Genomic DNA, 70,985 nt, shown 5'->3' with positions numbered 1-70,985 from the left:
TTGTTATGATGCTCTTGCTTGCAATTAGAACATGTAATAACTCGATCAGCACGAGTTAGTTTCGTGCTATCAGTTGTAGAGACTTTCGGGCCCTTCTCTGTCTCACCCTTGCTCTTGAACCTATCATGGTTCTTTGGTCTTCCCGGGTTTCCTTTTCTCCAAGGTGGTGGGAGGACACCTAATCTACCAGTCTCAGGCCATAGCTTCTTCCCTTGAACAGGCCTTACCCCCATACTATAGGTTTGACGCCACATAGCTATGGTATAACAAGGAGATACAAAGTCAGAAAGTTTTTTACCATCTTTAAGGATCACATAGGCGGCATGAATGCAAGGAATTCCAGTCATTTGCCACTGGATACACCCACAACTTAGCTCATCCATATCCACAGCATAAGCCACACCACCATAATCAACCTCTGTGACTGGACCAACTGCTGGAAAGCTCATACAATCCTTAGACTTTGACTCCACTTTAGCCATCTGAAGATGCGTCCTTTTTGTGAACTTTGTCTTAGCATTTTTAGCCATTACAGCCCTTCTGAAGTTTCGAACCATACACTGTCTCCTTATATCCTCTAACATCTCCAATAATGGCTTCCTTCTTGCTTCACGGATGGTTCTGTTGAAGGACTCACTTAGGTTATTGAGATTATCGTTGCACAAGGTCCCTAATTTGAAATATGCTCTGGACCAAGTTTCTGGTTTGGTGACTTGAAGAGTAGCATAGGCGCCTGGATTGTACTCTTTCAGCCTCTCACTCCACATTTTATAATCTCCAATTGTATAACTCCTTGCTATTCGCCAGAAGAGTCTTTGTAGCTGCATGTCATGGCTGCTCTTCTTCCAATTATCGAAAATGTGTCTACAACACTGTCTATGCTCAACCTCTGGAAGAATGGTGTGGACTGCTTTCACTAAACCCTGCCAATTACAAGCATGAGACAGTTAAAAACACTAAGATACAGTAATGCTTTAAGCACTAAAAGCTTTAAAAAATCAAGATCAGACGTTTACCTTTTGTTTGTCAGACAATATAGCATAGCCTTTGCCATCCTTTAAGCCCAAGTCATTTGCGAGGTGTCTCACAAACCAGTCCCAATTCGTGTCATTCTCCACTTCTACTACTGCCCATGCAATCGGAACAATCCGATTGTCTCCATCACGTCCTACAGCAGCCAAGAGATGACCCTTTATGTCCCACTTTAGAAATGCTCCATCTAAACCCATTATCGGTCTACAATAAGTCTTCCAAGTCTCCTTCTGCGCATGAAAGCAAACATATAGCCGGAAAAACCTCTGTTTACTTCCTACTGTCGGTCCAGGGATGGTTTCGATATCCATTGTAGTGCCAGGGTTGGTTCGAAAAATCTCAGCTTGATAATCCCATATCTTGTTGAAGTGTTCTTCGTGGCTTGCTTTTCTTTCTTTCATAACCTTTGTCTTCGCATTCCCACAAGCTTCCACACTCACAAACATCCTATACTCTCTCTGGATCTCAGAAGCAATTTCATGCTTGGTGATTTTGGGATTCAACCTCAGCCTCTCAGCGAACAGCATTGCTATAGTAGAACACTTCAAAAACTTTGAGTGTCCTGTTATCTCACACTTGTGCTCATTCACATAACATTTGATCATCAGCTTCTGTTTGCTCTTCTCATAAGAACAATACACCCTCCAGGGACACGAGCCATCTTCACACTTCGCACCTAACTTCAAAGCAGTGGACCGGTAAAGCTTGATGTTGCGTCGGGTTTTTAATGTATACCTGAGAAGGGTATGCTTGAATTCTTCAGCAGTGGAGAAAGTGTTTCCCAGCCCAAGCATTGCCTCTGGATCCACATCTTCTCTGTAGGCTAAACTGGGAATCGATTGTTCTTCATTTTCATCATCTGATGATAGAGGATCCGGAACTTCTTTTTCATGCTCCCAATACCATTCGTCCCCACTATCTTCATCATTCTCACAATCATCATTCCTCGCTACTTCTCCGAAGAAGACAGTCAAATCGCGACCAGTTTCTTCCTCGATACCACCATGACCGTTTGCTTCATCAGGGACTTCTTCGTTGTTTGGGACTTCTTCGTTGTCTGGGGCTTCATCAGCTTCGTCGTCACCGACAACACCACAGTCATCCTCGCTGATTTCTCCTTCTTCTTCCCTGTCGAGTACATCTGTTTTGCTTTTTTTCTTCTTACGTACATCAGCTTCGTCGCCGACTCCACCTTTTCTTTTCACTACAGAACTGGCACCACCGAGTTTCCCTTGTCGAGACTTCTTGTTCTTTTCATTACCCATCTTCTCTCTTCTTCTTTCTGGCGAAATCGTGAAATTAGGGTTCTTAATTGAGAAAACCCCCAAATCGATTTTGAGAGATAATGAGGAAGATGTGTTTTTTTAATTGAAGAGAAGACGACGTCGTTTTGTTTAACGACGAAAATTAACTGCGTTTAGACGCTTTGTTAGTGAACTTAACGCCGGGTTTAAATTGATCCAATCGACAAAAAGTTTGAGGTTTTTATGGTCAGTTAGGAACCTGAGGATTATAATGGTCCAAACGAAAAAGCTGAGGATTTATTTAACATTTTTCCCAAACTTTAAATAAAAAAATCCCAAATATCATATTTCCAAATATTAATAAAATTAAAAACTAAAAGATAATAATTATTAATATATAATCTTTTCAAATTTACTTTTTCAAACCCTAAATCTAGCCTTCTAACCCTATCACACAAACCTTTACTTTAAAATCTTATATGTTTTTTTGTAACACTTTTTTTTTGTTTTTATGTAACACTAAAAAAAATCTTATATGTTAAATCTGAAATTCAATAGTTCTTATGGTAACTTTATAAATGTAAATGATAATTTAATTTTTATATAAATAAAATTAGTTACATAATAAAATTATAATTTAAAAAAAAAACTATTAAATAAAAAATAGTTTTTGATTAGTTAATCTATGACCATTGATTGCTTTTAATCCAATGGTTACAAGTCACTCTTTTATTAATCCTCTTCCTTTTTTCTCATTGGTCAATTAATAAAACAAAGAAAAGCTTTTTTTTCTTGTAGTCGATACTGGTTGTACTCTTCATATGACTCCACGAAAGGAACTCCTCTTGGATCTACAAGAGAAGACAGCGGGTAAAGTGAGAATGGCAAATAACTCAGTTCAGAGGTCAAAGGATCAAGGTCGACACGTTTTAGGAATCTAGATGGAACCACATTTCTCATACATGATGTGAGATACATGCCGAGTATTTCAAGAAATCTGATTTCTCTTTGTTTGCTTGAAGAGAAAGGATGCGAGTTTAAATGTTGAAATGGTACACTCAAGGTTATCATAGGGTGTACGGTCTTCATAAAGGGATCAGGAAGACAGTCTATGTATCTACAAGGAGAGGCATAAGTTCTGAAGCAAATTTGTCAGATTCCAGTAGTAAAGAAGATCATATTGGTCAGAAGGGATTAGAAGAACTGGCCAATAAGGGATGTTTTGGAACTAAGAGAGTTTCAGAGATTAAGTTCTGCGAAGACTGCATAATGGGAAAGACTCATAGGACTGGTTTTCGTCTTGCCCAACATGTTACCAGGAACAAACTGGACAACATCCATTCTGACTTATGGGGATCATCTAACGTTCCTTATACTCTCAGTAAATGTCAGTATTTTATATTGTTTACTGATGATTTCTCACAAAATGCATGGATATATCTTTTAAGGCATAAGGACGAGGCCTTTAGGAACTTTGTGTAGTGTAAGAAGATGGTAGACACGAAGTCTGAAAGAAAATCAAGAAGCTAAGATCCGACAACGGGTTAGAATTTTGCAATCAGTTGTTTCATAGTTTTCTGTAAAGAGGAAGGAATAGTAATACACAGAACGTTCACTTACACCCCTCAACAAAACGGTGTTGCAGAAAGATTGAATTGGTCCATCATGAATAAAGTAAGAAGTATGCTAAGTGAGAGTGGGCTTGGACACATGTTTTGGGAAGAAGCTGCTGCTACATCGGTACATCTAATAAACAGATCTCCATCATCAGTCTTGGAGTTTCAAGTTCTAGAAGAAATTTGGACCTTAGTTATGCTAGATCTCTTAGGTATGAAATGGTTTGGCTGTGTAGTGTATGTACACCCTGATGATGGGAAACTAAATCCAAAAGCAAGAAGTGGTGTCTTTAGGGTTACCCTGAAGGAGTTAAAGGATTCAGAGTTTGGTGAATGGATGAACAAAAGTGCACCACTAGTAGGAACATTGTGTTCTGATAATATAAGGTGTTTAAAGAACTTTCAGAAGATCAAGGTTCAAAGCAAGGTCAATTTCAAGATACAAGAATCATTAACTTCGAAGTTGAAGATTTCGGCATCGCTAGGGACAGAAGACCGACACGTGACAACACGTGACTAGTCTGGATCACTTCTGTGGGGCCAGGATACCTCTGTATAATTTCAAAAAAAAAAGAAGTTGAAGATCAAAATGATGAGGAACTAAGAGATAGTTCTCAAGGTGGAGTACTGAGTCAGAAGCATAAACAGAAGAAGAGACATGTCAAGCAAGCAAACCTGCATCAGATGATTTAAACAAAGTATCAGTTATCAAAAGACAGATCTCAGACGTAGATCATTCCACCACTAAAACTCAGTGATTACGAATGTGGATATATGGGATATGAAGAAGAATTTGAGGAGATGATATGCATGATGGTTGAATATGGAGGTACATAACCAAATAGTTATCAAGAAGCCATGAGTGATCCAGATAGTGAAAAATGGAAGCTGCCAAGGATGAAATGGTTTCACTAAAGAAGAGTGCCCCTTGGGTATTGATTGATAAACCAAAGGACCAAAAGACTATAGGTTGCAGGTGGATCTTCAAAAGGAAATCAGGTATAGTTGGAGTAGAGGATCCAAGATTCAAGGCCAAACTAATAGCAAAAGGTTACTCGCAGAAGGAAGGCATCGACTACAAGGAAATATTTGCTCCTATAGTCAAGCATGTGTCTATTAGATACATGCTGTCTGTTGTAGCTCATTTTGACTTAGAACTGCAACAGATAGACGTCAAAACGGCATTCCTACATGGAAACATTGAAGAATACATTGTGATGGATCAGCATGAAGGTTTTGTGGACAAATATCATCCTGAGAAAGTCTGTATACTGAAACGATCACTTTATGGGCTGAAGCAGTCACCTCGGCAATGGAATAAGCGCTTTGATGACTTCATGAAGATGAATCAATATCAAAGTAGATGATATCTTGATTGCCGCTAAAAACGTCAGTCATGTTCGGAGTTTGAAGATACTTCTAAACAGTGAATTTGATATGAAAGAACTCGGAGATGCAAAGAAAATTTTCTCATGAAAATTGAAATATATAGAAATAAGGGGTGCTTATGGATATCTCAAGAAGGTTATCTCAGAAGGATACTAAGTAATTTCAGAATGGATCAGTGTAAGTCTGTTGCAACGCTTGTGGGAGCACACTTCAAGCTGAAGGCTACAACAAAACATGAAATCAGAGAACATGCAGATCAAATGGAAGGTATAACATATCAAAGCGTAGTGGGAAGCATTATCTATGTTATGATGGGCACTCATCCTGACCTAGCATATAAGGCTGGTCTTGTAAGTCGTTTTATGTACAATCCAATTCAAGAGCATTGGAGAGCAGTGAAGTGGGTGTTAAGATACATTCAAGGATCGCTTGATACAAGACTGTGCTACAAGCGTAAAGGAGAGTTCATTGTTAAGGGTTACTGCGACTCTCAACTTCAACAGGTTGTAGTCCTTTCAACAGCAGAAGCATAATACATATCTCTATCAGAAGCCATTAGAGAAGGGGTATGGTTGAAGGGTTTACCTGAAGAATTAGGTTTTGGTCAAGAGACGGTAGAGATATTTTGCGATTCTCAAAGCACCATTGCTCTCTCCAAGAATGTTGTGCTTCATGAGAGAACAAAGCATGTCGCACAGAAGTATCATTATGGTCGAGATCTTATAAGCAAAGGGATAGTAGCAGTTTTGAAGATTGCCACAGCTTACAACCCCACATATATATTTACTAAAGTTTTACTGGTTTACAAGGTGAAGGAAGCACTGAATATGCTTCGTATTGGTAAGGAATGAGCTGAGACTATCCTGAAAAGGATGTCGAGTCTGGTAAAGGATTCGTGTGTTCGGTTTAGAGCACAAGGAGATTGGTGTAGAGGTTGATCTATGCCTCAGGTGGAGATTTGAAGGTTTATAGTCATCAGATCAGCCACAAGTAGAAGACTCAAGCTGAAAGGAAGTTGGTCTTTCGTAGAGTCTTAAGTGTCTTAGATACTCTGTTTGAATCTAAGAATTTGTAACACATTAGTCGGTTAGTACATGTGTCGCCTTTTCACATGCTGTGTTATTAAGCACGTGCAAATAACTGAGTTATAAAGCTATAAGTCTGAGTCTTGAGCTGATTAGAGTTGACTTACGGTTTTTGTTATCAGCCAAGATCGAGAGCGAGAGACACGAAGAATGATTGTACAAGGAGCTCGGTTGAGAGCAAGATTAGTATGTTGCTGGTTCAATTCCAGCTCCCATGAGCTATAGAGGCCTTTCCTCGTTAACAGAGGGGTGTGGTTAACACTGGATCAACAGTTGCTTGTGTTTGTGTCGATTGATTCAAGTTCGATAAATCAAGATTAGGTCTCTATCTTCACACCAAAATTATAGTGTCTATAAGATACAACACTAGGTTTGTATTCATGCCTGATAATTCTCTGACACTTATTTTAACTAATTGATTGTAAGAGTTGTATCATATTAATATAATAGTTTTTTTTTTTTTTGCATAATATGTTCGTTCATCAAAACTTATTGATAATGAACGAATTGGTTTTTATGATTTATTTTAACCACACACAAAATATGCAAGTTGGAGAAAATAATACAAATCATATAAAAAGGTGCACATACGTAATATATCTATTTTCGACTTTTCGTAGAATAAAATGATATTTACCTCGTTTTACCTTTGCTCTCCACTTTCTCTCTCTCGTCGGCGTCAATATAGTTGGCGTTCTGGTGGCTTGTCTTCGCGGCGGAACCCTAGATCTGCTCCGGGGAGATCTAGATCTGACGGTCTGAAGCTTACGACTGGAATTTCACTGAGGCGTTGCCGGTGTAAGTGGTGGTGCGTCTTTGGAGTCAAGACGTATGGTGGCGCTCGGAGGTGAAGGGGCTGTTGATGCGCGTTCTGGTGGTTTTATTTCCGGGCGATGGAGGCTTCTTTAGCTCCGTTGACGTCGGTTCTCTTGTGGGGGTGGAGGCTTTCATAGATCCACCGTCGTCACTCTTGCTTCCGGGAAGGTGAGGTTTCTTTAACTCTCTTCGCCGGCTTTTGGATTACGGTGAGAGGAGGCTCACATAGCTCCTTGATACCGGTGTGAGACCCTTTGTTTTGGGTGTGGCGATTAGATCGAGGTTTATAGAGGCGGTTGGTTCTTGTAATCTGTGAGGCGCCGAGGATGAGATATCAGTTTAAGCTCTCCGGCGACGGCGATGAAGTTTTTAGAAGATCTTTGTGTGGTTCTCGGCTTGACTGTCCAGCGTTTCTGGTGGTCCAAAGTCGGAGGCGATCTCGGTTATCTGATGAACCCTCCGGCGTGAAGACAGTTCGGCGATGAACGTTTGTGTATGTGCGGAGGCTCTGCAGGTTCGGAGCTCCGGCGGTAGTTGCGTCTCCTTGCGGCGCGCCTAGGGCGAACAGCCCGGTTTCTTGTTGTTTGGGCTGTGTGGCCGGTTTGTATTACTTGGGCTTTGGCCCATTGTGTGTTTATGCTTTGTGGCCCGTACTATCGTGGGCTTCTGTTTTAAATCTCCTGCTGTTTGGGCTTCGGCCCTAGGCTTGGTCCATCTTTCAATAAAATCAATTTGGGAAAAAAAAAATGATATTTACCTTACCTAATGTTTTATTAAAAAAACATTAAATCAAGTAACGTGATGAAGGCGACTCGAGCCTAACCAAAGTGCTAGAGACCCTGTCACTGTAGAACAAAGACAAATAAGAACAGCTAAAGAAAGTCAGTCCCAGATTTGTATGCGGGCAAGAAGACAATATAAACAAATAAATATATGCATCTTCCAAATTCTAGAAATTTTGTTATTAATCCACTAATCACGGATCTTATGTTTTGCTGCCACAATCTTTTTTGTTTGATCCTTCTTTTCTTGATATCAAACGGTACAATAACTAACCAGCAGTCTGGACGAGGTAGTCCAAGTGGTAGGACAGGCCTGTGGTGGCAACCACCATCCGGGTTCGATTCTCTCTCCATGCGGAAACTATCCTGCCTCTTCTGGACACCAAAGCGGTACTGGGTTCGATCCAGCCCAGGTAAAGTCCTCCCGGGTGAAGTGGAACGCTGCCTGACCGGGCCCAGGGGAATGACCCGCGAAGCGGGGAACCCTTGGATTATCAAAAAAAAAAAATAATAATAACTAACCAGCAATTAACCAGTTAATTATTAGATACCACGGACAAATTATTTGATACAGTATAGTTTACCATATATATATATATATATATATATATTTGATTTTGTATTGTAATTACCAATTAGTCTTCAAGTGTTATATGACAAACCGTTGAGCTTCGGGGTCATTGCAAAATAGATAGTAATACAATACTATCAAACTAGGTTAAGAGTCTTTTTAACCTTTGGTGTAATGAACATTATATATATATATATATATATATAAATTATTTTTAAGTATTATATGTTCTTTCACATATTATGAAATAACAAATATATTAAATAATTAATAATTAGTAACTATTACATATATAAATAAATGAGTCCTAACACATAAATAAATTTTATTAATCCAAACAATTATTTTTTTTTATTTTATATAGTATATAATTAATTTAAATGATACAAACATAGAAACATAGATGTATAGTTTATAAACTAGAAGTCAAGTGTTAACAAAAAAAAACATCTTATTTGATAATATCATATATAAATATTATAAAACTGGTGAGTATATGCTAATTGACAAGCCTGGTAGTCACAAGGTTTGGTTTCAAGTTGTTTTTTTTGCTCAAACTAGTGATTGTCCTCGTAAACCTTAAATTTTGAGTTGAAGCTTTTTTATAAACTTATTTTGGGAGAACCTTTGTTTGACTACTACTGGTCTGTGCTTAAGATGAGACAATTGTGCGTGTCAGTAATGCTTCTGCGTTTGCTATGGGATCTGGTGATTTGATTTAAACAGATAAACTGATTCCAACAGATGGCCTGACTGGTATGTTATGTATCACTTCCACTTTAAACTGAGAATCAACAATGGACTAAAGCATCATGATTAGGGCCATTGAATATAGTTTTGACGCTTTTCAAGGACAGAGACTAGGCTTTCTTTTAACAAACAAGTATTGCACGAAAAAATTAAATGCGGTTGAGCAGAAATTATAAATTTTAAAATATTTTATTTAAAATATAAAACAAATTCATTAAAATTGAAAAGAAGTAATTAAATTGGAACGAACCAAGGCTTCATTTTATATATATTGTAAAATAAGAAAAAATTGAAAAAGAAAAAAAAAATCAAAATTTCTCCGATTTAAATATTTTCTATGCCAAACTTTTTTATACCCAGAATAATATATTTTTCTAGAAAACAAAAGACAAAAAATTTCTAGGCCTTGAGAGTATTGAATGCAATAATATATTTCTAGTCTGAGCTTCATTTTGGCGGCATAACCAAGTGGTAAGGTCCATGGGCAGACAAAATACAATATGGCGAATTGAAACTATATGTAGTAAAGAAGTTCTAGTATTTGTATATGTAACCCCCCTTTCCCACTTTAAAATTTAGATTCAAAATATTGTCTACTAGAACGACCTTACAGATTGTATTTTTTAAATCAAAACACCTTTCTATGTAAATTTGTAATTGATACAATTTTAATTTAATTTTTTTTTTTATCTTTGATAGGTATGATAACAGTACTCTTAATAGCCATTTTAGCTCTTGCTCAAATAGATCATTATATTTACTTTTAAGTTCACTATTTTCTAAGAAATATAAAATAACCACATGTAGTTTTTTTAACTAGTTTAATTTTCTAATATGATTGTATTTAAATTATTGAATGTAATAAAATTATTTTCATTCTTGAAATAATAATTTTCTACTATTTTAATTTATTTAAAAAGAAAATTAAATAAATTTTAAGTTATTGGTTTTACCTACAAAAATGTAACTTATAAAAAGTATTTATTAAACCTAATGAATTGAATGCTAATCACTCAATTAAATTATTTTATCGCATCTAAAATTTTAAATACGTTCAATAATTTATAAATTTGATTAGGCTTATCCTTACATTTAGTAATAAACTTAAATATAATTTTAATTATTTAACTATCCACAAAAAGTGTAATATATATATAAATTTTTATCTTTGATAAGATGATACAACGATGTCTAAAATCTTGTCAAAATTTAAATACAGTATAGAATCTATATATTAATACTCGATAAATTAATTAACACAATAAATTAATAAATTTTTCTAGTCCCAAGTTAGACGGATTCAAAATATGACTCAAATCAATAATATAATAAAATAATTTTTTTTATAGAAAATTTTATGTAAATATATAGCCCAACTAAAATTATAAATTAATAATTTTCATATATAAAGTTTATATAAGTATAAACAAAGTATTATGTTATTTATTTTATATTCACAATGGAAGTATCTTTATATTCATAACACTTCAACATATTTTTATAATATTTAGTAAAATTGTACCTAAAACTACATTAAAAGTTTATGGAACATATGTCATATACACTAAATAATACTCTATCTATTCCTAAAGATAATTTTTTTTTAAATATTATTGTGTTTCTGAAAGATGTATGCTTTATATTTCCTATCAAATTTTTGTAGTTAATAACTGTAGATTTTATTACAAAAAAATAATTGTACTTTTTCAAACACTGTTTTAACTTATGGAAAATATCTAAACACAAAATGATGCATTTATAATCAACATTTTTATATATTTTCTTAATATGTGCAAACACACAAAAATTGTTTCCTTTTGGAACATAACGTTTAATTAATGTATATATACGGCAACATTAACTATTTATATTTGTAGAAAATATATTGTAAATAAAGAAAATAAAAAAAAAACTTTTGTACACCAAAAACTCTATAAATTAATTTAATATCATAATTCAAACATTCTTAATTTATAAAAAAAATTACTGTAGTTATAATATCATGTTACAATAATCTTAACAATATCTAATAATTTTTGAAAAGTAAAATTATATTATTTATAAATTATATGGTAACGACACAATTTTCTAAAAGTAATATTATATTCTTTGAAAAATATTGTTTTAGAAATAGATAACTTTTGAAAATATGAAGCACATATTATTTTGCAAAAAGTTTATTTGCAGATTTTAGAATACTATAAATGAAATAATCCAAAACACTCTTTTTTTGAACTAAAATCACTACATATCTCCAAAACACTCTTGAATCTGTAAATACTCTAAAAAGACTCCAAAACATAATAAACGTATTCTAAAACACTTATATACCATGACTAAAAACTGGCAAAATCCATGGTGTATTAGTAAGTAAAAAATATTTTCCGTCGAACCAGTCCAGAGTCGACATTCAGAGTCAAACATCGATCGGCGAACATCTCTTGTCGTGGATCGACAGCGAAGCGTGCAAGGTCCGACTTGGTTCCCAGTCGACTTATAGCCTAAGTTCCACATCAATTGTACAAATACCCCTGGACGACTTTAACCTAATATTTATGTGCGCATCCATTGTTTTGGGTAATACACGCTTTCATACTTTCATATTTTCACAGCAAACATAATTAATATTTTTAGAAGTTTAGAGAGAAGATCTAAGCCTCCTTCAGAACTTTGTATTTTCTATTTATGCATTCTATTCAGATATTTGCTATGTTCGGCTTTGCTATGTCTGAGTAATTTCTATCGTTAGATATAGGGTTTAAGTAAGGTTACGAGGGATTAGCCCAGACTATAGAACTACTAAGGTGATAGACATCGTTCAAGGAATTGCTTGTAATGCTTGTGCTCTAGAGTAGCTAACTAGAACCCTGAACTTAGGATAATTAGGCACACGCGGGCAGCATGGTTTGTTAACTGAATTAATTCCCTTGAGTTAGGAATGCTAGAAACAAGCGACAGCTGATTTAGTTAAGATTAGTGAACCTATCGATCAACTCGCTAAAACTTGCATAAGGAAACATCGATCGACGCTAATCTCTAGCATCGATCAACGGTCAATTGCGACATATGAGATATTGGACTTAGTCAATAGGAATGATTCGCACGCAGAAGCTGGAATACTTTCTCATTAGAATTCAAGTTATAGGATTGACTACCTAAGCATCTATATCATTGTTGGGGTCAAAAATGGTTATTTTAAAATCAACGGCTATGATTATTTCTTATTCACGGATTTCTCGCAAAACATTCACTGAAAGAAAGATCGGAAGTGAACGAACGAGCGAATCCCCAACAAAAGCCACTCGCCGGAGAGCTGAACCAACACGCGGGTCAGCTCGCCGGCGAGCTGAACCGACGTGTGGTTATACTCGCCCGGCGAGCTCAACCATCACGCCGGTCAGCTCGCCGGCGAGCTGAACCGTCGTGTAGTTGCACTCGCCCGGCGAGCTCAACCATCGCGCCGGTCAGCTCGCCGGCGAGCTGAACCGTCGTGTGGTTGTGCTCGCCGGCAAGTTTGGCTGTCACGCGAGTCGGCTCACCCGGCGAGCTCGACCTGATCCCGGCCTGTCCGACTTACTTCGACTCCCGTATCTTCCGTATAGCTGTGATATCCGACCTTCGGGACCATATACTTCTTGTTTTGTTTTGATTAAAGTTATTCTCGAATTTTTATGACTAAAACCGAGAAATCGTATAAACGCCAAAAGGCCTAAGAATGGTCCGCAAGGATCCAAACTGGTCCAGAGGCCCATCTACGCTCTCAGAAGGGATTCGAGCCCATTAAAGTTATGACGGTTTGTCCTAACTCGCAGAAATACGATAAATGCTAAGTTTCCAAAGATAAATGTAAAGATTCGAGGATAACTATCAAGATCTATGAAAAATGGAATATTCCCAAAAGAGATAGACTTGGGCCCAAAGGCGAAGGATAGGCCACCGACCTAGAGCGACTATATAAGGAGAGCAGGAGCTGAAGAAAAAGGGATCCGAGAATTTAGACTTAGAGAACTCCTGCTAGCTTAGAGAACTTAGGGCTTAGGTGGTTAGACTAGCACGGCAAGGCTTAGGACGTCTTGGCCGCCTCTTGTCCTGTTGTTCCGATAGTTAGCATATCTCTACTTCTCTCGGAGAAATCTTGTATTCATACTATTCAATAAAACGCCTCTGAGCGATTATCTATCTTTTTATCGTTCTAAAGTGATTACGCAGAGAATTCAGACCTTCAAGGAAAAACGGGTTCACTCGGTTTTCCTCCATTATTATTTATTATAATCGACGGTGTGAATTTCGGTTCCCACAGTTTGGCGCTAGAAGGAGGGGCAAGGACGAATTCTCTAACTCAAAAATCACTAAACGATAAAAGACACAGGATGTCCGCTCCACCAGCTAACGATGTTGTTTCTTTCAAGGACCGGGCAACGGCCGATCAGGCCAAACCCCACAACGACCTCCTTGTCATCGAGCTGACGATCCAGGACATCGACGTAGCGAGAGTGTTGGTCGACACCGGATGCTCGGCCAATATTATCTACAAAAGCACCCTCGAAAGAATGGAGATTGATCAGTGCGCCGTTACGGAAGGACCCAGCCCGATATTCGGACTCTCGGGAGATGCTACTATGACTCACGGGTCGATCGACCTCGTTGTTAAAGCTGGGAACGTCATCAAAGTCACGGAATTCTTAGTCATCGACCGCCCAACATCGTACAACGCGATCGTCGGTACTCCATGTCTGAATTCCATGCGAGCGATCCCTTCGACATTCCATCTGTGCCTTAAGTTTCCAACCCCTCGTGGAGTCGAAACTATACAAGGAGACCGCAGGATGTCACAAGTATGTTTCGCCGCCGAGTTAAAAAGAAAGAACTTTGCGATCGAAACTTCCCATAAAAAGAAAAGAAAGCTGACTCTCGATGAGAATGCCCCGGAACGAGACTCGGAAGTCTTCTGGCAATCTCAAAGGGCCAAAGCCCTAGAAGGGAAGCGCGAACCGACTTGTGAACCGGTAATTTCGATCTGCCTCGACGAATCCTCTCCGGAACGATGCATCGAGATTGGAGCCAACCTCCGCGAGCCAGTAAAGACAGAGCTCATCGCCTGTCTCAAAAAGAACCTCAATGCGTTCGCTTGGGCCGCAGAAGATATGCCAGGGATCGATATCGGCATAACGTGTCATGAGCTTAACATCGATCCGACCTACAAACCCGCCAAACAAAAAAGGCGGAAGCTAGGACCGGAGTGTGCCACCGCGGTAAATGAGGAAGTCGAAAGGCTCCTGAAGGTCGGATCAATAACAGAAGTTAGGTATCTAGACTGGCTCGCTAACCCGGTCGTGGTCAAAAAGAAAAACGACAAATGGCGAGTATGCGTCGATTTCACCGATCTCAACAAGGCATGTCCAATGGATTGCTTCCCACTCCCGCACATCGACCGACTGGTCAAAGCAACAACAGGGAACAAACTCTTATCATTTATGGATGCCTTCTCCGGGTACAATCAGATCATGATGAATCCCGACGATCGTGAGAAAACTGCGTTCATCACCGATCAGGGAACATATTGCTACAAAGTAATGCCTTTCGGTCTCAAGAAATGCAGGCGCCACTTACCAGCGACTTGTCAATCAAATTTTCTCCGAACAGCTCGGCAAGACTATGGAGGTATACATCGATGACATGCTCGTAAAGTCTCTTGACGAGCACGACCACGTCTCCCATTTGGAGGAGTGCTTTGCAAGACTTAACGCCCACAACATGAAACTTAACCCTGCAAAGTGTAGATTCGCGGTGGCATCAGGAGAATTTCTCGGGCACCTAGTCACGTGTCGTGGGATCGAAGCCAATCCTAAGCAGATAAACGCGTTAATAGAGATGGTCTCGCCAAAGACGAAACGGGAAGTCCAAAGGCTAACCGGAAGAGTCGCGGCCTTGAACCATTTCATCTCGCGCTCGACGGATAAGTGTCTTCCTTTCTATGACACGCTGAAAGGGAATAAGAAGTTCGAATGGTCAGAGGAATGTGAGAAATCTTTTCAACAGCTAAAACGTTACCTGGCCACTCCTCCCGTCCTCGCAAAACCAGTGGAGGGAGAACCCTTGTTCCTGTACATCGCAATCTCCACAACAGCGGTAAGCGGAGTTTTGATTAGAGAGGAACGCGGTGAGCAAAAACCAATCTTCTACATAAGCAAAACGTTACTGGATGCTGAGACCCGGTATCCCCTGATGGAGAAACTAGCATTCGCAGTTGTGACATCGGCAAGGAAACTCCGGCCGTACTTTCAGTCGCATACCATAATAATCCTCACCACCTTCCCCATGCGAACGATCTTGCACAGTTCGAGTCAGTCAGCACGACTCACAAAATGGGCAATCAAACTAAGCGAGTACGACGTGGAGTACCGCCAAGGAACCTGCGCAAAATCTCAAGTACTAGCGGACTTCTTGGTAGAATTGCCCACGAGGGATATGACAAACACGGAACCGGACTCAACCTGGATCCTTCACGTCGATGGATCATCGTCCAAACAAGGATCCGAGATCGGAATCTGGCTCACGTCTCCGACCGGCGAAGTCTTGGAACAGTCGTTCCGATTGGAATTCCATGCGACGAACAACGAGGCCGAATGTGAAGCACTCGTCACAGGATTACGATTAGCCCATGGGCTTAAGATCCACAACATTCACGATTACTGTGACTCTCAGTTAGTCGCAAATCAGTACAGTGGAGAATACAAAGCGAGGGACGAAAGAATGGATGCATATCTAAAACTCATCCAAGACCTCTCCCGAGACTTCAACCACTTCGCCCTCACTAGGATTCCTCACTCGGAAAACACTCAGGCGGATGCCTTGGCCGCACTCGCATCAAGTTCGGATTCTGGACTAAGACGAGTAATCGCCGTCGAGTTCATCGAACACCCAAGCATCGGACCACCAGTGGTCTCCAATCTGATTCGAGCACAAATCAAAAATGCGGAGGAAGTCGAATACCCACCAGAAGAAAACGTGGATCAGTCAGAATACGGCTGCGACAGCCCATGGCTAGAGCCAATCCGAGCATACATAATCAACGGAACGCTTCCCACTGAGAAATGGGCGGCCCGCAAAATCAAGACCTAGAACGCGGGATATGTAATGGTAGAAGGAGAAATCTACAAATGGAGATTCTTTGGCCCACTCATGAACTGCGCCGAAGGCGAAAAAGCAAAAAGAGTAATGGAGGAGGTTCATTCCGAATCATGTGGGAACCATTCCGGCGGAAGATTTCTCGCCGTAAAAATAAAACGCCATGGTTATTACTGGCCAACTATGATCAAAGACTGCGAGAAGTTCGCACGGAAGTGCGAAAAATGCCAAAGGCACGCGCCGACAATCCATCAACCCGCGGAAGTCCTCTCGTGTCCGTATCCCTTCATGCGATGGTCCATGGATATCGTCGGGCCATTACATGACTAGAAGCAGAAACGCTTTCTCCTGGTCCTCACGGATTTCTTCTCAAAGTGGGTAGAGGCAGATTCCTACGCAAGTATCAAAGACGTACAAGTCGAGAACTTCGTATGGAAGAACATCATCACCAGACACGGGGTCCCTTACGAAATCGTGACAGACAACGGATCTCAGTTCATCTCTACCCGATTCGAAGCATTCTGCGAGAAGTGAAAGATACGACTGACCAAGTCGGCTCCCAGATATCCGCAGTGCAATGGCCAGGCAGAGACCATCAACAAAACCGTCCTCGACGGGTTAAAAAGCGCTTAGAAGCCAAAAAGGGGCGATGGGCAGAAGAGCTCGAAGGAGTTCTTTGGTCGCATCGTACGACCCCGATACGGGCTACGGGTGAAACCCCATTCGCCCTCGTTTACGGAATGGAATGTATGATCCCCGTAAAAGTAGAATTTCCCGGAGTACAGAGAAAATTCCTCCCCGAACGAGAAGATCTTAACAGCGCGATGCTGCTGGACGAACTCGATCTTATTAACGAGCGGCGATATCAAGCTCTCATACGAATCTAAAATTACCAGCACGCCGCCGCAAAATACTACAACTCAAACGTTCACCAACGCAGGTTCGAGAAGGCGACCTGGTCCTTCGCAAAGTCTTCCAAAACATTGCCGAACGTAACGCATGAAAACTGGGAGCAAACTGGGAAGGTCCATACAAGGTCATAAAGGTAGTCCGACCAGGATCATACCAAATCGCAAATATGCAGGACGTCAAGATCCAAAGAACCTGGAACGCGACGCATCTTAAGAAATACTACCACTAATCGTAAAGTGGATCCAAAGAACTACGAGATGGCTTGATCCCCGAAAAAGGGTATGTAGGCAGCTCGCCCAGCGAGTTCAGCTATCCCCCCCATCTTAAAAAAAAAGGGGGGAGGGGGGGGAATGGGTACGTATACTCGTATACTCCCACAACTTTCAAAAAGTCGATCTTTTCGAAACTTTTTACGGAAAAAATGCGACGCTACAATCGCTAAGCCCACTATCCGACAAACGGCTAGAACGGCGGTCCAGAACTCGCCCAGAATGCCTAAATCAGCTATCACGCTAAAACCGACAAACCCACGATTGCTCATAAAAAAAAGCATCCTTGGTAAAAAGCTTGCAAGAAAAACGCGGCTCAAAACAAAAAAGATTAACTTCTGGCACTGTGAGACGTCGTAACACGCTTGAAGTTACGGTCTTTCCAACACTTATGGAAACAACACTCTTGTTTCCAAAATCAACATACCTCTAACGGTAAAATGTCTTTAAAATGGCATCACTTCTTTGTTGCTGATCACAATAAATGAACCCTAACGTCGTAAACAGACACTAGCCGCCCTCGAAAGGATAGGCTCTCTTACATCCGACAAGGATACCATGGCGCGCTATACAAGAAAATCCAAAATTTTGGCCAGCACCTCCCAACGGCCTTTGGAAGTAGCTCGATTCATGCCAAGACAAGTCATATAAGTCGATAACACTTCGCGGACTTTATATCGGTACGAATCAGGTAGAAATCGCAAACAGGCAAAACGAAAGCCGACTTGTCATCGCATAGCTTTAGTCCGAAAATAAATCTAGGTCTTGCCCTAAACCCAGTCTTGCTGGATCCTGACATCTCAAAGGCATAATATCGACATCCCGATATGAGATCCCAAAACTTGTCTCTTCACTTAAGTCTATACGTTTTCACGAGTCCTCGCACAAAGCAAAAGCTGCGCGCTCAACAGACTATGGATACGCTGATCGTCCGGGGGCAAGGAACGAGACGACAACTCACTCCTTTGCCCTCTAACTTCGAAAAACCCGAGTTCTCTCGATTTATAATAAGCCGAAAAGGTCTTATAGATTGAGCCAAGCATTATACAAAAAGCCCTAACAAGGGTAGGGATTCAAAGCCACCAACGGCCAGTCCCGAAACATGCAAACTGTGGCCTCACAAACATGCCAAAACAAAAAATAAAATAAAAATCCCTGAAAGGATCGTTACCCTAAGCACTCCTCGCAGCACCACCTTCATCCTCAACCTCACAGCCATCGCCTCCCTCGGCCGCTTCGTCGTTTCCTCTCCCGCTCGCAACATCTCCACCTTCTTCAGCCACGGGGCCTTGCCCCTCGGTCTCTCCCGAACACGGCATGAGGGTGCACGCGAACTACAGCTGAGAGAGGATCGAGTCGAAGTCCCCGTCGGAAGCCTTCAACTCCTCCTTGCGAGACAACAGCCTGGCTTCTTCGGAGTCCAGAGTCGGAGCCATGTCGCCTTCGAGCAGGTGGATCTCGTTCAGGCTTCCCTCGACGCTCGCCAGAGCCAGGTCCTTCTCACGGACTGCCATGAGGGAATCAAATAGAACATCCATCCTCGTCAGGCGAGCGTGAAAATCATCCCTCAAAACAACAGTCCTCGACTCTTCTCGGTTCTGAATTTCACGCTGGAGACGACGGACTTCGGAAGCATTGCTCTTCTTCTCTTTCTTCAGCTTGAACAATGCGCTCGCCGACTTTCTGAGGTCCCGCTCGAGATCGCTGACCCGAACCTCCAGCTGAGAGAGCTCAGCAGCACGAGCAGCTTCAGTAGATTTCAACACGGCCTCGGCCTGTTTCAATGCCTCCCGTGATTCAGCCAGGCCCCTTGTCGAACGCTCTATCTCTGATCCGCAGTCGCTGAGCATCCCGTCAATCAGGGATACAAACTATACATGAAATAAGGGTCAGGATAATCGTAGAACAAGGTGGCTTATGCTGAAAATAGTCAAAACAAACCTTGGCACGATGTTGCGACAAAGGTCCCGAGGGCTCCCCTTCCGCGCCAGCTGTACATCTCCTCTTCTTGACGGTCTCAGTCGCAGCGCCAGTCCTCTTGCGAATTTTGGTCAAAGGAGCAGCACTGGACGCGGGAAGCCCTAGGACGGTCTCCTTCCTATCCAAAGGCGGAGGCATCAACTCCATCGCCTTCTCCTCCTTAGGAGCTGGGACTGGTGTGGTCGAAGAGCCCAAGGGTTGAGCCGAGACCTCTGGAACTTGAACAGGAACCATGGCCGATTCTATGAGGGGTGTGGCATCACCAGGGGACTTGTTTCCTCCAGCCGAGGTCGACATCGCAGGTGAAGAAAGGATAGCTGGCACCTCAGGCTGAATCTGACCCCCTTCCTTCTCGGCACTGCGTCTGGACAGTCTCTCTTTGAAAGAAAGAAACCTGGCGACGAAGGTTGGAGTAGCTTCATGCATGGCCGGAGTCGGAACTGCCGAGTTGGCCTCCCCCATCTCGACGTCGGAGCTTTTATTTTCACTTGGGGAGGAAGATATTCTTGATAGGTAGTTTGAAAAAAAGAGAATGTGAGAGAAAGAGATGTGTGAAGAATGAGGAATGGTGAATTGCTACTTATAAGGATATGAGGGTGACGTGGATTTCCGCAATAAATATTCTTAGCCAAAGATTTTGATTTCTAATTCACCCGCAAAATCGTCTCCGAGTCTTACGGGCTGGGGGGCTGACTGTTGGGGTCAAAAATGGTTATTTCGAAATCAACGGCTATGATTATTTCTTATTCACGGATTTCTCGCAAAACATTCACTGAAAGATAGATCGGAAGTGAACGAACGAGCGAATCCCGCACAAAAGCCACTCTCCGGAGAGCTGAACCATCACGCGGGTCAGCTCGCCGGCGAAGCTCAACCATCACGTCGGTCAGCTCGCCGGCGAGCTGAACCGACGTGTGGTTATACTCGCCCGGCGAGCTGAACCGGCGTGTGGTTGCACTCGCCCGGCGAGCTCAACCATCGCGCCGGTCAGCTCGCCGGCGAGCTGAACCGTCGTGTGGTTGTGCTCGCCGGCGAGTTCGGCCGTCACGCGAGTCGGCTCGCCCGGCGAGCTCGACCTGATCCCGGCCTGTCCGACTTACTTCGACTCCCGTATCTTCCGTATAGCTGTGATATCCGACCTTCAGGACCATATACTTCTCGTTTCGTTTTGATTAAAGTTATTCTCGAAGTTTTATGACTAAAACCAAGAAATCGTATAAACGCCAAAAGGCCTAAGAACGGTCCGCAAGGATCCAAACTGGTCTAGAGGCCCATCTACGCTCTCAGAAGGGATTCGAGCCCATAAAAGTTATGACGGTTTGTCCTAACTCGCAGAAATACGATAAATGCTAAGTTTCCAAAGATAAATGTAAAGATTCGAGGATAACTATCAAGATCAACGAAAAATGGAATATTCCCAAATGAGATAGACTTGGGTCCAAAGGCGAAGGATGGACCACCGACCTAGAGCGACTATATAAGGAGAGCAGGAGCAGAATAAAAAGGGATCCAGGAATTTTGACTTAGAGAACTCCTGCTAGCTTAGAGAACTTAGGGCTTAGGTGGTTGGACTAGCACGGAAAGGCTTAGGACGTCTTGGCCGCCTTTTGTCCTGTTGTTCCGATAGTTAGCATATCTCTACTCCTCTCAGAGAAATCTTGTATTCATACTATTCAATAAAACGCCTCTGAGCAATTATCTATCTTTTTATCGTTCTAAAGTGATTTCGCAGAGAATTCAGACTTTCAAGGAAAAACGGGTTCACTCGGTTTTCCTCCATTATTATTTATTATAATCGACGGTGTGAATTTCGGTTCCCACAATCATTATAATCCTGATTACCTGAAACCCTAGATCTAGTTACTTTCTCGTAATTGTTTACAACCTCAACAAATCAATCAATCAACTGAACAACTATCTTGTTCACCTCTACTGTTTATTGATTACTTTGTTTGCCTAGATTAATCATAAACTGATTAGGATCTATTGTGTGTCCTAGCCCCTTGTGGATTTGATCCCTAAATACTAAGATTGAACCTCTTATTTGAGAGAGTAAAATTCACTTTTTGGAATAATTTGAGTGATATCACTTGCATTACATATGATAGTTATATTCTGGTATTTTATGTCTTAATTATAGTATTATGTACTATATTTTTAAATAATAAAAAAAACATAAAGAGTATACAGAACCATTTAATTATGAAAATGTAAGTATGCATAAGAATGAGAGATCTTAAAAATTTCTCATTAAAAACATAGAAAATATATAAAGTACTAATAAAAGAAATGAATATTTTAATTTATTTTAATTAAATTTTTAGTGTGTACATTTATAATAAATTTTATTTTAAATTTAAATTATTTTGCTAATAACCTTTTTAGTTATGTAATTATAATATACTTATTGTTATATATTTGAATTTCTATATATAGTTGAACGTAATAATTGGTATAAATCATGTCATAATTAGATAGAATTCGTGTGTAACATTTTTAATAACTCATGTCACCATATTTTTAATATTGATTTGTGGTGAACACCTACGCAATCATTTTTAAATAATGTCAAGGTGATTTGATATAACTATGACTATAACAACAATTATGTTTTTAAGTACGTAAATAACTAAACAATAGACATCTCGAATGTAATATCTCAAATTTCAAGTTCTTGTTTTCTATAAATACTAATTTTGTAAACATAAGTATTCATCATTTTTATCTACTTAATGTATATCTAAGTAGGGAAATTGAGTAAATTACCAACAAATATATATAACAACAATGGTCCTATACAATTTCAGAGCACAACAATATCTAGCATTGTCCTTATATATATAGTTACAGTCTGTCAAATTATACTGGTTGCATGTTTTTCCTTTGTCATTTACAAAACTCACCAGAAATCTATCGTAGTAGAGGAAATTTGGTTTTATCTTTATCAATTTTCAAAACTGGCAAAAAAAAAGCAAATAAAAAAGCAGGGACAGAGATAGAAAAGGAAAGCAAATTACAGAAAGGATCCAGCTGGAACTTGTCAGAGAGACAAAAGCTGAAATCCAACCAAAAAGATACACTATATTCGTTCCACCTCACTCCTCATCTTCATCTTTCCATAAATATTATTTTCCATTTTCTTCAAAATATTTTAATGTTAATAAAATAAAAAATAAAAACCTTCAGTTACATTTCCTCTGTTCTACTTGAAATCTATGTAATTAAAAAGGTTAAAAATATTTAAATGTTTGGATTTTGAGCAAATCGATTAGAAGGCTGATCATTGTTACTAATCGGTGTCTAAAACGATTTTAAAAACCGACTAATTCGCCCAAACACCAACTGGTATACTCAACATTGTGAATTTGGCGTTTAAACAGCCGCTTAATCGATTACAATAGCCAAACTTTGGGGTTCAAATTGGTTAAAACTATGAAGCTTTGGTAAAAAAAAATACTAATAAAAAACCACCAAAGCTTATAACAATTTCAACATTCAATGAATAATCTTCTATTCTTCTCAAATAATCAAGAGACTCCCGGAAAAAGAATAGAACAACAGATAAAAGAAATAAAAAACAAGTCAGAAATCCAACAACGCCCAAATAGAGCTGTGGAAACGTAGGAGAACAAGAATCATATCTCAACAAAGCCGTAGAAAAATACAAGCAAACCCTCAAGTTACATTTCAATGCAGAACCATAATCATCACCAAAGCCATTACCACCATTGAAAGACTCGTGAATCCAATGCTCCGAGTGGCTGATGATGATATCTTCTGTGGCCTGGAAAGAACAACAAAAATAAAAGAATAAAATCAAAAACATACACTTTTACAAAGTAGAAAACATGTTGTTGAAGTAATCTTACTTTTGTAATTTCTGTAGAGCACCACAGTAAAGGACATTAGCAGGGGCCCCGAACTCGGTTTTGTTGTTTTCATCAGGGTTAACAACTCTAACATACGTTTCTTGTCCGAGATACCAAGAATCAAGATTCTCTGTTCTTAGATTCCAAGCTCCAGGGTTGTCCAAAGATATCAAGATCGCTGACCATGCCCCTGGATACACCTGAATAGTTGAGCGTGCAATACCATCCCATTTGTTGTAAGTTCCTCTACTGTTCTCTGTCCACTCTCCGTAGTCCATTCTGCAACCAAAACAATCTCAATAAGACAAAGGTTTGCAGTCACAAAATGAAGAAGACACAGCTAACTAAGTAACTCACCCGACTGCGAAAAAGGCGTAGCCACTCATGTGATAGCTTTGCATCTTAGTGTCATTGTTCTGAAGAATGACTTCCATGAAACCGCGGTAAATGCCATTGATGATCGAAGTCTCCATCCTAGGTGGTCCGGTTAAAGGTCTCTTAGGGAAATCAAGCTTATAAACTCCTTTGACCTTATGCTTATCAGCTAGTCTTATAGGCGTAGAAGGATTCACAAACGATACCCCACTAAGTGTTGTCCTTCTTTTGCCATTGATCTTCACAGGCGGCATGTTCCTCAGAACATAGACATCGGTTACATTGATGGAACCGTATTTAAACGAGCCTTGCGGGTTAGGACGTGCTCCACTTGCTGATACATTCCATCTTCAATAACAACAACAACAACAACATTAGTTCAAACTTGATGAAACCACAAGAGTCTTGATTACAACTAACCTGATGGATCTTGCTTGATTCATGGAGAATGTTTTGTCGAATTCGTCCTGTGGTCCAGGGGGCAAGTGACCTTTTGCCTTTCCTTTAGAGTTGGTATAGTGCAAGATTCCAACTCCAGTGACTCTTCTCCATATGGTTTCATTAACAATCCGAGCACTGGCGACCATGTAGTAATCAGAACTTGCGTTTTGGTCCATAGTAACCAAGAAGGAGTAAGACTGTCCAACATGAATGTCCAAGCTGGTGTAGTTTTGTTGAACTGTGTAGGATCCTTCGGATTCAGCAAGAACCAAGTTGTGGCCTTGGATCCTAAAGTTCAAACTCGTGGAGATTCCCACATTCGACACTCGAAGTCTATAAGTCTTTCCTGTGGTTGTCACAAAGGTATAACACTCTTAAAAACTCCAAAACAAAGACTGTTTGATCCAAGAAAGCTAGTAGTACACTCACCAGGATGGACTGTGATGGTTTCGTAATCGATTCCATCAGGAACAAGAGTCTTATTGTATTGGTAAGGTCCTTTTCCGTTAATAAGAACTCCATCAGGCATTCCAAGATCTTTACCATCATCTAAAGCCTTCCTCAAAGCCTACATTTTTCATAAACAAGTGTTATTGCTTGACCTGCAAGGTAAAAATATAATGGCGAAAGAAAAAAAGAACTACTAACCGTGTGGTTCCTTGTGTACCAATCACCAATGGCAATAGTGATATCACCTTCTGGAGTAGAGAAAGGGACTGGAATAACTGATCTAGGGTTGACAATGAAGGAGCCAAACCCACCAGAAGCTCTTTGGAAATGGAGAGATGGGAAGTAGAAGAAGCTACCAATCTGGTCCTTAACTTGAAACTCGTAAGTCCAGTTCCACTTTGGTGGGATTGGACAGTTAGTTCCTGCAAGTCCGTCTTGCCAAGAAACACGTCTCTGTTGGATTCCAGACCTGTTAAAAAACATCAAAACATATTTAGAAATCAGAACACTTTAATATTCTCAAGAGTCAATACAAAAAGATTTTAGTGAATCTCTGACCAGTGGAGAAGAAGTCCCTCGTCTAATTTGTTTCTCACATTCACGACCAAGTTCTCATTGGTCGTGACATTGATTGTAGGACCAGGGAACTTTCCATTTATAGCAATTACCTGACAATAGAATCAAAGAAAAAGTTAGAACTCTTGAGAGTGTTTTTAGATCTTCTGTTTCACTTTTTGTTGGATTTGGGCTTAGAAAGACTGAATCTTTTTTCATTCTTTCAGGTGGAATTTCAGTAAAACTTTGGATAACTTAAAAAGAACAGTTTTTGGTAAAGTAAAAGTGAAATGGGTTTCTTAAGGATGAATTTTAAGTATTTCCCTGAAGAAAGATTGGAACTTTTGAAAAATCTGGATTTTTAGGCATACCCACAAACAAAGATACAAACTTTATCAAAATGTGACAAAAACAAACACCCCAGTTACTTGGTGAAGAGGAATAGAATGTACAATTTATGTTCCATTAATAGTAAACCTCTAAAATTAAAATCTCAAATCTATAATTTATTTAGCTCACTGTAACTACAGTAAATCTAAAACTAAGATTTACAAAATTAAAATCGATTATGAAAAATGTAGATAAATCCACAAGTAAATCCCAGAAAGACAAACTTTGGTTGAAAGAACCAACTTCTTGTGCAATGAATATATTACTAAAAGTTAGATCTTCAGCTCATTAGAATTACAATAAATCTCAAGAGTTAAGGGATTTGCAACAACAAAAAAAGGTCCAAGCTTTGATCAAATGAGCAGATATCAAAAGATCTAGAAAAAACAAAACCTGTTGAGGAACACCAAGTGGAGAAGCGGTAATGTAGGAGACTTCGAAGTTGTAGAAAGCGTATGGATCTGCAGCGAAGCAGAAACTAAAGTTCACCAAGAACATAAGAAGCAGGATCTTGAAAAAATCCATTTTCTTTTCTTTGCTTTTCTTGAACAGAAACGAATACAATGATGTTTAGGTGTTGAGTTTAAATTTCTCTGTCTGTGAATTTACATTATCAGATTGGAGAAAAAGAAGGATTGAGTGGAGAAACTATAAGCTATAAAGGAAAGAGACGACCCAGAGAGATAGAGATACAGACAGAGAGAACGGCTACAATTCTAGTTGCCTGGTTAGTTGTTATTCTATGTCCATAACCGAACCGGTCCAATGCTAGAGAAAAAATTCGGCTGTGAAGAAAGAGAGAGAGAGAATCGGCATCTTGCATTTTTTCTTATTAGATTATGATTTGTACTCTTTCCATATTTGTATTTCCTTTCTTTAGTCTTTTCATTATTCTATGATAGTGTAATTTCATATATATAAATGGCTCCTTATGTTTATGAATAATATAGAAATATAGATTTCATTCTCTAGTTTCACAACACGTTATCACCACGATTACTCTAAAACCCTAAGCTAAACAAACCCTAGCCGGAGAATCCATAATCCCCTCTACGATAAACCCTAACCGTTGAGAACTCCCGATCACGAACCCTAAACCTATTACTCATCATGTTCCCGTTCGTGACACGATTCCAGCTCACGACCTCAGACCGTCTCAGCTCGATCCCGAGAAACGATCTCAGCCAGCTTGCGATAGACGACTCGATACCGCTCGCGATAACACCTTGTTTCCGTTCGTGATTAGACGATCTCAGCTTCAGCTCGCGTTCCCGATACCAGCAAGGACAGCTCGCGATACGCTCCAGCTCTAGACGGCCTTAGCTCGTTGGCGTATCAATCTCAACGTTTAGCTCGCGATCCTCATCTCATTGGTGGTCCATTCAACCCTACTTGAGGTTAAGGTAACCCTTAAACCCTAATCGAAACCCTAGGGTAATAGATCAAAACCCCAATGAGTAAATCGAAGCTCATAATCATAAGTTCGATTCCCTAAACCCCAATTGATCTAATGATCAAAATCATTTCCTAATACCCTTAGCCGCATACATGCATAATGCATGCTATGCATGAAATCGATTAAAACCCTAAAGCTAATGCATAATCGATTTTATCCAAACCTAATTAATCTCTGAGATCGAAATTGATTGTTTGAATGATTGTATGTTTGGATATAGTATGCTAGCCTTGATTAATTAAAACCGTATTGAATTTAATCACATAGAAATCGATTGCTAGGATTGATAATCTCATTCTTGAATTTGGTTGTTTGAATTGATAAAACCGATTGAATGATTTTCAAATTGAAGTCGTATTGATTGTTTGATCGAAACCCTAATGTCTTGAAATTAAAATCGAATACTATCTTGTTTGATTGATTAAAACCGAATGCTTGAATTGAAATAGAAATCGCTTGTTAGGTTAAATGATTTATGCATTCTCGTCTTGATAATGATCCGGCTAGTATTGATAGTTTTCATACAATCTCGAATGAACCCTAATTTATGCATTGCTCGACTGTTTGGTTGCAATTACACATTGAACTCTTAGAAAACCGTTTGCTAAGATCGAAAACGAATGACCATTGTATTGATTGCATTGAAACCGTTTTCTAAGATTGTAGCCGTGCGGCTTGTTTGCATCATGCATGCATAATAGTACGAACTGATTGCATGATCCGAATGCTAAGATTGAACATGTATGCATCATATACGAATGACCTATTTGCATCATACTTAGAATCCGGATTGCTTGAGCATATTGATTGCATTCGCTTGAACACTTTTAAATCTAAATTATGAAACATATGATTTCAGATGTCAAAAATCAACAACTTGGATTTTGCTGCCCTAAGTCTCTCTGGAGATAATTACTTGCAATGGACACTTGATGCTAAGATCATCTTAAAATCCAAGGGACTCGGTGAATGTATCACCGAGGGCAATAATGCAAATGAGAAAGATAGATACAGTGCTATATTAATTATACGCCATCATCTTATTGAGAGTCTCAAAGATCAGTATTTGACTATTGAGAATCCTCTAGACCTTTGGACAGAGTTGAAAACGAGATATGATCACCAGAGAACGGTGTTATTACCAAAGGCTATGTATGATTGGAGGAATCTCATAATCCAGGACTTTAAGTCCATGGACGAGTATAACCTGGCCCTGTTAAAAATAGTTTCAAAGTTGAAACTGTGTGGTGAGGATATAACGGATAAGGATATGCTTGAGAAAATCTTTTCCACTTTCCACACAAGTAATGTGTTGTTACAACAACAGTACTGTGAGAAGGGCTTCTCTACTGATGCTAATCTGATCTCTTGTCTCTTGCTCGCTGAGCAGAACAATGAGCTGTTGATGAGAAACAGTGAATTGAGACCTCCTGGAAAAAACCCATTACCTGAGACACATGCGACCGTAGAGGCTAAGAAAGAGTCGAACCATGTTCAAAGTGATAGCCAACACGACCGTGGTCGTGGAAAGTGGCATGGACGTGGTCGAGGCCGTAACTCGTTTGGTCGAGGCCGAGGCAACTCATATGGCCGTGGCTTCTATGGAGGCCGTGGACATGGCCGAGGCCGTGGTACATCATTTAAGCCACAAAAATCGACCAAATCCGTGTGCCATAGATGTGGTATGGATAATCATTGGGCTAAGACATGTAGGACTCCTAAACATCTCGTTGACCTCTACCAAGAGAATTTGAAAGGGAAGAATCCTGAAGCTTATATGACTTATCAAGATGGTGAAGATGATTTCAATCATGAACGAGACGATCTTATGGATTATGAAACTTTAGATTGTTTAAAAGAATGAAGTTGAATTCGACATCTATGTTTTGTGTTCTTTGCTTTGTGTTTTCCATGTTTTGATTGCTTTGAACTTATTTTATTAATGAACGAAAGTTTTTATATGAAGTCTCTAAAGTATCATTCTGGGTATAGCCAATCTCATAGAGGGCTACGGCCAGGCTAACATCCTGTTGCCTAAGGGTACGCATCTAGAGATATCTAATGCATTGAATTCACCCAGCTCTAAGACAAGCCTATTGAGCTTTAAAGACATTCGAATGAATGGTTTTCATTTTGAGACTAAGGGCAAAGGAAACAAAGAGTTCCTTCAGATCATAGAAATCGGCCTAGGACATAAGAAAGTCTTAGAGTCTATACCTACACTCTCTACTGGCCCTTATTACGCCAATGTCAGTATGATGGAGGCCAATGCCGCATTTAATAAAGTGGCCACCAAGAATTTTACTCTCTGGTACGACCGATTTTTGAATACAAACGACCATCCTTTTAAAGACTATACGTCTTGATAATGCTGGTGAGTTCACGTCCCAAGCGTTTAATGATTACTGTATGTCCATGGGGGTAAGTGTGGAACACTCCGTGGCACATGTACATACACAGAACGGCTTGGCCGAATCATTCATAAAACGAATTCAGATGATAGCTAGACTATTGATTATGAGGTCTAAGCTTTCGGCCACAGTTTGGGGACACACGATCTTGCACGCGGTCGAACTGATTCGTATCAGACCGTCTAGTGAACATAAATATTCTCCATCACAATTGCTTACGGGTCATGAGCCAGACATATCCCATCTTAAGATATTTGGCTGTGCCGTCTATGTGCCAATTGCACCACCACAGAGAACAAAGATGGGACCTCAAAGGAGGATGGGAATATATGTTGGATATGATTCTCCCACGATTATAAAATACCTTGAGCCAACTACGGGTGATTTATTTAGGGCAAGGTATGCGGATTGTCACTTTGATGAATTCGAACATCCAACATTAGGGGGAGATAGCAATAAGCTGGTAAAAAAAAAATTACATGGAATCAAACATCCTTATCTTGGCAAGATCTTCAGACTCAAAGAGTGTGATTTAGAAGTCCAAAAGATTATACATTTACAAAAGCTAGCTAATCAATTGCCAGATTCCTTTGCTGACCTGAAAAGAGTGACTAAGTCATATATACCAGCTACTAATGCACCAATAAGAATTGATGTTCAAGAGGGACACAATCAAGTTGCTACAGAGTCTAGACAACGTTTGAAACGTGGTAGACCAATAGGTTTCAAAGATAAGAACCCTCGGAAAACTAAGAAAGGTGCAGATAATTAAACTGAGGTTGTTAAAACCCTAGAACGACCGCGACCGTTCCTAAATCCCGGGACTTAGCCGCGGCTGATCCCAAAACCCTAATAGCGATCGCGGCCAATCATGAATGCTTAGATGCGGCCGGCCCTGATGTATCTAATATTGATTCTTGGGACACTAAGATTCAAGGTATTGAAGGTCCTGATAATAATGAGATCTCAATAAACTATGTCTTGTTTGGGATACAATGGATCAGAAAGAATGTCGACATTGATGATATATTTACATGCAATGTAGCACTTGAAATCATGGATGATAATGAGGATCATGAACCCACGTCTATTTATGAGTGCACTCAACGATCAGATTGGATCAAATGGAAAGAAGCTATAAACGTGGAGTTAAACTCTTTAAAGAAGAGAGATGTCTTTGGACCAATAGTCCGGACACCTTATGATGTTAAACCAGTCGGCCATAAGTGGGTCTTTGTGAGAAAGAGAAACGAACATGGTAATGTCGTTAGATATAAAGCACGGCTTGTTGCACAAGGATTCTCACAGAGACCAGGAATAGATTATGAGGAGACATACTCCCCTGTGGTGGATGCTACTACTTTTAGATTCCTGATAAGTCTGGCTATAAGAAAAAATTAGACTTGCGGTTAATGGATGTTGTAACTGCATACTTATATGGACCACTGAATAATGAGATATATATGAAAGTACTAGAGGGTATAGAGTTGAAAAACAAATCGAGTACTCGAGATTAACACTGTATAAAGTTGAATAAGTCACTTTATGGATTGAAACAATCAGGCCGAATGTGGTAAAATAGACTAAGTTATTACTTAGTGAAAGAGAGATATAAGAATGATCCGATCAGCCCTTGTATCTTTATAAGGAAATTCGGCCAGGGCTTTGTGATCATAGCAGTATATGTTGATGATTTAAATATCCTAGGAACCTGTGGAGAAATCTCCCAAACAGTTGAATATCTTAAGAAAGAATTCGAGATGAAAGATCTTGGAAAAACAAAGTTTTGTTTGGAATTACAGCTTGAGTACATAAGAGATGAAATCCTTGTGCATCAAATGGCATGTACAGAAAAAGTACTCAAGAGATTCAACATGGCCGAGTCTCACCCCTTATCTAGCCCCATGGTCGTGAGGTCTCTCAGCCTGGACACTGATCCATTTCGTCCTAAGATGGACGATGAAGATGTCCTTGGTCCCGAAGTGCCATATCTCAGTGCCATAGGAGCTTTGATGTATCTGGCTAGTCACACACGACCAGATATATGTTTTGCAGTGAATCTATTGTCTAGATTTAGCTCTTGTCCAACCCAAAGGCACTGGAACTGGATTAAACATATTCTTCGTTACCTGCGAGGAACGAAAGACTTGAGTTTATTTTATACTAACCAAAACAAAGAAGGTTTAGTTGATTTTGCTGATGCAGGTTATTTTTCGGATCCACACAATGCTCGATCACAGACATGCTATGTTTTCACATGCTATGTTTTCACACATGGTGGAATGACCATATCATGGTGTTCCATGAAGCAGACGATCGCATCCACATCTTCAAACCATTCAGAGATCATGGCTGTTCATGAGACCAGCCGTGAGTTGTTCAGAACAGGGGGAGTAATACGTGTTGTACTCTTTTTCTTTCACCATGGTTTTGTCCCACTAGGTTTTCCTGTTAAGGTTTTAATGAGACAACATCTAGAGCGTATTACAATCCATGTATTGTTATGGCATCCAAGGGGGAGTGTTATAAATCATATTGTGGATGTCCATAACCGGCCCGGTTCATAACCGGTCCGGTTCATAACCGGCCCAATGCTAGAGAAAGAGACTCGGCCGTGAGGAGAGAGAAAGAGAAAGAATCGGCCTTTTATCTTTTTCCTTATTAGATTATGATTTGTACTCTTTCCATATTTGTATTTCATTTCTTTAGTCTTTCCATTATTTTATGACGGTGTAGTTTCCTATATATAAAGGGATTCTTATGTTTATAAATAATATAGAAACATAGATTTCATTCTCTAGTTTCACAACGTATTCTTATTATTTTGTAGCAATTATTTTACCTGGAAAAAGCCGCACAACGCACCTATAAATCTGAGAAAATATAAATCAAATGGTTAATTAGCCTTTTCTTTTGTTTGAAGTATTATTAGTTTAGAATCTTATATTCGAATAGTATTCTTAATATTTTATATAATAACTAAACTACTGAATTAATAGATTTTTTTTTTCCTTTTGACATCCCTAGTGAATTAATAGATACCTTACCCCTCATTATAGAGTTCTAATCTTCTTTTGTCGGTAACCTTAACTTTATAAATCGTTAAAATATTTAAGATAATTTAGAAGGAAAATTAGTTGACAGATGAAAAGAAAACAAGCCAACGGATATAATGATATTAGTGATAGCAAGAAAGAATGGCATCTGGTTGACAATTTTAATATTCTTTTTTTTTTCCACCGAAAATGTTTTTCTTTCTTTATTCATCACAATGAGCTGTAAATTTGCATCACATAGACCACAATTTTCCCCTACAAATATTACGACGACGCGTATATTGATGACTGTAAATTTACATTGGCCGTGGGAAAATTATTGATAAGAAATAATGATGCATTGTACGTAGTAATAGTAATACACTCTTTATTTCATAAACAATGTTATTTTTAAATTTTTATTACAGAAAAAATATTATTTTAACTACACTATAATCTATAATATCTTATTCATCAAAATATCTTTATAATATTGATATTAATTGCAGAATGCATTGAGCTCAACATATATACATTCAATTATTTTTTAGTTTATGTAGAAAATGTTAAATTAACATTCTTTAACATAACAGAGAAAAAATTATATATAAGAACCAAATAAAAAATTTTGATTTGATAATTGAAGTGCATTATGTACGCAATAATCACATGTTGCTCGCGTGCTAGCTTGTTTAAATAACCAATTAATAATAATAACTTTACAGTTACATTCCCTTACTGAGTTAATACTTTTAGTGGGGGAAATAAAAATAAAATAATTTAAGCTAAGAATTGTATTTGACCGTTTGACCTGTGGCCCTCTCCAAAGGGATAAGCTTTTATTTATGAGAGGCGCAACGCAGCGGTGAGCCGGTCTGGAATTGCCATGTGGCTGCCAATCAAAACAAACGAGATCCTTCCTATTTTTGAAGGGAAACGGGCTTATTGATGCCCGCGTTACGAAACCAGAGAAAATACATACCCAAACAATATTAATGTGCCAAAACATTCGTAAATTAAATAAGAATTTGAATTGCATACCTAAATTCATAATAAATAGCTAAAACATGCACATAGCCGGTTATATGATGATTTGAGCTATTTTTAAAAAAATTTTTTGTAGTTTAGTTCTTATAATTCTATTTTTTGTTAATATGCCTTAAATAACTTAAATAATCAAATTTATCGTATTTATAATTTTAATTTGAAAAGTACAATTTTTTTACCAGATTTTAATTAAATTTAAATAATAAATTTAATTATTTATCAGAAATTTAGATAGTTATCATATACAATATATTAATTAATTTAGTTAACAAAGTATGTTATCTACCTTATTAAAACATGAGAATTAATTATAAATAATCTTACTCATATGTAATATTTACAAGAAATACCACTCAATTTATATTTATATAAAATTTTCTTTACAAATATAGTCATTCAAATTTTAATCAACATAACTAAAAATACTCTTTAGAAATTTGATTTTACAGTAGAGATCTTTAATAATATTACTCTTACTTAATAAAAAGAAAAGAATAGCTAGTTAACCAAAAATAGTTTCGAAAACAACATCTCAAGAAAACAAATATCGTACAAAACCACTAGACCATATTACATTATTTTTATTTTGCTACAAAACTAGTATGTAATATTAATAATACACAAAAAGTTTACAAAACTATTTCCCGATAAATTCTCGTATAATTACCAAATAATTGATTCGGCGCTAGGTTAGGGTTAAGCGCACACATTATGCCTAGTGTAGTTAACATTGGTTTTGATAACTACAAACAAAAATTACAAATTTTTAATTTTATTTATATTATATATATCACGCAAGCACATAATAAGGTTTACAACTAAAATAACCTAAGAATACATAAAAAAATATTTTATAAACTTTAAGAACTAGTGAGATTAAATCAGACTTTAAATTATGATACTGTTTTTATGTTGTTTTCTATTTATTTAATTTTTTGTATCAAATATTTCAATATGAAATAATAATAAAAATAATATATTTATATTATTAAATCTATTTTATTTGATAAAAAATAATTCTATTTTATATATCACCATATATTAAAATTTATTTCCAATTTTGAAATTATAAATAAGGACAATTTGATGATTTTAATTATTTGTGGCACATTACAAACAAATAAAATGATAAAAACTAAAAGATAATAATTTAAAAAAATAAATCAATATATTTTAAAATGGACTGACACGTGTCAGTTACGATGCATGTTTTAGCTATTTATTATGAGTTTAGGTATGCAATTCAAATTCCTATTTAGTTTAGGAATGTTTTGGCACATTAATATTGTTTAGGTATGTATTTTCTCTGGCTTCATAGTGCGAACATGAATAAGCCGTTTTTCCCTATTTTTGAATCTTGTTTTTCTTGGTGATGTAGAAAATGCTACAAATTATATGTTTTAGTTATGAGCTAGATTTTGATCAATTTTCTTTTTCAGTACTAAAATATTTTAGTTTGTATAAGCTTTTTATCAATAAGTTAATATAATTTGGTGTTATGTATTATTTGACTCAATAATACTTATGTTTATATGGTTTATAATATTATTATTACTATAAAATATTTATGGTATGTAATATATTTTATCGTTTATGTTGTTAGTTTGTCATGAGTTTATTATAGTTATTTATTTGGTGTAAAACTTAGATAGCTAAATATTTCAAAAATATCAGATGACTAAACCTAAATTTAGTTTCATCATTTTATAAATTTTGAATTTGGTCATCATTTTATAAATTTTGAATTTTTTAACAAGGATTATTTTGAAAAGAATATTATGTAACACTAGTATGTTACATATTTCTCTAAATTAGACCTACATAATAGAGAAGAAAATTTTGGGATACGGTTAAAAACAACAAAAAATATTTTTTTAAAAATAAACTATAATATAATGTACTTGCAAAATAACTTTTTAGTAAATATTTTATTTTGGGATAGTGAGTTAGTTTGAAATTTATATTAGGTGTGGTTAATTTAATTTACATGATATCAAACATATTTGAAAACTAAAGATCTTGTTTGTTTTATATTCACACTGAAATTGTTTTTATATTTTCTTAACACTTAATAGATTTTTGATGAGATTTAGTGATATTATATCTAAAACCAGATTTCAATACTATGCAATATATATTATATACACCAAATAATATAATAAATTAATATAAATGTCAAATTTCAAAAAATAACAGTTAATGTCTATACACTAAAATCAAATATTTTTCTTATCCTAGAATAAATATATCTTAAACTAATAAATCTAAAAAAAAATTATTGTAAATTAATATCTCTATAAATTAATAAAATTTGAAAGTCCCAACCTTATTATTTTATAGAGGTTCTACTGTATCTTCAAAATTAAGATATGCAAAATTAAGTTAATAACTACAACAATTTTTGGAATTTTTTTAAAAATAATTTTAACCAATGTTCTGTTTTCGAAGTGATTTATTGATTTTTATTATATATAAAAAATTCAAATAAACAATACTAAATATTTTATCTTATATTTAGTTATCTATCTTAATTATTTGTTTTGAATATCCTTGAGATCCTCTTAAATTCTATCTGAATTTTAGATATTTTGATTTGGATCAGTTTAAGTGTATAATGATCTATTTCAAATTATGAGTACATAATTAATAAAGCATACAGACTAATTATTATACTTATATCATATACCATACAATGACATTAAAACTGGTTTAATAAATGAATATAATACGTTCATGCTACAACGTATATAATTTGTTTTATAAACATAGTATATAAAATTACAAACCAATATTATAATTGGTTTTTGAATAGTTTTGATATAGACTCCTCTATCTTGTTAAAATTCAGTTACTTATTTATTGGATTAATGTTATATACCATAGCATACCAACATTGAGTTGGCCCAAATACTAAAAGAAGTGCTAGTAGTCTTCTATTGGTTGATTTGATCCATGTTAGGAAAGACTATTTAACAATTACAAAAATTCACGATAAAGAGGTGAAAACACATTTTTCATTCAAAAGAATACACTATATCATTAAACCAATTTGATATTTGTATGTTCTACTCATATACAACAGCGTCGGAATATTAGTTATTTTGACATATCTATGACATTGTTATGTATATCTAACAAGTAGGGGTTGGTCTGTCCTACGGGCGGAAAGCTGTATTAAAAATTATTTTATATGAATTTATATATATACATATAAAATAATTTTTAATACAACTTTCCGCCCGTACATATATATATGTATATTAGTTTATGAAGCATTAAAAAGTAGTGTAGACTGAAAATGATATTATAAACGAACAAATAATGAGATCATATTGTTATTTCTAATATATATTTCTGGCTATATTCGTTAGTTTTTTCATATATATTTTTTATATTGTTTTGTTATATGTGTGAATCATAAATTTCAAAGGATCGCTTTTTGTTGAAGGAGAATGGATCTTAGAACCGTTGCATTTGGCCAAATTTATAATACGGTATGTAAAAATGGTTCGAAAGAGAGCAGTGTTCAGTTGTGATTTATGCTGAAAATGCTAATTTTATTTGAAGATTGATATATCTAAAGCATTTGATTCGGTTCAATGGTTATTTGTGCGGAAGAGTTTGGAGGCATTGGGTGTTCCAGAGAAATTTATTTACTGGATAAGGTTGTGTATTACTACTCCCTCATTCTCAGTTCAAGTCAATGGGGATCTAGCTGGATACTTTCAAAGTGCAAGAGGTTTGAGACAGGGATGCTCTGTTTCGCCCTAGTTATTTGTGTTGTGCATGAATGTTGTCTCATAAAATTGATAAAGCTGTGGAGGAGGGTAAATTTAGGTTCCATCCGCATTGAAAAGCTCTGTCTCTCACTCACCTTTGCTTTGCGGATGACCTGATGGTTTTCGTGGAAGGGTCTAAAGAGTCTATTAAGGGGGCTCTTTCAGTATTTGATGATTTTGCTGTTTGGTCAGGTTTCAATATAAGCATTGAGAAATCCACAGTGTATATGGCTGGAGTCTCAGTAGTTGAAAGGAGCAGGATCTTGACAAACTTCCCGTTTGCTGTTGGTGAGCTTCGGGTTCATTACTTGGGCCTTCCTCTTATAACGAAAGGGATGAAAAAACAAGACTACTTGCCTCTTGTGGAAAAGATCAGAAGCAGGATCAACACTTGGACTTGCAGATTTCTATTTTATGCTGGAAGGCTTCAATTGATAAAAGCAGTCCTGATGAGCATTGTTAATTTCTGGGCAGGGGTCTATAGACTTCCTAGCAAGTGTATGAAGGAGATTGAACAGCTTTGCTCATCATATCTCTGGTCTGGTCATGAACTGAAAGCAACAAGTTCAAAAGTAGCTTGGACAGTTGTATGCAAGGTGCAGAATGAAGGTCGACTGGGTATTCGACCTCTGAAGGAAGTTAATATGGTTTATGGGTTGAAACTCACATGGAGACTGTTATTAGAAGAGTCTTTGTGGGATAAATGGATCAAATCCAATCTTCTCAAGCAAAAAAGTTTTGGGAAGTGAAGGCAAAAACTCAACTGGGTTCTTGGATGTGGAGGAAGATGCTCAAATTAAGAGATGTTGCAAAATCTTTTTATAAAAAAGAGATTGGAAATGGACGTCATACTTCTTTCTGGTATGATAGATGGTCACCCAGGGGTGTTCTTTCAGACATATTGGGTGATAGAGGGATAATTGATATGGGTATTAGAAGAGGGGCACTGTTGAGGAGGCAGTGCTGAATATTAGAAGAAGGAGAAGGCACTGCGCTGACATTTTGAATGATATTGAAGCTGAGCTGGAATAACTGTAGGCAATCTTTACATTAATAAGGAGGATACCAATTTGTGGCGCAGGGAGTCGGGGTTTAAAACAAAATTCTCCACTAATGAGACCTGGAGGCTATTGAGAGATAAAAGCAATCATTGTGGTTGGGCAAGAAGTGTTTGGTTCTCGCAGGCTACGCGAAAGTTCTCCTTTATAGCTTGGCTTGCGATGTTGAACAGGTTATCCACAATAGATAGAATCTCTCGTTGGTGTCAAGGAGTAGACACTACGTGCGTATTGTGCAAGAGTGCTCCTGAAACGAGAAACCATCTGTTCTTTCAATGCTCCTTCTCCTCTAAGGTATGGAAGTATTTAGTGCAAGGGATCTTGAGAAACTCTCATACAAATGACTGGAATACTATATTGCGGTTGATGTCTGATCAGTCCATGGAAAGAAGAAGCTTTTCTGCATTAGATATGCATTTCAGGTTGCGGTCCATGCATTGTGGAGGGAGAGGAATAAGATAAAGCATGATGATAAGCCTTTGCCATTACAAGCTCTGAAAAAAATGATCGAGAAAGGAGTTCGTAACAAACTTAGCCTTATGAGAATAAGGGTGGTAGAGGTATAGAAGGAGTGCTACAATATTGGTTTGGAGCAATAACAAACTTAGCCTTATGAGAATAAGGGTGGTAGAGGTATAGAAGGAGTGCTACAATATTGGTTTGGAGCAAGATTGTGAATATAAAAAATCTAGGGTTTTTTTTAAGTTGTAAAGAAGTAGTGATTCACAAAAAGGTGCACTTGATATAAACATGTTTTTTTTTATGAATAAAATTTAGCATTCATTAAAAAAAAATTTATTTGTTTCTTCTACTTTAATTTTTGTACAATCACGTTATATGTATTTTTTTATTTCTTAATGCAACTCCAACACTGATCGCCAAGCTTATGGTTTTGTTTCCAACCAATTTTGTCTATATAGGTTTTTCCTATATCTTTTGCACCTCTGCAAAGTATTGTTATACCGTATAAATAGATTGCATGCATCTACGTACGAACTGTCTCCTGATGTCTGTAGATGATGTAGACGAATGTTTGTGTTGTTGTTTTTCAAAATATTTTTGAATTCCTTTAAAATAATGAGCTTCTAAGTTTCCAGCTGATAAATATTTTTCTTAGGATCTTAATACCTTGTTAGAGACGCAAGTGGATGGATAGTCAATGGTTTCATTGTCATATGTGTGTAAAATCTCTTGATATGCGCTCAACTGCAGCTGATACACCTATATTTCTCTCTTAAAAAGATCATGATTTCATGCTTAACGTGCTAAAGGATGATGCAATTGACATCTCCGTTCTTGAGACTGCCTTAAAAAGAAGAGGACTGTAGATGATATAGGCAAAGAAATATTTACCTGAGACTTCTTCCTCTCCTATAGAGTAAGAATCGAGATCTGAAATGTCTTCTATTTTGACTGATCCTAAACCACAAATATAAGAACTATTAATACAGTGCTCCAACAAAGAAAACTGTTGATAATGACAGAGTTCCTGTTCCTACCTCCCCTAAACTTACAGCGCCAACAACTCATCTTAATTCGTCGCCGTCTGACGTCTGGAACACTGGATTGCTTGGGCTATCAATCCGTCTGGATGAGCAGTCCTTAAGCATTGAAGATATCCTAGAATTTGTAAGCTCTGATGCATGGGCAAACTCTTCTTTATACATCTCTTTGATCATCGGTTACATAGCAAACTCTCGCATTAATAAACCAATTCGTAACCTAAAGTTTGTCAAGAGCAGAGAACCACTCAAATCAATGGAAGACCAAAGATTGAGCCTGCAGCAACATGATTATCCTTGTTACCTTGTTTTTTGATATTCATGTTTGCGACGCAAGTATGATTTGCTCTAATTCTTTTGTATATCTGCTAAAAGCTTGAGATGATTAAGCCTGAAATACATGAACATGTGGAAACAAAATCAACAAACAAAATATAATTCTTGATTATCTTCCATAACGTAGATATATGAATAAAATGTTGATAATCAATACATGAATAAACTGAAACAAAATCAACAAACATAATTGGAATAAAATTAATCTCCCATAAACGGGAATTTTTGGAAAAGAAGTTTTTCCCGCAAACGTAGGCTTTTGAATTAAGATTTTGATAATCAATAAAAGTAACAAATTGAAACAAAATCAACCAAAAAATCGAAATCTAAATCATCTCCCATAAAAAAAAGCGTTGTATAATTTTTTTTGATAATCAATACATGAAGAAACTTGAACAAAATCGTAAACAAAATCATTTCCCATAAACTAAAGCTTTAGAAAAAGTCTGATCATTATGAGTTTTTAACGCCGATATCATTGGTATATCTGGAAATCTTATTATGATTGAGACCAGAAAATTGCTGATCAGTGGACCTCTAAGCATATCAGACTCACTAAGTTTCTGGAACAGCACACGGGTTGCAGGCAGAGGCGCTATTAGACCGACCCTGAACACTGATCCAAACCATGAAACACCTACTTAGATGTCTTCTCAACTTTGCTCTGTCATGTAATGTAAGCTTTTTTGTTTTGGACTTCTTTTATGATTTGGTAACTCCAATGTTAATTAGACTTTTAGGTTTCCTAATTCAGCTTTTATGGTTTGGGCTTCTTTTTGGTTTCTCTTTATCGTGTCGTGTCTCCATAGTTCGCCACTTTAATTGATAGAAGTGTACAAACGTAAAAAATATAAAACAGAGAAAACTTGAAACATAAGAGAGAAAAATGTTCTATTATTTACTCAAAAGGGAGCTGAACTAAATAAGAAGAACATAAATCCTTCAAAATGTGTTTGGCCAGAATTTTAAAATACAACGTACAAAAAACAAAATAAAAGAGCAGCTTAACGCTTCTTTCTGAAAATGATAACTTTGAGCTAAAAAGCACTTCCTGTGAATAACAGATGGGCATGACTCGTCGTACTCTTCCTTTGGAGCCCAAGCAGTAATATCGTAGCTCATTTTGTTAGCGATCCCAGAGAAAATGTGTTTCCCACCACTGATCACAGTGTTACCATACACGTCCTTCTGATGTATACATCACACTTCATTAGGGAGTTATAATTTGTTTCATGTATAGCATTCTCCATCCATAACAATCATAGGCGGCTGATAAAGAACCTCGGTCCTCAGGACAACGGAACCGCTCAGAACCAATGGTGATCACTTTCCCATCAGGTAACTCGTAGTTCTTCTCAACAACTGAGCTAGTTTTGGCTTTCTCAAGATCCTTCGTCAAGACCAATGTAGCAAAGCTTCTTTTATATGTCTGAGACAATTTCACGCTCTGATGTGGTCGTGGCCCACACTCAGTTAGGATCTTCATCAATGCATTAGTGAGGTCAAGACCCCCAAGATCAAGACACAGGATAGCATGTGGAAAGGCATAACCTTCATAGATAGGAACAGTGCAGCTCAGACCATCTCCCTGTTGCATATTAGGGTGAGGTTTATTAAGCAAGCATTGACATTTAAAAACCAATAAACACCAACTAACAACTTTATAACACTAGGCTTCATAATACGTACCCGTATACTCGGATTGTTAACGTAACACGTTGCATAGCCTGATTTTCTTTGTCATAGGTTTTCTTGATGCCACACACTTCAACAAAAATGTTTGTACCAAATATTAGTAACAAATGTGGAATAAAGATGCAACATTATTGACCGAATAAATAAATTCTTTTGAAACAAAAATAACTATCCGGCAAAATTATGATAGTAATAGCTAGAGCCATGATCTGTTCATATCTCCGAAACCTGTTTTTTCCAGTCGGAATCATGACAGTTACTTCTTCTTAGCTTGTAGATGGTTCCTTACTTCTGCAGGTGCTTCAAAGAGTTGAGTCTCTCAGCCCCAATAAATCTGTGGACCAAAGTCTGACTGAAAAAACAAAAACCGCCAGTCTGTTAGTTTGATTGCTTAAGTGAATCAAAATTGATAAATTAATTAGAATAACGGGTTTGAATGAGAGTAACCTTCTCATCGAGGAAAACCATGTCGACACCTATAAGCTCTCCCGCTTTCTTCACATTCCTCGCCTACAAAAAAAGAAGACGCCCCAAAACGGTCTCCTGGCAACAACCAGCATTAAAATCGAAAAAAATACAGTTGAGTAGTCGCTATTAGTGGACGATCTGGTTCTAGGATTTTTTGGGAGAGGATGATTCGAATAATTTTGTGATTTCACCCTAGCTTCAGTTGATGGGGAAGGTAAAAAATCTGAACTGATAAAGTGAGATGATTGATTTCTGGCCATGATCAAATACATTACTTTTTTTTTTACGGCTAATCACCATATTTCGTTAGACTGGTTTGAAAAGGTTAGTTTGAGCTAACCCCGGTGGAACCAAAATGTTTACATGGGAGAACTCAGAACCTTTCATACGAGCTCTTTTTGCAAGGAGGTCAGCCAGAGAATTTAAGTCGCGAGGAATAAGAAAGTGAAAAGAACATAAACAAAGAACGGAGGTGGGAGAATTCATTCCATTCCGAAGCCAAAGATGGCCAAAGTTCTTCTTCTTCGATTAGCGTAACCATTTGCAGGCAGTATGATTCGAAATGAATTTTGTTGTAACTCATACGGAGCGCGTAATTAATTGCCCACAGCAAGGTTCAGAACTCTGCATGAAGAGGGGATGGGACTTGCCTACTCCCTAAGGAACCCGAGAACATGCTCCCATCTTCCATCTCCAAGATAAGACCACCACCAAAAGTAGACTGATTGGTTGCCTAAGATGCATCCACTTGATATCTCGGTTTGTGCAACCTATTCATCTCCTCTTGTTCTATCGACTGTGGTCGCTCCCTCTCCCTTGCAACTTTTGGGACTTCTTGTGCTACTAGCCATTCCTCTCCTTCTTGAGTCGTCTTATGTAAGGAGTCCATGGGCGGTAAATCTACACCATTGAACCATTTATCGTCCCTTTCTTTCCATACATACCACATAATCCAAGGGAATTTTACTAGCCGTTGCTTCGAGACACCCCTTGCCGGAGCTCGAAACAGGAGAAAGTCAAAGTTTTCATAGATTGATGAACTTAGGAACTGTCCCGGAGCTGATGGGAGGTCCGACAGAGCCCACGTCTAAAGTGCAGGAGGACATTCAAAAAGTAGATGGTTAATGGACTCATCATCCCCTCCACATCTATGACACGATCGGTCATTACTGCAATGTCGATCGGATAATCTACTACAAACCGCAACACATTCTGTTAAACATTGCCACAAGAAGTGTTTAATCTTCCTGGGTGCTTTCAAACTCCACACCTTAGTTAACAAGGGATTTATACTTGGTTCTAGGACCTGTTTCTCGATGCTCTCTTCATGGATCAAACAATATATAACCCGGGCTTTGTGTGAACCCTACAGAAGCCATCAGGTTTGATACAGTGACTGGATTTGATGCTCTGTATTAGGTTCACATCCACGGGATCGAAAATATTCCGAATCAAACCCATCTTCCATTCACCCGTATTGTGATCTATGAGATGGTTGACGTACATGTTAGGGTCCCTCCACGTACCATTATCTTGAACTAGCCTGGGTGTCTGTGATGGGATCCAGTGATCAAACCACACACAAGTATTAAAATCCGATCCGATCGTATGCCTTAAGCCCTTCTTTAAGAGTTCCCTGGCCGCAAGCATGCTTTTCCATCCATACGAAGGAGAGTTCGAGCTACTAATCTCTAGAGGGTTCGTATGTCTAAAGTACCTTCCCTTAAGAACTGATATATTGGGTTTTAAGTGAATTTTAGCATCTCAATCTATCTCATTTTAATCATTTTAGGTTGCATTTAGGTCTTTATATTGCATTTTCATACATAATTGCATTTGATAGGGTTTGGAATGCACATTTGGAATTTTATGGTGAAAATCATGGGTTAAATTGCACATTATGGAAGTCTTGGGCCCAATGTGATGTTAACAAGAGCCCAGGGATCAAAGCTGGTTGGGTTAAATTCAGAATTCTTGGTTGGGTTAAATTGCACAATCGAAAGTGTAGAGTTGATTTGAGAGGGCGTTTCTGCAAATTATGAAGTTTTGGGCCGTTTTGTAAACACGAAGAAATTGAGGACCTGTTTTGCAAAAATGAGGAAATCAGCCATTGGAGTTGTTCGATCTTGGCTTCAACACGGAGAACGGCGAGCCTGTGACGGTGAGACGGAAAAGGTGGCCACGGGCTGAGACCAGAGGAGGCCGTGATGGAAGAGCTTCGCCGTGGCTGAGGAATTGCGGTGTAGCAATGTGATGGAGATGGGAACGGACACCACAGAAGAAGCTTTCTCGCCGTTTAGAGCTTGAAGGAGAAGTTCATGGTGGCTCCGGTTCCACTCGACGGCGGAGAAGATTCGAGTTGTCGAGCACGACAACAGAAGAGTCGTGGTTCAACGGAGGCGCAATGATTCGAGGATCCTTGGCGGAGCAAAGTGACAGAGATGAAGTCGGCCACGGAGGACGAGCTCGAGCCAGAGCACGAGGAAGGAGACGAACCGACGACACCAGTGGAACTTCTTTACGGAGGAGTTCAGCCACGAGGGAGATATGGACTCTCGGAGAAGGAGGCACCGCGGCTAGCAATCATGCCTTGAGCAAGGTCGTGACGAGGAAGACGACCAAATGAGCAGGAGATCCCACGGTTGACGGACGCAGAGGAGTGAGGCGCGGTGGTTTTGAGCCAATCGCGAGCTCATATTCGCAGAAGAAGCTTGGTCACGACATAGGATAAGAATTGGGACCAGGGAATATCGCGGTGATCGTTTGCAGAGTTCAGAGGTCGCGGCGGTTAACATATCATTTAAATCCGGTTTAATCCGGTTTGACTTGGTCTAATTCGATCAGCCAGCACGAGTTTCACCTTCCTATAATTAGATTTAGATCTAAAAAGCTAAGTTTTATCTCATTTTTTCTCAAGACTTTGTCTAAACTTGTAAAAGCTTAAATCTTTTTGATCATTTAAGGAAGTACTTCATCTTATATTGTATTTCTCTTCCTCATTAACATGAATAACCTTGAATCTCACATAGATTTAAGGTTTCTCATGAAGATTATTGAGTAGACATCTTTTGGATTCATGGGTTAAGATGATTAGAATGATTAAGTGAAGATCTAGAGTGTTTAGAGTTTGATTAATCTGTTTCCTTGCTTGTTGAGTGCTCTTAATGCTAATCTAGAGTTGGCCACTTTAGATTAGAACTCTAGACATTTCACACCCGGAAGGTATTTGATGAAATGTATGAGCCAATTCAACCTTGCTCTTTGCTTGTTTAACCAAAGACATTTGATGTTAGGGAAGCTTAGATAGTTAATGGACTTGTTCTTAATGATTACTTGAATGACACAAACCAAAGACATTTGATGTTTGATCAATGAGAGTAAATGAACATTTATCTTGACAAAGAACTTGTTTAGGATTTTTGTCTAGACTTAAGAAAATACGTTGATTGATACCTTGCCATTCTAGATTGGATCTTAGTCACTTGAAGTCAAATTCCTATACCCATGAGTCCTCCTTTATCCTATTGATTGAAAGTTTAGTTCTTACACTTGTTTCTTGATTGGATTTGAGATCACCTTGTTTATATTCTAGGATATTAGCTTGTTACAATCATCCATCTTCTTGTTTACTTAGATTAGGGAAGCTTATATATTCTTAGTGTTATAGATCTCTAGTTCCTTGTGGATTCGATCCTACAATGCTACAATGACATACCATTCGATTGTGGTATTGTTGGCACATTAGGTTAATTGATGTGTGCTTAAACGCTTAATCAATTTGGCGCTGTTGCAGGGGAACTAAGTAGATTTGTCATTAGGATTTCAAACTTTCTTGAGACTAAGGTTTATTTTCTTATGCTTTGCTTTGCTTTGTATAGCTACTAACCTTTTATTTTAGCTTTTGTTATTTGCAGTGATGGCTTCGAACTACTTTGAGTTGCCAGAAGAAGAGGAAGAGACATTTGAAGATCAAATTGAAGATTGGTCATATGTGGAGCCACCACCCTTTGATCCAAGCATACTCACACCAGAACAGAGGGTGGAGTTATATCGGCTTCAGAGAGAGAAAGAGAACCGGTGGGTGTCAGATAAAGTCCTTGTACGAAAGATCCGAGTGAACCTTATCCAAGATAGGGCAGAACTTGAAGGAAGGGAGCTTACAATGTGTGAGATGGATGTTGCTTATAACCTTAAAGAGGTAATATATTGGATTCCACCAACCCAACTAGAAGGTATATGCAATCCCACTTTAGAACTTCATGTTGAGGATATTTGCTTGCCTTGTGTTGAAGATATTGCCTCTGATTTGAATTCTCATGTGTTCATCAATGAATGTCTTGATCTGATATGTGCAACTAGGAAACTAGATGAACTTAGAGTAGAAAAACTTCCTAGAGATCATACTGAAGTTTGTTTTGACAAGAACTATCTTTGTGCTTCAGTTGATCTCGAATATGAGTTTTTGATGCTTGATAATCTAGACCTCTTCTTCAAGTAGCTGATTTAGGGAATGAACTTGATGTTGATAGGATCTTGCTTGAGATAGAAAACGCCCTTGTTAAAAACATTCATGAGAATGAGAACATTTTGTTTTATTTGATTGATGGAGATAGAGTTGACTATTTTGTTAAAACCTCGTTTGTGCATGTAGTTGGCTTTGTGTTTCCACTAAATGCATTTGATTCTCATGACCATCTGAATCTCAAAGAGCATTTCATAATTCATGCTATATATTTAGTGAAGCTCTTTGATGAAAAATATGTCTATTTTCTGTGGACAGTAGTGTGTTCTTTTGCACTCTTTGATTCTTGTTCTTGTAGGAGAAGGACCAATGGTGTATTGGCTCAATCTTTTGATACTTATGATTAGCAAGCACACAATGTCAAGCTAGAGACTTAAAACAGAAGTCCTATGTTTATCCATTGTATATATTTCTTTATCTTTCTTTCTCTTTAAGTTGTTTAATAAGTATAGTTGACGTTTTTTAGGTTGGGTCTAAATATAGATAAGAGAAGAAAGGTGGCCAAGCATTGTGAGTCTAGACATCCGCCTTTAATTCTCCACGCCGTCGCATGTCTACCGGTGAAACAAACCCGAGGCCAAGGGTCCTCTACCACCCAATTCAGCCACTAACTTCAAGTAAGTGTCACTAGCTCCAATCTTGTACATATTTATTTTTCCTATTTATTTCTTTCCCTTATCTATTCTTTGAGCTTACTCTCACGCAAGGGACTGTGTGAAGTAAATTTTGGGGGAGAGTCGACTATCTCACATTGTGTTTTTTTTTTGTCTATAAGTCTCATACATTCTATTGTGCATACCTATTTGCATAGAAAACCCACAAAAATTGAAAATTTTCAAAAATCACAAAAAGAAACATTTAGTTGCATCATTTGCATATTTAAGATTGAATCTAGAAGCATTTAGATTGCATTCATGCATTGGGAGAAACCTTGTAAAGAACACATGTCTAGAACTCAATTTGACATCCTAGCTAAACATATCAAGTAGCTTAAGCATCTCTTGAAAAAGCTTGTAAACTTCGAGCCTTGAAAACTCTTCTTGAAACATGTTGCTTGCTTGATGATTGGCATTATTCTCGAAACCAACTCCAAATGAACTAAGGCTTAATGAACTTAATCTCTCTTGCATATGGGCATTTGCATACTTGATCATGGATATTATACACATTTGGCTTATCTTTCTCTCTTTGTACCAATCTTTGTTAACCCAAATGACACTCCTATACCCATGAACCCTCACCATTATTTGAAGCTAATATTAATTTCTTGAGTGAGGCCTTTTATTGATAGCATGTCATGTGCCAAATCTTGAGAGTATTAGGAGCGACAATGGGTTGTTCTCATCTTTGGCTAGCATTAGGAACTCATTTAAGCTAGCCTCTAGGATGGTTATTGGGTTTGAGAGTTTAAATTTTTTTGATCTTGGGAATGAGAGAGATTGAGTGAAAGAAAATGAACCAAAAAGACTGCTTAAAGAAAGAAACCCCTAGGACAAAGAAAGTTAAAAAGAAAAGGCTCTAGAGTATCAATAGAACCTCTTTCCAAAAAAAAAAAAAAATAACAATAAGTGAATGGCGAAAAGAAAAAAAAAGAGTGATATACCATGGATTTGACCCACTTTCATCCATGGTATATAAGTATTTTACTATCTATATATTATATATATTCTATCCTATTAGGTATGTTTTCAGGTTCAGGAGTATCTTGGAGTAAAGTGATGATTATGGAACATTTAGGAGCTTAAAAGAGATTTCATCCGAGCTGACCATTAGAGGTCGATACGAAGAAGAAGAAATCGTTCGATGCACATTCAGTGCCGTCGATCGATACAGAAGAGAAGCCTTGACGATTGAAGATTATGATCGATCGATGTACATCCTGTACCATCGATCGATGTCGAGACGCGAGATGTGCGACTTGGTTCCAGCCGACTTTAAACCCAAGGATTCACCAAATTACAAGATTACACCTGACGAGTTTTTAACCTAATAGTTAGATACTTGCCTAAGTGTTATGAGGCAAGAGAGCTTTTGGCCACCATTGTATTCTTATTTTCAGCAGAGAGTTTTAGGAACGAAAATCATAGAGAGATTTGTGATTGGAACTCCATTGATTCATCTATTCTGTTCTATGCAGTTTTTATCTATATTTTGTGTCATGAATTGCTTAGCTATGTCTGAGTAGTTCACTTGTTAGATTCAGGGTTCAAATAGGTTAGAAGGATTAGCCCCAACTATAGATTTGCTAAGTTGTGATATTCATTGATTGATTTTTCATTAATGTTTGTTTTAGCCTTGCTAACTAGAACATGAACCTAGGAATTAGCATGAGTCAAGCATCCTTGACCATCCTGTCCTGAATCTAATCTGTCATGCTAGGACTGCTAGAGAGATGCTAACCGCTGATCTAGGAGATTGTGAGCATTATCAACCTGCGCCTAGGGCTTAGCTAGAAGCACCGATCGATATTGTATTCTGACAATCGATCGATATTGCGAAAGGTGTATCGATCAATATCCCAATAGGATCATCGATCGACACTTTCTTGTGATCAAAAGACGACAGTTGAGATCCAAAATCTAGTTAGTTAACCAGTGAAACATTGTCATCGCTGATCACTGTGATTAAGGAGTTGAGCTCTAATATATCATGCATGCAACTGTTAGGCATCTATAGGATTATAATCTCCAACACCTGAATAGAAACCCTGCATCTAATATCTTCCAATAAGTTACACCCCCAATCATCTTGTTAGTTGCTCAATTAGGATTGCTATTTACTTTTAAACCATAAAACAACAAACACTTAGAATTAATAATTTGACTAGATTTAATAGGTTCCCTAGCTCCTTGTGGATCCGATCCCTAAGTACTACAACTGAACCTCTTATTTGAGAGAGTAATTCACTCCTTAGGGTAATTTGAGTGGTATCAAATTTGGCGCCGTTGTCGGGGAGCTTTGATCGCCATTAGATTTAGTGTTATTAATTCTTATTCTTTTCTCTACCCCCATTCTGACACAAAAATTTTTCTTGTCTTTTCAAGTGCATGCCCAGCAGTACCAGAAACAACAAGGACAAACACTTGCTATTCACAGAAGATCCTGCTCACTTGGAACGAACGATCCGCAAAGACCAACGTTCGACATCGCTCGACGCAGCAGCTTTCACGTCGACCGATTCTCACACCCAACCGTCGACCGACACCCGACCTTCATCGTCGACCGATCTACATCGTTCGACATCGATCGATACTAAACCGCGTACATCGATCGATCATCAGTCGTGAAACATGGTTGCGATTGTTATTCTCAGACAGGACGAGAATGGAAACCTGTATGACCAGGATGGTCATCTGCGTAATGCAATAGGTCAGAAACTAGACGCTCAGGGGAATGTAATCCCTGATACTGATGCTACAAAAGCTGCTCAACCTGTAGAAGAGGCTGCTCGACTAAGGGCACTGGCTGACAACAATCGTCCAGATGAGTACTACGCCAACAGATCAGCTATTCGACTTCCAAAGATTCAGAAGCAAAATTTCGAGCTGAAGCCTCAGTACTACACACTCGTGTCGCAGATACCCTACTCTGGGTTACCACACGAGCATCCTATGGACCATCTAGAGAGGTTCGAGGATCTTATCGCTGCTATTCGTATGGATGGAGTCCCCGAGGACTACCTATTGTGCAAGCTCTTCAAGTATTCTCTGACTGGAGAAGCGATGCACTGGCTTAAGCAGCTACCCACGGGATCTCTAACATCATGGGCCGACATCAAGTATGCTTTCTTGCAAAACTTCTTCGATGAGGCACGCGCTGAAGACTTGAGGAGCAAAATTGCTACATTCGCGCAGGAGACTGGAGAGTCTTTCAAAGATGCGTGGATCAGATTCAAGTTCTTCCAGGGAGACTGTCCACACCACGGATTCAACGAAGTGCAACTGTTGAGCACTTTCTTCAGAGGTATCGGCTTGAGGTATCAGATGGCTCTTGATACAGCTAGCGAGGGAAACTTCAACACCAGGAATCCGATGGAAGCTTTGAGACTGATAGAAAATCTAGCAACCAACAGCAGCACCAAGAACACTGACTTTGAGAGGAAGAAGTCTGTTGCATCCCTAGGGAAAGAGCAGATGGACGAAGTTAGAGCAAAGTTAGATGTGGTTCATGAGCTTCTTAGGAAGCAGGTCTGCTCAGCTGAAGGAGAAGTAGCTGTAGACATGGAAGGAGAAGAAGATGTGAACTACATTGGAGGTACTAGATTTCAGAGGTCTGGAAACCAGGGTGGAAACATAAACTTCTATGGCAATGGTCAGAGGAGTAACCAGAGTTCACATTTCCAGAAACCTTTCAGCAACAACATCAGAGGCTATGAAAACTCATTTTACCAGAATCCACCACCACAGACTCATGAAAGCAAGATTGAAGCAATGCTTGACAGAGTTCTGGAAGGACAACAACAACTCACTGTGGACTTCAATGGGAAGATAGATTCCGTCTACAACAGTCTGAACACGAGAATTGAGACCTTAGGGACTCAGGTGAGGAAGCTTGAAATGCAAGTGGTTCAGACTGAAGACACTGTAAAGAGGCAAGAGGCCTTGGATAGAGAGGCATGAGTTGAGAAAGCAAAACACCACGTAAATGCCATCATAGATGATGATTTCTGGCAAGTGGTGAAGCATGAGAAGCTTGGAGAAGCAGACTTCGAAGTTGAAAGCTCCATGAGTTTCGGCGGATCACTTTAGTGTCGACCGATGTCAATGGATGCACATCGCTCGACAGACCATGACGAAGATTGATCGACGGATTACTCTAACCATCGATCGACGTCATCTGCTAAATCGACTGCAGAGTGTAGTGCAGTTCGGATCATGACTCATGAGGAATTCGCAGAAAAACATCCTAGCCCACCCTCCCCTTTCTACGTCAAAATCGATCGACGTCATGAGCCGGTAGTCGACCGACAGAGAGAGACTGATATCGATCGACCCCCCCTCACCTCCCATCGATCGACGGGTACCTCTCACCTACCGAGTGCGATTACCATCTGTTGATAGTGACCGAATCAACGCACTCAGACCACCACCTAAACCTTTAGCAAACCCACCAGAACCTACAACCAACCCTTCATACACTACACCAGAGCCTATGAAAGTTGATGAGGCAACTGAAGGAAGAAGGTTAAGGAAAAGAAAGGAGAAGATTCCTAAGAACCTTAAGAGGGAAGCTAATGAGAAGGAGATGGATGGTTTCACTAAGAGAGTCCTCAGAATCCCAGTGGAGAAACCTTTTGATGAAGTTTATTACACACACCGGTTGTGGATGTTCTTCAGAGAGACTAAGGAGACTGAGGAGGACATTAGGAGAATGTTTCATCATGTCAGGGAAATGATGAAACTAAGGATCACATTGAAGAAGAAGAGTGATCCTGGGAAGTTCGCAATACCATGTGTGGTGAAGGGTATTGAATTTCCCCATGCACTTTGTGACACAAGAGCATCAGTCAGCATACTACCTAAGGTTATGGCAGACCAGCTGGGTCTGAAAATAGAGCCTTCGTCAGAATCTTTCACCTTCGTGGACCTTTCAGAAAGAAGCTCAGGAGGCATCATAAGAGACCTTGAGGTACAGATTGGTAATGCCCTTGTCCCAGTAGATTTTCATGTCCTGGACATCAAGCTTAACTGGAACTCTTCACTTCTGCTTGGAAGAGCTTTCCTGGCTACAGTAGGAGCTGTATGTGACATGAACACCAACAGATTGTGTCTGACACTGATAAATCCAGACGTCCACTATGACCTAGTTCGAGTTGTGAGACAACATGTCAACCTCGTGGAGCTTGGAAATGATCTTGGTTACCTTGCAACATGCCATTGTGGAGCAGAGTACGAAACAGAGTACTCAGAATCGATCGACACTAACACTGTTTCATCGATCGATTCCAATGAGTCACCGACGACCGATGAACACTATCCCACGTCGCTCGACGGGAATCAACCGGTAGGCCACTTCACATTAACAGATCAGTGTTATACAGACTTTGCCTTTCAACAACCCAACAAAAGAGGATGTGATGACTATTCCATAGGCAGTTGGGCAGACAGTGGATTCCATGAAAGTTTTGCAGTAGAGACTGTAATTCCTTCATCCAATGAGGATCCTACTGAGGAGTATGATGAGGATTACTGGAAGGAAAGAGCTATAGAGATTGCTATGCAGGATGAAAGATATTCAAGCCATTCCTTCAACAACATGTCTCCACCATCGATCGACAGAGTCTCTCAGCATCGGTCGATACCCACCCTCATCCAGCAAAACGATCTTATGCATCGATCGATACCACACCAAGTACATCGATCGATATTAAATCCACCGCATTTGAAAAGGAAAAAGGGAATATTCCAATTCCAAGTAGGTTTACCAATACCTATATAAGGAGTTTTGCACCCCAGATTACTTCTCACGACACCATAGCAGAAAAGATGAATGCTCCCACAAACAAATCAGAAGGAACATCAAGGAAGAGCATTCGATCCAAAAACCCTAATTCAACAGACAAACGTCTACCATCGATCAATACTCCAGTATCAACATCGATCGATTCTCATTCGAAACCTAAACTTTCTTTATTTACTAAGAAGAATATGAGTATTGATTACGGTTTTCTAACTCCTGATGAATTTGGTATTTTTAGGGACCCAGATGGCCATGCAAGAGCTATGGATGGGAGAATTCTACAAGTATCCAGAGAGGACATAGCAGATATTCTTCAGTTGGCCAATGGACCAGACAACTTGTTTATGCAGCAACGCAGCATTCCAGACAACATCCCAGCTGTTCCAGACGAACATCCAAGGGCCGACAGAACAGAAATTGGTTCACACGAATCGTGCCAACCAGTAGGCCAAAAATTGATCGACAAGGATGCTCTTACGTCGTTCGACAGGGCACCACCACCATCGATCGATAGACGTTACGAATGTGGACGTCGCGCTTATGACATCTATGGAGCCAGAAAGTTCAGATGGGAACAGAAGGACGAATATGGTGTCTACAGAGATGAGTCTGGATATGGAAGGAGCGTAGCTGGTGAGAAGATCCCTGTTACCAAGGACAACATCAGAAAAATTCTGGAGAGATCATCCCTATTTGAGGAGAGTCACATATGTCTTCCAGAACATGCCATTTCTTTCACACCTACAAAACTGGCACCAGAGATCTACACCAAGGATGAGATTAATGAGATGGTGACTGGTATTTGTGGAGCTCAGAAAAAACTAGGAGATGAACTCAAGACATTGGTAGATGACACTTATCAACCTTTGGACAGAGGTTACAATGAGCTTTTCAGAAGTATGCCAGAGATGAGGACAGAGATTGAGAGTATGCAGCACATTCTTGAGAAAGATGCTACGACATCACCATCGATCGACGTCAAGCCACAGACATCCCAGATTCCTACAGAACCGAAAAGTTTGGCAGAGAAGACTGATGAATGGGAGATCGCATACATTAACACGAAGATTAACAACGTATACAACCCTCTCAACAACAACGTGGACTGGTTAAGCACGAGAATTGATCTGCTACAGCAAGATTTGGACACCATTCGCAAGAAGGACCAACAACAAGCCACATCGATCTATATCTGCACCATCACATCGATCGACAGCAAGTTCGCAGCCATGGAAGATAGGTTACAAACATACAAGGATATGCACGACCGTTTCACCTCACCTATCATACGATACTTGGACACCTTGTCTACACAGATGATGAATGTCCAGAGGGACATTGGCACGCTTAATGGTCAACATGATTTTCAGGAAGAATGTTCAACATCGATCGATAGGTTTAGCAGGGCATCGCTCGACGTCAAGAAACCTACAGAACATCTTCCCTACACAGAAGCAGAAGTTGATCAGATCACATCAAAGCTTTACACAGCTATATACACCATGGAGGACCGGTTTGAGAAGCGGTGTGATGACATCTACTTTCCATTCGACGTCAGACTCAGTGGACTGGATAGCCGTGCAGAGTTGTTACAGAAGGAAGTCAAAGCCATTCAGAGGCAATTCGTATCTCAACACCAGATATCAGCATCGATCGACAGAGAACGCTCCAAATCGATCGACAGTAAGTCACCAGCATCGACCGATAAACACTTGGTCGCATCGATCGATACCACGTCTACACCAGACGCCGAGCAGCTGATACAAAACAAAATGGGGTCAATGCATGAGGAACTGAACGAGCTATCAGCATACACCTACGACAAGATAGGATGGCATCAGTTCAGCATTGAAAACACCCAAGAAAGGCTACAAAACATCTCAAATGCAATACATAAGATGGATGAGAGATGGACCAGAAATGATGAGGCCACAAGAAGTTTCATTGCAGCTTGGTCCAGAATGTGCAGAGATGAGGTGGATGCTTTTTTCCCAACAAGTAGCTGTCTTTCCACCAACTAGCTACACACCTCCACAGTCAAGCTAAATGACTATAACAAAGCGCTGAGTGGGAGGCAACCCACTATTAGGTAATTTTAATTGGTTTTCTTAGTTACTAGTATTTACTTTCGTTTTCATTCTTTCAGATTTATTGCAAGACCCAAGTAGGATGATCACCATATCGACCGTGGACGAGACGTCGACATCGATCGACCTACAATCACATATGACGATCGATGCATACCGATGCACATCGATCGATTCCCACTCCGGTCAGGTTTATCTTCCTAACTTGTTATATTGAGTACTTATGATTTAGTTTCCACCATAACTCCGACTGTGTTACATTGGGACAGTTTAATTTAAGTCTGGGGGGAGGTTTACTGATATAATTTATTCTGATTCTTATAAAAATATTTTTAATAAATTATGCTTAGCTATGTGAAAGGGACTATGATCTTATTATTGATTTATACTTGAATGTCTAACCACTCTTTAGCACCAGTCTAGACTTACTGATTGCAGATAGTACTAAAGATGCTAAAGTGGATCAACCTGTCAACTATACACACTTGCCTTGATTGTTTGAAGGAACCAAAGCTGACCTCCAATACTAAACCTGACATAATCGCTTGTCTTCGGGCTTGGTATACATGGGATCAGATTCTTTAGACAAGTCTGGAAGGTAACGCCTTGTGTAGATTCATTTATCACATTTCCTCTCTCTATTTCGACCCTAGAGTAGTTAGTTAGTTTTTTATCTAAAAAAAAAAAATCCGAAATTTATTACTTAATTAGGACAGGATTTAGTTAGGAGGAATCTGAATAGGGCTTGGTGGCTAAAACCATTAAGGCTTGATTCATAAAGATTCCAATAAAAGAATTCGAACGAGACTTGGAGGCGACAATCTTCAAGGCTCGCTTCACAAAGAATTCTTTGATATAGGTCAAAAAGAAGTGAACAGGGCTTGGTGGCAACCACCATTAAGTCTTGATTCATGGAAGCCTGTCTAATCTTGGTCACTGATCTTGCAATATAAGCAGACTTTGAGTCAAGAGAGAAATTAGAGAGAGAGAATTTAGGAACTAACTTTTATCTGCAGTTCCAGATACTTGTCTGAAAATTCTTGCATCCTGTGATCGATACTCCCAAGGTAAAGCATTCACTTTTATATTTATGCTAAGAAATGAGGTTAGTAGAGGGGAATGTCAGACATGATTTGCTGAGTTGTAGACTAGTTGAATTTGGTTGCTAAGCTAGGATAATGCATAATGTGCTTTTGTGATTAGGACTTTTTAGATGTGGTTTGCGAAATTGTAGAGGTGATGATTTCTGTGTTTTAAATCTATAAGCCCCTTCTGTTTTAAAACCTCTTTCAGAGAGACTGCCTGTTTGTTTTGCTTGAGGACAAGCAAAAGGGTAAGTCTGGGGGAGTTGATATACCATGGTTTTGGCCCATTTTCATCCATGGTATATAAGTATTTTACTATCTATATATTATATATTCTATCCTATTAGGTATATTTTCAGATTCAGGAGTATCTTGAAGTAAAGTGATGATTATGGAGCATTTAGGAGCTTAAAAGAGATTTCATCCGAGCTGACCATTAGAGGTCGATACGAAGAAGAAGCAATCGTTCGATGCACATCCAGTGCCGTCGATCGATACATAAGAGAAGCCTCGACGATTGAAGATTATGATCGATCGATGTACATCATGTACCATCTATCGATCGATGTACATCCTGTACCATCGATCGATGTCGAGACGCGAGATGCGCCACTTGGTTCCAGCCGAGACAAGATTACCCCTGACGAGTTTTTAACCTAATAGTTATATACTTGCCTAAGTGTTAGGAGGCAAGAGAGCTTTTGGCCACCATTGTATTCTTATTTTCAGCAGAGAGTTTTTGGAGAGAAAATCATAGAGAGATTTGTGATTGGAACTCCATTGATTCATCTATTTTATTCTATGCAGTTTTTATCTATATTTTGTGTCATGAATTGCTGAGTTATGTCTGAGTAGTTCACTTGTTAGATTCAGGGTTCAAATAGGTTAGAGGGATTAGCCACAACTATAGATTTGCTAAGTTGTGATATTCATTGATTGATTGTTCATTAATGCTTGTTATAGCCTTGCTAACTAGAACATGAACCTAGGAATTAGCATGGGTCAAGCATCCTTGACCATCCTGTCCTGAATCTAATCTGTCATGCTAGGACTGCTAGAGAAATGCTAACCGCTGATCTAGGAGACTAGTGAGCATTATCAACATGCGCCTAGGGCTTAGCTAGAAGCATCGATCGATATTGTCTTCTGACAAACAATCGATATTGCGAAAGGTGTATCGATCGATATCCCTATAGGATCTATCGACACTTTCTTGGGATCAAAAGACAACTGTTGAGATCCAAGATCTAGTTAGTTAACCAGTGAAACATTGCCATCGCTGATCACTGTGATTAAGGAGTTGAGCTCTAATATATCATGCATGCAATTGTTAGACATCTATAGGATTATAATCTCCAACACCTGAATAGAAACCTTGCATCTAATACCTTCCAATAAGTTACACCCCCAATCATCTTGTTGGTCGAGCAATAGACTTGCTCCATTAGGATTGCTATTTACTTTTAAACCATAAAACAACAAACACTTAGAATTAATAATTTGACTAGATTTAATAGGTTTCCTAGCTCCTTGTGGATTCGATCCCTAAGTACTGCAACTGAACCTCTTATTTGAGAGAGTAATTCACTCCTTAGGGTAATTTGAGTGGTATCAGAGAGCTGAGCCAAAAAGTTTAAATTCAAAATAAAAAGTCCCTAGTTGGTTAAATCTAAGGAAAGAAAAGAGTGTTCATTGGGTGAGAGTTTAAAGTAGGTGTATTTTGGGTTTGGGAATGATGAAAAAGATGGGTAGAACTTGAAACTACTTAGGAAAATGGTAGAATGATGAGAACAAAGCATTGTATGCATGAATTGCTCCTTTTCTTAGATAAATTTTTCATAATGATTTTGCTCCTATTCTTGAGTGTGAATCACTATAAAAAATGCATTTGAAACCCATATTTCTTCACATTAGACCATCTTCTCTCACTAAGCCAAATGATTGAGATCAAATATCCATTTGCACGAATTCACCTTGTGTGTGTTTGTTTGAATGAATGTGAGGGTTGGCTAAGGAACTTGTTGATTGAATGACATTACAACTTGCGTAGAGGTATAAGAGTTTTGATAGGTCTTGAGAAGCTAGAGTGCACTAAGAGAGTTGCTCATGCTATTTGCTATGTCTTCTTTAGGATGTCATATTGAAAGCTAGAAAGTGTTTCTTTTGGTTATGAGCTTCCATTTTAAATCTCTTCTCCTTTTGTTTTTGAAAGTTTACTTATGGACAAGTAAAGGCAAGTTTGAGGGAATTGATATATTGTGTTTTAAGTGACTTTTAGCATCTCAATCTATCTCATTTTAATCATTCTTGGTTGCATTTAGGTCTTTATATCGCATTTTCATATATAATTACATTTGATAGGGTTTGGAATGCACAATTGGAAGTTTATGGTGAAAATCATGGGTTAAATTGCACATTATGGAAGTCTTGGGCCCAATGTGATGTTAACAAGAGCCCAGGGATCAAAGGTTGATTTGAGGGGCGACCAAGTGAGCAGGAGATCCCGCGGTTGACGGACGCGCGGTGAGGCCACGACGGTTTTGAGCCAATCGCGAGCTCATATTCGCGGAAGAAGCTTGGTCGCGACAGAGGAGAAGAATTCGGACCAAGGAATATCGCGGTGATCGATCGCAAAGTTCAGAGGTCGCGGCGGTTAACGATTCATTTAAATCTGGTTTAATCCGGTTTGACCTGGTCTAATTCAATCAAACCAGCACGAGTTTTACATTCCTATAAAAAGATTTAGACCTAAAAACCTAAGTTTTATCTCATTTTTTCTTAAAACTTTGGCTAAACTTGTAAAAACTTGAATCTTTTTGATCATTTAAGGAAGTACTCCATCTTATATTTTGTTTCTCTTGCTCATTAACATGAGTAGCCTTGAATCTCACATAGATTTAAGGTTTCTCAAGGAAATTATTGAGTACCTTTTGCATTCATGGGTTATGATGATTAGAGTGATTAAGTGAAGATCTAGAGTGTTTAGAGTTAGATTAATATGTTTCCTTGCTTGTTGAGTGCTCTTAATGCTAATCTAGAATTGACCACTTTAGATTAGAACTCTAGACATTTCACACCCGGAAGGTATTTGATGAAATGTCTGAGTCAATTCAACATTGCTCTTTGTTTTTTTAACCAAAGACATTTGATGGTAGATAAGCTTAGATAGTTAATGGGCTTGTTCTTAATGACTACTTGAATGACACAAACCACAGATATTTGATGTTTGATCAATGAGAGTAAATGAACATTTATATTGACAAAGAACTTCTTTAGGATTGTTGTCTAGACTTAAGGAAATATGTTGATTGATACCTTTTCATTCTAGATTGGATATTAGTCATTTGAAGTCAAATTCCTGTACCCATGAGTCCTCTTTTATCCTATTGATTGAAAGTTTAGTTCTTACACTTGTTTATTGATTGGATTTGAGATCACCTTGTTTATATTCTAGGATATTAGCTTGTTACAATCATCCATCTTCTTGTTTGCTTAGATTAGGGAAGTTTGTGTATTCTTAGTGTTATAGATCTATAGTTCCTTGTAAATTCGATCCTAAAATGCTACAATGACATACCATTCGATTGTGGTATTGTTGGCACATTAGGTTAATTGATGTGTGCTTAAACGCTTAATCAAGAACTCTGGCCAGGAGTAACGTCGGGTGATGTTAAGGCGCCAGAGTTGCATCGCAAGTAATGTGAGATTTAAGTTCTTTAAATCCCTGAAACCCAGGCCGCCCTTATCAGCCGGTTTGCAGAGTTTATCCTAGGCCATCTAATGCAAGCCCCTATTGTTTTGCTTCGTGCTCCACCAGAATTTGGCTATCGCGCTTTTTTAATTTGTTCAAAATATCTTGAGGCAGAAGATAACACGACATAGCGTAGGTTGGCAGAGCTTGTGCTACCGACTTTATAAGAATATCCCCCCCCCCCTCTTTTGATAAGAACTTGGCTGTCCAGGAATTAATTATGTTGTTTAATCTGTCTCGTATAAAGGCAAACACCAGTCGTTTTGATCCAAAGATTAAGTCCCCTTCCCGCCTTCCATTTGTATTCCCACCGCTGCTTTGATCATTTGTTTCACCTCCGCTGGGACTTTACTTCCGAAAAGAATAGAGGATTTGGAGTTGTTCATTTGCTGTCCGGAAGCCATGCCATAATTGTTAATAATCTTCATTAACTCAGCACATTGCTGGACATCCGCTTTACAAAAAAATAGACTATCATCGGCAAAAAGGAGATGAAAAACTGCTGGACTTGCCTGCGCAATTTTTAGGCCAGTCAGTCTTCCCTCATCTTCTGCTCCTTAAATCTGGGAGATAAGAGCTTCTGTTAGAATAATAAAGAGAAACGGGGACAATGGATCTCCCTGGCGCAACCCTCTTGAGGGTTTTATGTTGCCCTTTGCCTCGCCATTTAGTAGGACCTGGTACGAAACCGAAGAAATACACCATTTGATCCAAGTGACCCATTTCGCTGCAAATACCATCTTTATCATCACTGCCTCCAGAAAGTTCTATTCCACTCGATCATAAACCTTACTCATGTCTGTCTTGATAGCCACAAATTTCAATTTGCATATTGGATTGGTTCTCATCGCATGGAAGATCTTTTTGGCAACAATAATGTTGTCAGAAATAAGTCTTCTAGCCACAAAGGCCGACTGTGTCTCCGATATAAGCTTCGGGAGAAATTTATTTAGCCGTTTACACATAATCTTCGAGATGATCGTATAGCTAACATTGCATAAGCTTATCGGTCGAAATTCTGTCATCTCCTTTGGACGGTCTGTCTTAGGAATCAAACAGATGTTGGTCTGGTTTAAGCGAGGATCAAAGACGAGTTGAAGAAGTCTTTAACCGTATGAATCACATCTTCGACAATTATGTCCCCAAACGCTTGATAGAATGTACCCGTCAAATCGTCTGGTCCCGACGCTTTCTCCGGGTTGATCTCTCCTATCGCTTTCAAGATTTCAGAGTCTAAAATCAGTCGTGTAAGCGATGTATTTATGTCAGGTGTGACTTGCACGGTCATATACCAGAGTGCTTCCTCATCATTTCCTGGAGAAGATGGTGGTGAATAGATTCTGAAAATAGGTGGTGGCCACACGTTCTATACCTTCTTCGTCCTCCACCCGCATCCCTGAAGAATTCCGCAGCTTGATAATGCGGTTCCTTCCTCGTCTCTGTTTAGTGACGGCATGAAAAAAATTAGTGTTACGATCTCCTTCCTGTAGCCATAGAACACAACCTTTTTGTTTCCAATACAGTTCTTCCTCCCTGAAAGCTGAGCAAAAGTTCCATTTTAAGTTCAGAATTTCTTCACTGGTAAATCCATCCTCCGCTTGAGCCTGCTCGAGCAAAGCCTTAATATGTTCAATCTTCTTTGCGGAATTGGTCGGATTTGCCTTTTTCCATTTCGAAATGGCTCTTCTAACTTTGCTTATTTTAAAATGAAGTTCATTAGAGTTTTTTCGTGAAGAGATCCCCCATCCGTTTTTAATGGCTTCCTCCAGGCCGTCTCTTCCAAGCCACCTTTTGTCAAACTTAAAGTTGCGTTGAACCCTAACTTCCCGCGATTGTATCCTGGCTAAGACATGCCGAGATCTGAGCCCCACAACTTAAGGTACTCCACATTTGTGTGGGAAAAGAGATGGTGCCATTCTTCATTACCTATAGCACGATCCAGCCTACACTGAACCTTTCCGGAGCTTCTAAAGCCAACCCATGACATCGGGTTCCTTTATAGGGGAAGTCGATCATACCACAGTTGGCAAGCATTGTTCTAAAAGGGATAAAATATGCCTCATGTCGTTTACGTCCTCCCTTCTTCTCCACATTACTCTTTATCTCATTGAAGTCCCCTATCATAAACCAAGCTCTTGTTCTCCCAAAACTCTTGTGGGTAAGACGGTCCAATACATATTCGCGGCACTCAATGATCGGATCACCGTAGACAAAAGTCAAAAAAATTTTGCGTCCTTCAATTGACACTTCTATGTCAATCATACACTTATCAGAATAAACTATCCTGACATCAAACGAATCCATATACAAAAGAGCTAGTCCACCGCTACGACCTTCCGGTTCCACGGTGAACAACTTATTATAACCAAAAGAAAGCTGAAAGTATTGCATAAAAAAAATGATTTTTTTTTGTTTCTGATAAAAAAAAAAAGAAAAGAAGGTGCAAAATAACTGTGCAACTCTTGCAAGTGTTGCTTCGTCAAGTAGGCTCTCGCTCCTTGACAGTTCCATGAGTTGATGTTCATATCTTCTTACTGGGTGGTTTCTGGGACACCACCGAACCTGAAAGAGATAGATATTTCTTACTAACAGCAGAAGGAAACACCTCAGTACGAGGGATTTTTTGAGAAACAGAGTTCGAGGCCATACCCGTTCCATTGGTCTTTTTGGGAGAGGAACGGCCCCTATGTGCCAGCAACTTCCTAGAAGCACGAGCACCCATAACCTCAATGTTTATAGCGAGCTTCTTCTTAGAAGGACCTTAGCTAGTTCCATTCCTTCCGAAGGGTGTTCCAAACGATTCTGGTATAGACCTGCTCTGTTCTCAGTCATCTCTTTTGGTACATGGAGCATCTCAACATCAGTTTGCTCCAGATTTTTTGCTCCCAGTTCCCCAGTATTATCTTCCTGGATATTCATAGGGGAGATTTGCGATATGGCATCAATCTTCTCAGCATTGAACCCCGGTTCATCGTCCAGCAGATCATCGTTCTCCATCATATTCTCATCCATCATTACACCATCAAATTCAGAGACCATTTTGTCGACTTCTGCCTCTTCTTCAGTTATGAGAAACATCTTAGCTTGTTCTTCAGTTAGCATACCATATTATTCTACCTCATTAATACCATGTGATCAATTAAATTACTTTTTCGAATGAATTCAGGGGGAGACGAAGATAATGTGGTTCGTTTCATAAGACATCAAGAACGAACTGATTAAGATCTCAAACAAAAAAATCTTTGGTTTTTAGACAAAGCCCAACACATAATTATTAAACTCAAACAGAATGAAACGACGATTATAAGAGTTTGTAGCTTGTCATCAAAAGCCTCATTCTAGATGTTGAGGTGGAGGTCTGTGGAGAGAAAAAATATATTTTATTGTAAGGTATTTATATATTTAAAACCAAGGGGTATTGAATAAAAGATTCAATTGTTGAATCACTGAAAAATAAAATTTGATGATGTGGATTATTTGGGTGTTGAAAAGATTCAACATGTTGAATAAAAAGAAAGTGGGATCCACTGACAACATATGTCACTTTTTAAAGATTTTTTTTATTTTTTCATATCCACTTACTTATTGAAAACCAACATTCAAATTATAAATTGAATACTTTATTTTTATATCTTATACGGATATTTATCATTTAAAATTTTCTATAATAGAGACTAGATTTATTTAATTTAGGTATAGAAAAAAAATAATTATTAATTAGTAAAATAGTGTGTTAAATTTTATTCAACAAAACCATTGTAGTGTGTAAAAGTTGAATGTGTGTTGAATGATGAGGTGTAAGAAAGAGAAGATGAGGTGGAGTCTTAAAAGATGAAGTGGAGGTGTTGAATCTTAAAACCTTTGTACATAGTCTAATAAAAAATACTATTTAAGGCTTTCTGAAATGTCCACATCTGCATAAAATCATTCTTCCAAAAGAAGCCATGTGGCTTAAATCATATCACTTAATTTATTGACCTAATGTATAGTTTTACATTTTAACTAGGATAAAACATGCGTCTTGCGCTGGGTGATGCACAACGAAAAAAATAAAATGTTAGTTATATGAAAAACATACATTATATTTGATAGATCAAATATACATACATAATCATATTGTAATCACTCCGTAGATCCAACACATTGATAAGGGTGTTCAATTCGGTAAAATCAAACCAATTAAAACCATGCCAAAATAGAAAAAGTGGTTGTACCGAATAAATCGAGTGTACATTATTTTTAAGAAACGGCAGTATATGAATATGGTTGGTATTTTAATTAACCATTCCAACCGAATAAACCAAAGAAACCGTTTAATTAAAATATATTAGTATAATTATCTATGAATTTTATAATAAAACTAATAATATATACATAAATTATTTTTATATGATATTCATAACTAAAATTTATTTTAAGAAATTTTATTTTTTTAAGTTAAAAAAGTTTAATTTCTTTTTCTCATTTTCATCAAATTAAATAAAACATAAATTTTTTATTTTTACTGATAAAAAAATTGTGCTAAAATATATTTATATAATAAAATTATTATATTACTATTAATTTATTTTATTAAATAAAAATAAAATATTATATATAAAGTTATAATAAAATATATATATATATATATATGTTTTAATAAATCTAATTTCTAATCATATAAATTGAAATTTATTATATATATATATATATATATATATATATTTATAGGTTTATTTTGTAAAACCGAATAAATCAAACTGATAGTATATAAACCGAATCAAATCAAATTAGATATGGTTTATAGCTAATTTTTATAAGCTAAAATACCAAAATAAATGAAGCGAAACCGGACAAAAATCCGAATTCAACAGGCCTAAGCTTTGCAATAGTTTGTCCAAGAACATAAAATTTGATTATTTATGGGCCAGAAAATAATTTAATTGACTTGGACACAATAACAGAAAGAACAAATTTGCTATTAATACATATAGAATCTTTATACCTTTCACATTAATTATTCGATCATTTTCCCAAAATGCTAATTATGTACAAACTTGTCTGTCAAGTATAGTTAAACCTTAGTATATTCTGTTTCTGGTTTAGCTTCAACAAACTTTTTTTTTTGTTTGTTTCGGTTTAGAAACGTGATTATCATTGAACTACAGATAGAGTCACGAACGGTTAATGCTATCTAGATGATATATTGTGTATTCGAACTAGGCCTGGGACGGATCGGGTACCGGACAATTTAAAGATATCCGGATCCGAATCCTTATCCGGCGGATCCATAATTTTACTATCCTTATCCGGATCCGGGGTTCGCGGCTATCCGGGTGTCGGATGTCCTTCTAAAAATTATAATATCCGATGGATATCTGGATCCGGATCTGGATCCTTAAAATAAATAAAAAATAATATTAATATATATAAAATATTAACAATTATAACTTCTTAAGTTGAATAATTATATTAAAAATTACATTGCATAAAACCTTATATACTAATTTTTATGTCTTGACAAAGGTAACACAAAAAATCTGCTTGTGGATATCATCTCCAACTAAAAAACAAAGTTGAACAATGCACTTAATTACATATATTATATAGAAGTTTAACTGTACGCTGAAAAGCCTGAAATATAGTTACGCAAATTTTACAATTTCAAACAAAGGTCGTAGTAACATTGTTTGTATTCTCTAAATATATTTTCTTTAGAGAGCAATTTTAATGCTTAGCACATCTCCAATGTAAAACTTCATTGTTTTTTTCTAAAATGGAGTAAAAATGGTTATAGAATAAAAATGTTTCAATCCTACTTCATTTTTGTTTGCAACATCTTACTTCATTTCTCTCTCCGTAATGGAGTAATGAACAAACAAAAAATAAATTACTCCGTAAATAGAGTAAACTCTATTACGGAGTAAGATATGAAGTTGGGTTGTATCATTTCTTACTCCATATCTACATTTACTCCATTTTAGAGTATAAAATAGAGTTGGATTGGAGATGCCGTTACATCCGGTTGATTAAATGCATTTTTGAATATGGTTTAGATAACGGTTAGCTTAGTTTGTTTGACTTGTAGAACATATGTAACACATCCCCTTAATAATTATCGTAAATACATATATTGTGGTGAGTGGATCGAATTAAATTTAATAGTTGTGACATAGTATAATTTTCCTAGGTGAGTAAACGTGGTTTATATGCTAAACTGAGAATCAATTTGGGTGTGCCTCATAAGCATAGAAGCCTTGTAACGAAGCCATCTCAGCAAGATTAAATTGTAATTAATACAAAAGAGAAGGTTACATTTTTTTAAAAAATATCTTCAAATAATATACAGAGGATTGAAGTTCTCCAAATTTATTCGTCAAAAAAAAAAAAAAAAAAGTTCTCCAAATTTTTTTGATATAAATTAGTATGTTGAGATTATACATTATTACATGATTATACATTATTATAGGATGAGACATGCGCCTTGCGCAACATGAATGTATATAGATAATATTTAAAATATATTGTATTGGAAAATAATTTTTATATTTGATCAACACAAATATTTTTCGCTCCTACCACATTAGTTTGGTTTTTGACTTTTGGTGATTAAATAATTTATTTAGTAGGATAGTGATTTCAGACTTCTATTTTACAAGACTTTTTCATATGATGTATTTATTCCGTCTTATGGTACATACTTGCTAGAAATTAATAGTTGGTACATTTGATTCTTTCCAAAAATATTTGTAAAAACACAAATAAAAATATTCATTAAGTTATTATTGGTACGTTCTTTTGCATTTCGAACACGCAACAAATATACTCAATATATGTATTTTTTCTGTTATAATAAGTATCTCGAAAATCTGTACAATACAAATCTGTAAACTAAGTTTAACATACACATGTTCTTGTGAATGTGATCTCTTGAAAGTAAAGTATATTAACAATTTAAAGTATTTATAAAGACTGCGAAACTAAAAAAAATGTAATTTTTAATACCCACTCTATCGAAAAGCAATTTATAAAGTAGAGATTAAGTCCTTACTTTTAAACATATTTAACAAACAAATATACATTTATAAAGACTAAGAAACTTACATATAGTTAAAAAATTATAAAGTAGAGGTTAAAACCTTGGCATATTATACATTATGTATTATATCATATAAGGTGTTTCATCAAAGATATAAGTTGGGTTATATAACGGTTAATATGATTTTAAATAAACAATTATTAACTTTAATTTTTTGAATCAACAACACACCTTTAACATGCATATTGTTAAAAGGACACAAAGAGTTTCCTTTCATATTTATTATATGCACGAAAACGCTCGTTAGCCTTCTTAATCATGCAGAAAATCAAGGAAAGATAACACAGATACAGGTAGTCCGCTCTAGCACCTCGGTATCTCACCTTCTCTTTACTGATGATAGCCTTTTCTTCTGTAAGGCGGAGCTCCGTGAATGTGAAGAACTTATGAAAGTAGTCAAGGAATATGGACAAGCATCAGGGCAATGTATCAATTTTGATAAATCTTCATTACTATTTGGTAAGAGGATTCCAGCAAATGATCGGCAACAAATTAAAGATTCACTTGGTATCCAAAATGAAGGGGGAATGGGTTCCTACTTAGGAATACCAGAAGATATTAGTGGGTCCAACTGCAAGTTATTTGCCTTCTTAAAGGAAAAGTTACTTCACAGAGTGAACAGCTGGACTGGTAGATGGCTATCGAAAGGAGGGAAGGAAGTAACTTTCGCTAGCCACATGAGGCAAATGGACGTTCAGATCGCTCAGACAGCTGAGAGCGTCAAGAGACAGCAAGGTACTCTACCTGAAAAGACCGATAAAAATCCTAAAGAATGCAGTGCAGTGGCACTGAAGAGTGGAAGGAGACTACTAGATGTGGTCCCTAAGAAGCTATCAGCGGCAGAGAAGGGCAAACAAAAGGAGGGCGACCAACCACAATCTGAAGATGTCCCTCTATCTGACGAGGAAACGGAACAGTCTGCTGAGACTGATCCGACCCTAGCCACTATACCTGTCGAGTCTGTTCCTCCGTGCGAATACACTCCCAAGGTTCCATACCCTGTTCCCGAAAAGACATCTTAGAAAGATCGTGAGGAGACAAAATGTAAGAAAATGCTAGAGGATCTAACTATCAAGTTACCTCTGATTAATGCAATCAAGATGATACCTAGTTTAATGAAAGGTCTCGTCTCCGGTAAGATAACTGGAGACAGTTAGTTATTGTTGGTTTCAAAGGAGTGAAGTGCAGTGCTTCAGAATAGGCCAATTAAGAAAATGGGTGATCCAGGCAAATTTGTCCTCTCAATACAAATTGGGAAACGGTGTTCGCTTGTTCCCTTAGCGATCTGGGCTCCAGTGAAAACCTCATGCCTTACTCTGTGGCAAAACGACTGGGGTTCACAGACTTCAAACCAACAATAATTTCCCTAGTGTTCGCGGACAGATCAGTCAAGTCACCGGTGGGTATTCTTGAAGATCTTCATGTCCGAGTAGGTAACACTTTTGTCCCAGCAGACTTTGTGGTTGTAGAGGTTGACGAAGAACCAAGAGATTCACTCATTATGGGTCGTCCTTTCTTATGCACAGCTGGTGCGATTATTGATGTTCGACAAGGGAGGATTGATCTTCACCTGGGAGATATTGCGATGAAGTTCAAGATGAAAAATTTCTTAAGAAACCGATGATAAATGCGCAGACCTACACAGTTGAGGGCGAAGATCATGCGCTGTTCCCTCAAGAGGGAATGATTGAGGAAATCGTGACCGATGACCCACTCGAACTGGCTCTAGCTGAAGCTGAGACTGAGCACAACGTCATGAGTGTGGACGCGGATGGCTACGTCAAGATGCTTGATTCTGCCAAAAGCATGGAAAAGCTTGTTGCTTATCTAAGTCTGGGGGAAAAAGACGAGAGCAATCAGAGCATCGCAGCCGGAGCAGCAGTTTCAAAGAGAACAACCAAACCGAACATACAACTCGACGATCCATGGAGCGAGCTGAAAGCCCCAAAGATCGAGCTCAAATCCCTCCCTACGGGACTCAGGTACGCGTTTTTGGGACCAAATTCCACATATCCTGTTATTGTGAACTCTGGGCTGAATAATGTGGAAACTACTAAACTCTTGTGTGAGCTAAGAAAATATCGTAAAGCATTAGGATATTCGCTAGCTGACATTCATGGTATTTCACCTTATTTATGCATGCATAGGATACATCTAGAAGATGAATCAATGACTTCTATAGAACATCAGAGGAGGTTAAATCCGAATCTCAAAGATATTGTAAAGAAAGAGATAATGAAACTTTTAGAGGCTGGTGTGATATATGCCATCTCTGATAGCAACTGGGTTAGCCCTGTTCATGTAGTTCCTAAGAAAGGTGGAATAACTGTTATAAAAAATGAAAAGAATGCATTGATCCCCACTAGAACTGTAACTGGACGTCGCATGTTCATTGATTTTCGTAAATTGAATGACGCGACTCGCAATGATCACTTTCCACTTCCTTTCATTGATCAAATGCTTGAAAGATTGGCTAACCACCCATACTATTGCTTTTTAGATGATTACTCAGGTTTCTTTCAGATCCATATCCACCCAGATTATCAGGAGAAGACAACGTTCACATGCCCATAAGACACGTTTGCCGACAGGAGGATGCCATTCGGCTTGTGCAATGCTCCTGCGACCTTTCAACGTTGCATGATGTCCATTTTCACTGATCTAATTGAGGACATAATGGAGGTTTTCATGGATGACTTTAGTTTATATGGAATCTCTTTTTCTGTTTGTTTGAAAAATTTGTGCAGGGTGTTGCAGCGATGTGAGGAGAAAGATCTCGTGCTTAACTGGGAGAAGTGTCACTTCATGGTCAAGGATGGGATTGTTCTCATACACAAGATCTCTGAGAAAGGAATCGAGGTTGACAAGTCAAAGATCGAGGTGATGATGAGCTTACAGCCACCAACCACAACCAAGGGAATCTGAAGCTTCTTGGGACACGCCGGTTTCTATAGGAGATTCATTAAGGATTTCTCAAAAATCGCAAGACCACTCACTAGGTTACTCTGCAAGGACACCAAGTTTGAGTTCGATAGTGATTGCTTGGCTGCTTTCCATACGATAAAAGGAGCCTTGATCAGTGCCCCAATCGTTCAACCTCCAGACTGGGACCTTCCTTTTGAGATGATGACTGACGCAAGTGATTTCGCAGTGGGAGCAGTGTTGGGACAGCAAAAAGATAAGAAACTTCACGTGGTCTGCTATGCGAGCAGGACAATGGAAAAAGCTCAATGCTGATATGCTACGACCGAGAAGGAGATTTTAGCCATTGTCTATGCTTTCGAGAAGCTTAGGTCCTACCTAGTAGGTTTTAAAGTGATAGTGCACACAGATCACGCGGCCCTGAGGTACTTGCTGACTAAGAAAGATGCCAAACCACGCCTACTACAATGGATTCTTCTACTCCAGGAATTCGATCTTGAGATAAAGGATAAGAAGGGAATTGAGGATGGTGTCGCGGATCATCTGTCCAGGATGAAGATTAACGAAGAGACTGCTCTCGATGATAGTTTCCCTAAAGAGCACGTCTACGCGATTGGTTTGTATGCCGAGAACAGTCAAG

At 38.1% G+C, this 70,985-nt stretch overlaps 3 protein-coding genes, 1 long non-coding RNA gene and 1 other non-coding gene across 6 annotated transcripts; 2 read left to right on the top strand and 3 right to left on the bottom strand.

Annotated features, from left to right (window-relative positions):
- The first annotated feature begins 13,655 nt into the window (after positions 1-13,655).
- Positions 13,656-16,407, top strand: LOC106378330. The gene is made up of 2 exons (XM_013818478.1): positions 13,656-14,855; positions 14,929-16,407. Exons 1-2 carry the CDS (start codon positions 13,656-13,658, stop codon positions 16,405-16,407), a joined length of 2,679 nt encoding a protein of 892 aa, XP_013673932.1.
- Positions 16,408-23,049: 6,642 nt separating this feature from the next.
- On the bottom strand, positions 23,050-26,364 carry LOC106381631 (monocopper oxidase-like protein SKU5). Its single transcript, XM_013821556.3, has 8 exons — positions 26,048-26,364; positions 25,268-25,377; positions 24,908-25,178; positions 24,689-24,827; positions 24,239-24,605; positions 23,801-24,166; positions 23,444-23,722; positions 23,050-23,358 (listed from the first exon to the last, which is right to left on the bottom strand). Exons 1-8 carry the CDS (start codon positions 26,177-26,179, stop codon positions 23,262-23,264), a joined length of 1,761 nt encoding a protein of 586 aa, XP_013677010.2. The 5' UTR covers positions 26,180-26,364; the 3' UTR covers positions 23,050-23,261.
- A 181-nt stretch (positions 26,365-26,545) lies between these two features.
- On the top strand, positions 26,546-38,131 carry LOC125582354. Its single transcript, XM_048749014.1, has 2 exons — positions 26,546-28,798; positions 37,575-38,131. Exons 1-2 carry the CDS (start codon positions 27,970-27,972, stop codon positions 38,129-38,131), a joined length of 1,386 nt encoding a protein of 461 aa, XP_048604971.1. The 5' UTR covers positions 26,546-27,969.
- A 3,021-nt stretch (positions 38,132-41,152) lies between these two features.
- On the bottom strand, positions 41,153-45,412 carry LOC106381632. 2 transcript variants are annotated; one of them, XR_001276653.3, is made up of 4 exons: positions 42,421-45,412; positions 42,202-42,325; positions 41,968-42,043; positions 41,153-41,866 (listed from the first exon to the last, which is right to left on the bottom strand). It is a non-coding gene; the product is annotated as an uncharacterized LOC106381632 (long non-coding RNA). The 2 variants fall into 2 exon arrangements; XR_002656046.2 differs by having other exon boundaries at positions 41,968-42,325.
- Positions 45,413-50,783: 5,371 nt separating this feature from the next.
- On the bottom strand, positions 50,784-50,891 carry LOC125582794. The gene has a single exon (XR_007320246.1). It is a non-coding gene; the product is annotated as a small nucleolar RNA R71 (small nucleolar RNA).
- Positions 50,892-70,985: the final 20,094 nt, after the last annotated feature.

The sequence above is a fragment of the Brassica napus genome, chromosome C2 (assembly GCF_020379485.1).
Source record: "Brassica napus cultivar Da-Ae chromosome C2, Da-Ae, whole genome shotgun sequence".
Taxonomy (NCBI): domain Eukaryota; kingdom Viridiplantae; phylum Streptophyta; class Magnoliopsida; order Brassicales; family Brassicaceae; genus Brassica; species Brassica napus.
The sequence above is the reverse complement of the archived record's forward strand: the minus strand, read 5'-3'. Positions and strand labels throughout refer to the sequence as shown.

What these genes read in the sequence shown, in the direction of transcription:
- LOC106378330 (XM_013818478.1), top strand. Translation starts at nt 13,656, where the DNA reads ATGTCCGCTCCACCAGCTAACGATGTTGTTTCTTTCAAGGACCGGGCA. An exon ending in AGGGAACATATTGCTACAAA is followed by an intron (nt 14,856 to 14,928) that starts GTAATGCCTTTC and finishes TTCTCCGAACAG; the next exon opens with CTCGGCAAGACTATGGAGGT.
- LOC106381631 (XM_013821556.3), bottom strand. Translation starts at nt 26,179, where the DNA reads ATGGATTTTTTCAAGATCCTGCTTCTTATGTTCTTGGTGAACTTTAGT. An exon ending in GGTACACAAGGAACCACACG is followed by an intron (nt 24,828 to 24,907) that starts GTTAGTAGTTCT and finishes TGAAAAATGTAG; the next exon opens with GCTTTGAGGAAGGCTTTAGA. An exon ending in GCTCTACAGAAATTACAAAA is followed by an intron (nt 23,359 to 23,443) that starts GTAAGATTACTT and finishes TGTTCTTTCCAG; the next exon opens with GCCACAGAAGATATCATCAT.
- LOC125582354 (XM_048749014.1), top strand. Translation starts at nt 27,970, where the DNA reads ATGTCAAAAATCAACAACTTGGATTTTGCTGCCCTAAGTCTCTCTGGA. An exon ending in GTGCCATAGATGTGGTATGG is followed by an intron (nt 28,799 to 37,574) that starts ATAATCATTGGG and finishes CTGTTTGGTCAG; the next exon opens with GTTTCAATATAAGCATTGAG.